The following is a 70,536-nucleotide window of genomic DNA, read 5'->3' on the forward strand; positions in this document are numbered from 1 at the left end:
TATAAGCTTCCAAATGCCGCTGAAATCTGCTTCCGACATTGTCGTTGCATGCCTAGTTGTGATAACATGTCATAATTTGACCTGTTAGCCGTCACATTTACTATCGCGTGCTCACACCGATCAGATGCCATGTGACGAGAAGTTCCCAATGCCATTTTTCTCGTCGCTCTCAGTTTACTTCGCTTTTCGATATTTGAGGGGATGGGCCTCTGACCCTCCCCGTTAGAACGGCGAAGGCGAAAGCTAACAAAAATCGAATTAACTGACAGTGTCCTGAAGCTTGCAAAACATGACTGACTTATATGTGTAATAGATGCAAAAACAATGTCGACACAATTACACACAGATTATGGCCGTGTCTACGCGCAGGTTTTTGCGGTCTCCATTAATGCGGATATATTGAATAATGGTAATTGACTCTGCAAAGGAGGCCTATGCTTCTTACATAAAAGTATTCAGGAAATACCAAGCATTATCGGTTTTACTAAATTGCCAGCTATTGAGATTGAGTCAAACACTTAGCGTCATTCACGTCGCATGGTCATCAATATTCTAAATGCTCATTAAATCCCATGCCTAGTTTTATGTCGAGCAGTGCAGCACTAAGCGCAGCGACAATTGACGCCCGGTCGTCTATAACGGACCCGGTGCCCATCGTCGGCTTTTGTATGCTGGCTGCCAGTCCAGACTGAGTTATGCCCGTCATTATTTGATATTTGGTAGTGACCTTTTCAGTGACTGACTGGAAAATGTATAAGCAAAATTGCATTGACATAAAAATGTGTGCAAAATGTATGGTAAAGTGAGGTTTGAACGGTAAAGGCGAAGTTTTGCAGCCCCTAATGGTAGTGAATTACACGTATATGAGGGGGGTGGCCTAAAGATTTGCAAAGGCAATCATGCAACACTTTTCCTGACGTGAACTTTAAAGACGTGTCCCGCATTTATATGGAGTTTGAACTGAAATAGCCATTTTCAAAGTCTTTCCGTGCTGTTCACAACCCTGCCCTTCTTAAGACTTAATCCCCTCTAGTTTCTGAGAGACATGCCCTCAAAAATGAGGAAAGGTATCTCGAGGGGAGCACTTCAAAGTCGCCTTAGCATTCATGATGACATAATTATAAATATAAATGGTAAGAATAACGTCATTCCAATCCTGCCATTCCATAAGCCTTGCGGCGTTCAAGTCCTAATTGCAATTGATAATTGTCGAGGCCTTCGTATCTCGCGCTCGTGGGCGCGATTTCCAGATATAACGGCCGTCAGTGGGTCCTCAATCAATGTTTTTTAACGCACGATGACGTAATGAAACTATGACGCACCGAGGAGCACATTTACGAAACAGGGAATTTTGCTGTCTAGAGCTGTTTTTCCACTTAAAACTATACCAATAGTTATAAGTGAGCTTATTTCATTATGTCTGATGCTTGCTTCAGTATCTCCAGATGTGAAACATTTCCTTTAATCAAGCTTCGGAGTCGCATCCTTTGCAAATATGAATTTCCCGGTGATCGAATTTCTACCTGAAGCGTATGTGCTCCCTCGATATATAATACAACGTGTTCTTTTCAGTGTAAGAAACTTGGGGATCTAATCCCAATCACATCCGGCTCATAGGGATATAGAAGCTCTTTCTCGGACACCCAGCTCATCTGAATCTCTCGTGCGCGTCTGCCTAAACATCAGCAGTGGGTAACAACAGCGTCGTCACTTAGCTCACACGCACACCTACCAGGTTTGCATGCGACCATAGCATACAAACAGCAGCGGTCAGCCACTGCAGTATATGTGAATACAATTAAACTGTATGGCAGAATGAAACTAGATGCAATATGTCAACATGCACCGAATGACGATGTCGTCACTGTGAAAACGCCATCAGTAGTGTTACCGACCCTCACACAAAGCTGGCCCCTAACCTGCCATCAGGTGCCCGCTGGGGCTATTCGCACCCGGCCAGAGCCGGCCCACGCTCCGCTGGCGTACACATGGCAGGCCTCCTGGCACCCAAATGGTGGCGATATGTCAGGTGCCGAAGGCCGATCAGGCCGTCGCTTATCGAGGATTGTCGCCGCCGCGGTGCTATTGTTACGGGAGCGGCGGCGGACGCCGGCGGCCATTGTCGGCTCCTGCGCGGTCGGGCGCGGCCGACAGTTCCAGCTCCGCATCCGCACAGAGCCGAGCCATGCGGCCCGTGGCGGCGGCGCTGGGCCTGCTGCTGGCGCTGGCGCAGGCCTCGGAGAGGTTCGAACGCGAGCTGGCTCTGCAGCCGGCGGCGCTGCCGCTGCGGCGTCCGGCCGCCTCGCTGGCGGCCTGCGCCGTCCTCTGCGTCCAGCACCCAGGCTGCCAGCTGCTGTCGCTGCAGGACGGCAGCTGCGGCCTGTACGTCGACGGCACGGCGACGGCCCATGCGCCAGTGCTGGCCCTGTACCGCCGCAGCTCCGGCGGCGCGTCAACACCGGGCGGCGGCGGGGGCGCGCTGCTTACCACCGCCGCGACCGGGAACCTTAACACGGGAGCTGGGATGGTCATCTTGCCGGCGGCTCCTGCCCTGACCACGACAGCCGAGAGTACCGACGAAGCGACTGGCGGCGGCGGCGGCGGCGGCGGCCTGCCAGTGGCGTCGACCACTCCAGTGATCAGCCCTGGCTTACCGGGCAGCGGTCAGCCCACGATCACACTGGCACCGACCGCTCCGCCGGCTGGCACCAGCCTGGTGAGCAGCGGTCAGCCCACGACCACACTGGCACCGACCGCTCCGTCGGTTGTCACCAGCCTGGTGAGCAGCGGCCAGCCCACGACCACACTGGCACCGACCGCTCCGTCGGTTGTCACCAGCCTGGTGAGCAGCGGCCAGCCCACGACCACACTGGCACCGACCGCTCCGCCGGCTGGCACCAGCCTGGTCAGCAGCGGTCAGCCCACTACCACACTGGCACCGACCGCTCCGCCGGCTGGCACCAGCCTGGTCAGCAGCGGTCAGCCCACTACCACACTGGCACCCAGCACCACAACGGCGGGGTCCGGCTGCGCTGTGGGGTGGAGCTTGGTTGACGGCCACTGCTACCGACATGTCGTCGTTAGCCCGCCGCTGACGTTCGATGAGGCGCGCACGCACTGTGGCGGCCTGGCCACCGGTGGTGACCTGGCCGGCCTCTACTCAGAGTCACACCTCAGCTTCTTCCGCGACCACGCTAGCCGACCTAACGTGCAGCAGTGGATTGGCTTGAGAATATCAAGTTTAGTATGGAAAAATGTCATTGACAGCTCAAGACCGGACATCGATATCGGCGATATATCTGATGGTCGCTTTGCGAACATTCAGCTCAGCTTACCCAGCGACCGTGGAGAAACGCTGCACAGAACCAGCGCTAGCACTCCGTTGGATGCTGTCCTTTGCGAGTCGCCCAAACTTGGTTAACGCTCCTGCACCGCACTCCGTTGTATGGCACACCCTATCAAGCGCCAGTCGGGTGGCGGGAGAACGATCTCCAGTGTTTAGCGCAGGCACGAAGTGATCAGCCGTGGTTACAAAGCTTGACGTGTTGAGAGGTCTTCATCTGACCGGTCATGTTCACAGGGCCCCAAGAGTTAGCGGTGGATGGAACGCGATTGTGCATGCTCTGTCGTCTGGTAAGCGTTCCTGTAGCGTTCGGTGACCCACGGCTAGTGTGGCGGGCGGGATGCCGCCCTTGTTATCACGCGTGTGACGGGGCTTCTTGAGCTACTACATTTCTTGGCACGCAGTGCTGTGGCGGCGGTGAAGCCAGCCGGCGCGACCTTGTGGCCCGTCCGAGTCGTGCGCGGTCAGCTGACCATCTGGATAGACGGCGCTGACTGGCGTGACCGCGTGGCCCGTCCGAGTCGTGTGCGGTCAGCTGACCATCTGGATAGACGGCGCTGACCGTCGTGACCGCGTGGCCCGTCCGAGTTGTGCGCGGTCGGCTGACCACTTGGATAGACGGCGCTGTCAAAGGCTGCTGACGGCCTATCGAGCCTCGCACGCGGCGCGTGTGATGCGCCGACGTGTGTGTCACGTGTGTATTCCCGATCTGTCACGGTTGTCATCGGTCTGGAGGTGTTTTTGTTGGATTAGATGCAATTTATCGTTTTCCGGAGGAATGTATTTTGTGTTTCCGTACAGCTAATACAAGCAAATGTGATGGGTGTGCTGTTTGTCATTACGAATTAAACACTGAGTACTTACGCTGTTTTACACTCGTGCAGTGATTGGGGAAAGACAAGTGACCAGTTGGTGCGAAGTCCGTGGGATCAACATTTGCGATATGTTTATGGATAAAGTCCCTTCTAACAAACAGTGGATGATTTGCTAAGCTTGCTTCAAAACCTGCTATGGGATCACCACAATTGCTGCAGGCGCTGCTGTAATGGACCTTGTGGTTTGGATGATACTTGGGACCCTTTGGAGCGCCAGCAGTTGGGGTCCTTTTGAACGGCCGGTAGTTGGGGTTCTTTTGAGTCTATTAGGCTGTCCTTGCCCATTCAGATTCGTACAGAGTTGGGCATTTTTATTTTGCTCTGTTATTAACATTCCGGTTGACTTTAATGTCCACTATCCTGTCTACTATGTTTTTTGTGCACGGGAATCCATATATTACAACGTCAAGTTTGGAAGCATATATGGTTTAAAAGCCCACGCACCCCTGTCCAATTTGCTGATTGGATTAACGGATACACTGCATCATTGATTTGCAAGCATGAATGCACAATTCATAGCAACCATAAGGTTCCGTTTGACATCGCAGCATGGGCGAGGGGTCGAGGCACTGGCCAAGCATGGTCCAAATAATGAAATGTCCGGCGACACTTTAAACTGCATTTAGCGCTTGGACGAATTTGTGAAGCGGATTTGGAAAACGCCGTGATCCGTAAACCTGGATTGTTTGTTTTCCTGGATTGTTTGAAACCTGGATTGTTGTTTGTTTGTTGCTTGTTTTCTGGCGCCTTCCGCACCCTGTGGCATGCTACCTTAACGTGATGGTTGCAAACAGTACTCGATGCTCAGTGCGACCCGAACGTGGGCATATGGTGGGAGGGATAGCGGGCGCTCCGGCAGTTGGTGGGGGGTGATAACGGGCGCTCCGGCAGTTGGTGGGAGTGATAACGGGCGTTCCGGCAGTCGGTGGGAGTGATGACAGGCGCTCCACGGCCCAAGTAATTTCCCAAGTAATTACGAAATGGGAAAACTGTCCCCGAGGAATAGCTGACGAGAAATTGATGATAAAAGTATGGACTCATTTATTGTTCCTTTGTCCCACTGTTTGTTTAACCCTTGTCCTCCCGAATAACCGTTTTTCATCACACGGACTTCTAAGGGGGGGGGGAGGGGGGGATACGACTCCCTCCCTTCTGTTTCGGAACTAAGAAATAAAGAACCTCACGGAAAAGACCAGTAGATTGGCCTCAACAGGATCTTGCGGTTGATGGTGTATTTGGTCTTATTTTGATTATTGGCCCCACTAGGCCAAGTCAAAGGACATTTTTTTTACTGAAAATAAAACTATTGCAGCTTTTGACGCCCGAAGTTACGAAACCATGCAATGTGGCAACTTTTAACTCAAACAGCCATATCCTTTGTTTCGTGTTGTGTACACTGGTATATAGTTTTGCGTGTTCTAAGCGTAGATTCATGACAGAGAACTCCGTGAATGTGAAAGTATCTGTCCGCCAGGCGCGATCGGCGGATTCATCGGTGGCCGCCCGCCGCCTACGCCGGCCGTGGATCGCTGTGCAGTGTTCCTTAAACGTCGCTTCACAGAAGATAGAGATTGTAGAGACATATTTTTGGCGAAGTGCGTGCAATGAATGCTCCATAGGTGACCAAACATTTGGGCTCGATTGCACCACATATGGGATAGAAATCCTCAGAAAACTTTTGGGGTCGCGTGAAGCCGTCTCCCGCCCCCCGCATTAGGACGTGTTAAAGGGAGTGTTCCACATTTTATGGGATTTTGAACTGAAATAGCCATCATGAAGATTATTTTGTGCAGTTCATAGCTCTGCTCTTCTTACGACCTGAATCCCTCTGGTTTCTGAGCTATACGCCCGCGGAGATGAGTGGACTATTTCGGGAGGGTTATTTCAAAGTCACCAAGGCATGAACGACACCCTGATAACTTTATTGAAATCCTGTCATTGGATTAGCCACGCAGTGATAAAGTTCAAGAAAAATAGAATTGTTGAGTCGTCGAGCAATTTCGGTACTGGTGCTTGTGAACAAAAGATATATCAGATGACTTGTCAGAGCGAAGAATGGCCTTTTTGACAAAATAAACGTAAAGTTGTCTGAATCAATTTCGTGTCCATATCAACCATGCATTTTCATAACACATAGAATTACATTTCATTCGTAAACGATGGGCGGTGGAGCAATAGATCACTGATCTGATATGGTCTGGGACCATTTGTTTTGCAAAATGTTTGCATCGAACGCATTGTCATCTAGGTCAAATGTGATTATGTTGCCATCCGACGTTCTTCATTACCTCGATAGCTGGTTCAGACGTCCACTGTGATCAGTCCAGGTCGCCTCTTCCTCTCCTCCCTCCCCACACGCGCACCTTCACAGGAGTAGCTTCTCATATGCCGTGTCGTGTTCACAGAAGCCATCTCTGCCATCAGGTGTTGGCGCAAACACTCGGCCTGATGCGTGACAAGGGTGAGGATGAACTGAAGGTTCAGATGGGCTGGATGAATCCCAAGGCTATCACCATGGGCCAGCTGTACGGACAGTTTGACCCCGTGTCGCACGAGTGGACGGACGGGGTGTGCGCCACCATGTTCAGGTCAGCACGCTGCCATCACTACCACCTGTGGTGTGAAGTAACATGAGCCATGCTGTAGAGTTATGTCGGGAATACGCTGCGCAGCGTTTAAGCATTTTGCGCCATGAACTCTCCCAGATACTGCGCAGTACACCCTCGTGTGCTACATGTGGATGAATTGAACTGCTCTAAGCTGAAATGGGATGCCTCGTCGCGACCAAGTATATCACGCTGCGTAAAAACGGTGGCACTTTTAAAGCAATTTAATTCTTGTTTCGTGAATGGCGGTGTGCTGGATGCCTCTGACCGTGCGCTGCGTACGGCTCGGCCACAGACAGATGGCCAGCAGCGAACTGCCGGACCGACAGTGGGTGATCTTCGACGGCCCGGTGGACGCCGTCTGGATCGAGAACATGAACACGGTGCTGGACGACAACAAGAAGCTGTGCCTGATGTCGGGAGAGGTGATCCAGATGTCGGCCTCCATGTCGCTCATCTTCGAGGTGATGGATCTCTCTCAGGTGAGGCCAGTCGTCAGGCGCTGGAAGGCCGTGATCGGCGGCCCGTTCAGCTTTCCCACTGTCAAGGATGGCGCGCTACATGATGAAATGTGATGCTGTGTGGGATGTGCCATGAAGCATGCCTTTTCTCTCATATGGATCGCGGAAAGAGCATGTCTATAGCTTGCCGCCGGTGCTGTTTCTGGCTCCCTTTCCTCCACTTGACGCCGGAGATTGCGATGGCATATGGGCGTAGCAAGAATAGGACCTAGCTGTATTGTGGACATGACAACGCCCTTTAGAGCATGCTGTCCAATCCACCTTTTTGTACACACACTAGGCTTTAGGTAGCTGATCAGCACATATTTCTTTTGAATATGAGATTACGCACGAACGCAGTACATGAGCAAGCCATAAGGCAGCTGAACTCTGGCGGGACGCACTAAGCTTTGACACCGATCCCGTAGGAATGGCATCATTTCGTTTTTAGATATACTGAATTGCTGGAGTAGACCTCAAAATGAAATACAAAGATGCAAGAGCTCCGTGGCTTTCTCCTGTTTTACCATGTGCCGTCGCTCTGTCACTATGTGTGTTTCCATGGACTATTGCGTTGCCCTGTTGAGGTTCTCCCTTCTTCCTGTCACGTGCCGTGCTCCAATGTCCCGCTGTGTCTCCTATATGACCTGGCGCTCTGTGTCTCCGACAAATGCCCGCCGCGCCCGCTCTCGTCGCGATTAAGCTTTCGTCCCCGCCGCTGAGTATCTGTTCCCGTCGCGGCAGGTACTGCTGTCCGTCCTCCTCCCCCCCCCCCCCCTCCGTGATCGTCTGACCCCTCTGCCGAGTGTCTCTGCCCGTCGCGGCGGATGATGCTGCCCGCCCCCCTACCGTGATCGTCCGTCCCCTCATCTGAGTGTCTCTGCCCGTCGCGGGGGATACTGCTGTGCGCTCCTCCTCCATGATCGTCCGTCTCCTCTGCCGAGTGCCTCCGCCGATCGCGGCGGATGCTGCTGTCCGCTCCCCCCCCCCCCCCCCATGATCGTCCCCTCTGCCGAGTGCCTCTGCCGGTCGCGGCGGATGCTGCTGTCCGCTCCCCTCCATGATCGTCCCCTCTGCCGAGTGCCTCTGCCGGTCGCGGCGGATGCTGCTGTCCGCTCCCCTCCATGATCGTCCCCTCTGCCGAGTGCCTCTGCCGGTCGTGGCGGATGCTGCTGCCCGCTCCCCTACCGTGATCGTCCGTCCCCTCATCTGAGTGTCTCTGCCCGTCGCGGCGGATACTGCTGTCCGCTCCCCCTCCATGATCGTCCGTCCCCTCTGCCGAGTGCCTCTGCCGGTCGCGGCGGATGCTGCTGCCCGCTCCCCGCCGTGACGCCTGCCTGGCCGCAGGCGTCGCCGGCTACCGTGTCGCGCTGCGGCATGATCTACGTGGAGCCGCGCTCTCTGGGCTGGCGGCCGCTGCTGACCTCCTGGCAGGCGCAGCTGGACCCCAGCTGGGCAGCCGACCCCGCTGTGGCCGACTACCTCAGCGCTGCCATCATCTGGCTCTTCGACAACAGCTACGACTTCATGCGCCACCACTGCCGCGAGGTGGTGCCAACCAGCGCCAGCAACCTGGCTCGGTAAGCCAACTGACGGGCGGCGCCCAGCGCCTCGCGACCTGCCGGGGGCCCCATGAGAGCCATCAGTTGGCTCACGGTCACCTGGGGTCCATTTTCTATAAGAACACGCCAGTCCATTCCCGGCTCGAATATGGCCACCCGGCGCTCATTCGGTTCAGAGCCACAATGTCGATGTGCACTGGTGACCTTGGCGAGGACAAGGTAAGACGTGAAGTGATGTTTATATCTAAAAAGCTACACCGTTGTGACGCATCTTCAAAACATTAGACCAGTATCTGTCCACTCCCGACGATAGCAGTGTGGCTGATGCTCGAGGAAATTGCTCGAGTTAGGCTTCCGAGATTTGGACTTGTTTAAACTGTTCTTCATTGTGAAGTCAAGTGAGGTACATACCGAGCCCATTTCGTCCGGAGTCCGGTCACTGTGTGCCCATGAAGACCGGACACGTGGTCAGTGCCGACGTGCTGTGACACGTGCCGACGTGCTGTGCTGTGCTGACGGGTCCCGGCCGCGGTGACGCTTCGCCTCGTCTCGTTTCGGCCTCCGTGGCCTGAACCGGTCCCGTTTCCGATCCCAGCCGCTCGGCCAACGGTCACGTTTTCCCGGGTCTCTGGCTCCGTGGCCTGTCCCAGTCCCGTTTCCGATCCCAGCCGCTCGGCCAACGGTCACGTTTTCCCGGGTCTCGGGCTCCGGGGCCTGTCCCAGTCCCGTTTCCGATCCCAGTCGCTCGGCCAACGGTCACGTTTCCCCGGGTCTCGGGCTCCGGGGCCTGTCCCGGTCCCGGTTCCGGTCCCAGACGCTTGGCCACCGGTCACGCGTACCCGGGTCTCGGGCTCCTTGGCCAAGTCCGCGGGCTGTCGGCGGCCGGCTGAAGAATAGGATGAGAATGGAAATGTCGCTTAAGTGGACGCGTTGTCACGCATTCTCCTGCAAGTTTTCCCACGTCCCTGGATGCGAGGACGTTTCATGCGCAACACGCTGGTCTTGTCTGCGCTGCTTTAAAGGCTTCTTAATCAGCGCCTTCTTCTTGTTTGGAGTTTGCATAGCGCTCCAAACAAGAAGAATGTTTTTTTTTTACATTTGCAGTGTATGCAGAAGAATGGATATTTGTTATCAAATCATTGTGTCATTCGTCTTTGTTTTGTAGTCATTTACGCACGTTGAAAACAGTCAATCCGGAAGCAATACCGGCATCATTTAGTAAGCGGTGCCAAACGCTGACGGTCGGTCGCGGCGTGCGGCCGGCAGCTCCCTGATGAACCTGGTGGAGATGACTGTGACGGACACGCTGGCCGACTGCAAGGAGAAGGACCGCGAGAAGCACCTGCGCACCTGGCTACTCTCGTCGGTCGTGTTCGCCACGGTCTGGTCGGTCGGTGGCGTGCTGGACGATGCCAGCCGCCAGAAGTTTGACGAGTTCTTCAAGAACCTGCACGCAGGTGTGTGGCGTCGGGATGGCCGAGGACGACCGGCGGCGTTTGAAGGGGTCCGGGCGCGTGTGCGACAGGATACGCTCGGTGGTGGGGGGGGGGGGGGGGCAGAACCGGATGTCGTCGACGCAGCGGACCTGTGAGGGGGGGGGGGGGCTGAAGCGGAACAGCACTGGGTGTCGTCCTGACGCATTGGACCCGTGGGGGAGGGGAGCTGGGCAGCACCGGGTGTCGTCAGCGTAGCGCACCTGTGGGGAGGGGAGGGCGGGGCAGCACCGAGTGTCGTCGGTGCAACGGACCTGTGGGAGGGGGGGGGGGGGGGAGCGGGGGTAGCGCCCGGTGTCGTCAGTGCAGCGGACCTGTGAGTCGTATATGATGGTATGGCTGAGCCCTCTGCTGCCTTTGCAGTGGAATGCCAACCGTGTGAGACCGCTGTGATGACCCGGCTTTCTCTCCCGTCATTATCCATGCATGTGAGTTCGTCCTGACGCTCGTCGTGCCCGTGCACTACGCGCCCTCGTCGCCGGACATCTCCACGTGCCCCGCCGCTCCGGGGTGGAAGGTCGCGGCGAACCGCGGCAAGGCCGGCGCGCTGTGACCGTACGTCGGCGCGCGCCCAGGCCTGGACGAGGCGTACCCGGTGCCGGCCGAGCTGGGCAAGGTGGACGTACCGATGCCGCCGGACGGCTCCGTGTACGACTATTACTACGAGTACAAGGCGCGCGGCCAGTGGCGCTCCTGGAACGAGCTGGCGCGCGCCGCCGAGCACGCGGGCGCCGAGGTCAAGAACATCCGAGCCACCATCGTGCCGACCATCGACACGGCCCGGTGAGAGCCGGCGGCGCTAGCGCGGGTGCCGGAGCGAGTGACCCGGGCCGGGGAACACGGGTGCCCGGTCCCAGCCTCGTACGCCGCGTGCTGAACCGGGCCTGTCGCGACTGGCGGGGTTGAGGGGGGGGGGGGAGGATGCGACAGTTATGGTCGTAGCCTGAGTTGACGTGTATCACTCGATAGTTTCATGATTATCATGATGTGGGCTAACATGATGGAGTGAGAAGCCGGCTCTGACGGTTGTTGTCAGTGGCGTGACCCTGTGGTCAGCGGGCACTCAGTAGTCAGGGTAATTTAACGCCGACCCTTGCGTACACATACGTGGTCCTGACTTTTGATATATGTCGTGCGAGGTGTCTCTCCGATTCTTCAAAGATCGCAGGATGTTTCGGGGGGGGGGGGGGGGCACCACCGCCCCATTGAAAACAGGACTTTATACCAGAAAACTGGACTCTTGTCGCCATGCACACACGCACATGAACAAACGAACACGCTGTGTTATTCAACACTATCGGTTTAGCCTTGCCGTGCCAGTGGCGCCCGGGCCGCGGACCAGCGACCTTCCGCGTCGCTGCTTAAGAGAGCTTGTCGTGCATCGCCGTTGTGTTTGGCCGTCTGCCACCAGCGCGCGGTTTGACGTGGGTGGCGGTGTGGTGTGCGGCAGGTACACCTACCTGATGGATTTGTGCATTCGCCATCGCCATCCCCTTCTGATCGTCGGTCCCACGGGCACGGGCAAGAGTGCGTACGTGCAGAACAAGCTCATGCACCAGCTCGACCCGGAGAGTTTCATTCCTTTCTTCGTCACTTTCTCCGCCCAGACGACCGCCAACCAGACGCAGGTGAGGACGCGAAAAAGCTGCGGTCCACTGCAGACATGGAGGCTTTTCGCGGCTGTGTTAACGTTCCCTGGTCAGTGTAATAGTGTTGAAATGTGCACATGTGAACATAATGCAGACCTGAGGTTGAAAATGCCGGAAAATGTTGAATAGACTGATTCACATTGCTTTATGAGCCCGATGTTGATAGTGTGTTTGCTAGGTTATATGATTGTGTGGCCGGTTTATTGATTGTGTAAATGCGGAGGATTGCGGGTTGATCGCCGCCGTCCGTATCGACCCATCACAAAGCGCCGTCGGGGCCCTGACGTCGGGCCTGTGGCGCGCCGCCAGGACCTCATCATGTCGCGCCTGGACAAACGGAAGCGAGGCCTATACGCGCCGCCGCTCGGCAGGCGCTGCATCATATTCGTCGACGACGTGAACATGCCGGTGCGAGAGATCTACGGTGCGCAGCCCCCGATCGAGCTGCTGCGCCAGTTCCTGGACCACGGCAACTGGTGGGTGGGGCTCGTTTGCAGGGTGCTGGGTGCTGGATACATTCTAGGTGTTACGAGGACACTGACGGTTATATCCTCTGCACCTGTTGTGACGCTCTTCAACATTTTGCGTCCCCCGCAGGTACGACCGCAAAGACTGCACCAAGATATTCATGGAGAATGTACAGTTTCTGTGTGCCATGGGGCCGCCGGGCGGAAGTCGTCAGGAAATCACCCCTCGCTTCCTGCGTCACTTCAACGTTGTCTCCATCAACTCTTTCTCGGAGGCCACGATGAGTCGCATCTTCACCTCCCTGCTCTCCGTCTACATGAGGGTAACCCTCAATTGTCTTGTTGCGCAGCTTGTGTGAAAGAACGGGTGCGCGAGTCTTTCCGCGCAGTTGGTGTCGCCTTGCTTTTTATGCTTTGGCTGTATTTGTGCAAACAGTAACAGTTTTTGACCCGATTGGTGTTATCCTCGATCGTCCCAACACGCCTCGAAAACACCCATACAAGACTGGCGTGCTTCGACCTAGGGAAAGAAGAGGCCTGGTCAGATCCGAGCTTGTGAGATGAGCTGACGGTGCAGGACAGGCCAGCTTCGTCCGCGGGACCGTGTGTCCTTGCCTCTGTCTTGTCGCGACCTTTGGCTGCCGTCGCCGCCTGGGTCTGCACCTGGGCGGCAGGGTGTCTGGCGCCGCCCTGCCCCCCCCCCCCCCCTGACGTTGACGACGCTGCCCCCCACCGCCAGAACTGCGGCTTCTCGGCCGACATGTTTAGCCAGGCGTCGGCCATCGTGGCGGCCACCATCGAGGTGTACTCGGCCGCCATGTCCAACCTGCTACCCACGCCCACCAAATCGCACTACACGTTCAACCTGCGCGACCTGGCTCGGGTGGTGCTCGGCTGTACGCTCGTCAAAAAGGAGTCGGTCGACAACAAGCGCGTCTTCACCCGGTACGTAGCGCGCGAACAGAGGGCCTTCTAGCTGCGCGCGGGACAGGCAAGTCGTTGCAAACAGCAGTTACAGAAAGCCGGTCGTGCGGGAACACATTGCGGTAGTTGGCCAGTCAAAAGTAATGCTTTCTTCCCCCCATTTATTCCGTTCCGCATCGCCCCCTGTTGTTGACAGTCGCGTCTCATGTGCTTCTGTTCCGACATCGCGCTCCGCATCTCGTTCAAACGTCGGTGTCAGGCGAGGGCGACATTGCCCGGCGAACGACCTTTCCTGCCCGACTGGGAGTGGGCAGGAGCTGGCGGGCTTACCACGTTCCCTGCCAGACCGGGGCTGGCGGGTTGACTACGTTCCCTGCCAGACCGGGGCTGACGGGCTGACCACGTTCCCTGCCAGACTGGGGCTGGCGGGCTGACCACGTTTCCTGCCAGACTGGGGCTGGCGGGTTGACTACGTTCCCTGCCAGACTGGGGCTGACGGGCTGACCACGTTCCCTGCCAGACTGGGGCTGGCGGGCTGACCACGTTTCCTGCCAGACTAGGGCTGACGGGCTGACCACGTTCCCTGCCAGACTGGGGCTGGCGGGCTGACCACGTTTCCTGCCAGACTGGGGCTGGCGGGCTGGCCACGTTCCCTGCCAGACTGGGGCTGACGGGCTGACCACGTTCCCTGCCAGACTGGAGCTGATGGGCTGACAACGTTCCCTGCCAGAATGGAGCTAGCAGGCTGGCCACGTTCCTTGCCAGACCGGGGCTGGCGGGCTGACCGGCCTCCGCCGCGGTGTTGCAGGCTGTGGGTGCACGAGGTGTACCGTGTGTTCTACGATCGGCTGGTGGAGGCCTCAGACCGCACTTGGCTGTATCAGCTGGTTCGGGAGTGCGTCAAGAACCACTTCAAGGACACATTCGACGCTGTGTTCGAGCGGCTGAGTACGTCATCAGGACAGGTGCGCCGGCCGCTCCTCCCCCTCCCCCCCCCCTCCCCTATTCTAGCCATGCACAGTGCGCTTCCACCGCCTTTGATGAGGTCTGAGGTTTTAGTGTGCTCGCCGGGGGATTCTGTCCTGTGGCATTGTCCATGCTGCGCCCGCCTTTGACGTGTGTTATACCATAGCGGGCTTTCTATTCTTTCACGCATTTCGCATTGGTACTGGCCATTTCCACGAGCCGCCTGCTGCCCAGGTGACCGAGGAGGGTCTCAACAGTCTGATGTTCGGTGACTACATGGACCCCGACCTGCTCCCGGAGGAGCGCAAATACGAGGAAGTCACTGACCTCGACCGGCTGCTCGAGGTCTGCACGCAGTCGCTGCAGGAATACAACATGACGCACAAGACCGGCATGGACCTGGTGCTCTTCAGGTGCGCTGTGACGGGCGACGCCTCGCAGAGCGGCGACGTCTTCTCTGTCCGAGAGCGGTCTACCGTTGGGTCGCTTGCTGGTAACACCCGTCGCACATTTCCCTCCGTCCCGGCGGGTCTGTGTCGGACCGTGCGTGCCCTCTGCCGCCGATTGCGCCGGAGCTCGCTGCGTCCGGCGCCACGTGTCGGACCTCCAGCGTGCCCCGTCGGGCGGTACTTGATTGGCACGCGTCCCCGTCGCCAGGTACGTGCTGGAGCACCTGTCGCGCATCTGCCGCGTGCTCTCGACGCCCGGTGGCAACGCGCTGCTGGTGGGCGTGGGCGGCTCTGGGCGCCAGTCGCTGACGCGGCTGGCCGCCTCCATGGCACAGTTCCAGCTGTTCCAGCCGGAGATCAGCAAACAGTACGGTAGGTGCTGTGCGCGGGGGATGAAACCGCCCCGGTTGTACGCGGCGCTGGGCTTGCTTATGGCCGCTCCCGCTCTGCCAGAAATGACCTAATGACATTTAGTAAGGCCTAGTATACAGCCGTATGCCGGGACATTTGTTGAAGTGGCTCCTTTCCTGCACTGACGAGGTAATGAGAGTGCCGTGGGCGCTGCCCAGCTGCCGCGCAGTTGACGTCACCGTACCAGACAGTCTGTGGCCATTGCGGCGGTGAGCCCAGGCCGGCGGCCAGTGTGTGGGCCACGGGCCGTGTCGGTAACGGCGGCCGGCTGCAGGTCGCCAGGAGTGGCGTGACGACATCAAGGCCACACTGCGCGGCGCCGGCGGACTCGGCAAGCCCACCGTCTTCCTGCTGACCGACTCGCAGATCAAGGAGGAGTCCTTCCTCGAGGACATCGACTCGCTGCTCAATTCGGGCGAGGTGCCCAACCTCTTCCCACCGGACGAGAAGCAAGAGGTCATGGAGGTGAGCGGCGGCGGCTGGGCGAGGTGGAGACCGTGTGCGGGCTGGAAGTAGAGCAGGAGATCTGGCGGATTGGGTCGCAGCAATCCTTGAGCTGGGGGGGCAGGATAGAATCCATCAGGCAGGAGGGAAAATGTCAGACAAGGCCTAGATTTGGCGTGGCGGCCTGGAACGGATGGACTTTGGATGGAGGGGGGGGGGGGGAGGGCACCTCATAAACACGGTATCAGTCAGCGGTTTGGTCTGTCGACCACTTTACTCAGCCGCGTAGGTCGATCTATATGATTTCCTGCGTGAGTTTTTGATAACCTTCAAATCCCCACAGTATTCTAGCGTGCAACGCATTAGGTGCACCAAGCAAGAAAGGGAACTGCATTTGAAGACGGGAAGACGTGCGACTCTCTGTACTTCCCTTGTTTCCAGTTGGTACGAAACCTGGCGACTGGAGGAAAAAAGAATGCCGACATCAGCCCGTTGCAGCTTTTCGCCTTCTTCATCCAGAGATGTCGCGACTTGTTTCACATTGTCATCGCCTTCAGCCCGATCGGAGACGCCTTCCGCAATCGGCTGCGCCAGTTCCCCTCGCTGGTGAACTGCTGCACCATCGACTGGTTCCAGGTCGGTCCGCCGGTCCATTGGGGTCAGCATTGATACTTGCACAGGATTTGTGCTATGTGAATTGCCGGCCAGCTGCACGGGCGTATTAGCATGTGCAGTGTCCAAACCCAGCCCTGCAAAATGTCCATATCACGTACCTGCGTATCAGACGTTCGTTAACTACTCATTGTACATTTGTTTAAAAGCGTTTGTGCTGTAGGTAGCGCTGGCCACCAGATGTGTATTTATGCCTGCACTGCCGCTTATGCACGGATCTGGCCTCGGTTGACCCTGTCCTGGCCGGAGGGGGTACGTCCCCTGCCCGGATCTGGCCTCGGTTGACCTTGTCCTGGCTGGAGGGGGTACGTCCTCTGCCCGGATCTGGTCTCGGTTGACCCTGTCCTGGCCGGAGGAGGTACGTCCTCCACCCGGGTCTGGTCTCGGTTGGCCCTGTCCTGGCCGGAGGGGGTACGTCCTCTGCCCGGATCTGGCCTCGGTTGACCCTGTCCTGGCCGGAGGTAGGTACGTCCTTTGCCCGGATTTGGTCTCGGTTGACCCTGTCCTGGCCGGAGGGGGTACGTCCTTTGCCCGGATCTGGCCTCGGTTGACCCTGTCCTGGTCGGAAGGGGCACGTCCTCTGCCTGGGTCTGGCCTCGGTTGACCCTGTCCTGGTCGGAGGGAGATACGTCCTTTGCCCGGATCTGGCCTCAGTTGACCCTGTCCTGGCTGGAGACAGCACGTCCTCTGCCCGGGTCTAGCCTCGGTTGACCCTGTCCTGGCCGGAGGGGGCACGTCCTCTGCCCGGGTTTGGCCTCAGATGACGCTACCCTATCCACAGCCCTGGCCGGAGGAGGCATTGGAGCGTGTGGCTCAAAAGTTCCTGGAGGCCGTGGATCTGGAGGATGACGTCAAGCTGGCCACCATCGACGTCTGCAAGTACTTCAACAAGTCGGCCATGTGCGTAACGCGTCGCAGCCGGCTATCGCGTGCCGGTTGGCCTATAGGGGTACCCGTGACCTCTCCGGCTGCAGTCCGAGTCTAGCAACGAAATCATCACGATTCATGATGAAAAACGAAGCATCGTCGCCCGTATTCTTTGGAATATATGCTCGTGTTTTGCAGGGATTACTTCCATTTATCTGTCATTCATATCAATGTTGAAGCGCGAGGCCGGTTTCTGTTGTATGAACGGGCTAAACTCGGTGTGTCGAATGAATTGATGGTGTACTCCTTTATGTTTGGTGACACGGCGGCCACCCTACGCATCAGGGTGGCCGCCGTGTAACTGCCAGGTACCAGGTGCCCAGGGAGTGCGACCAGGTATTGCTTGCGTCCAGAGCAGGCCTCCGTCTCACATGGGCGAGCATATACAGATCTTCCGTGTCGTCGCGATCGGTTCCAGCTGTTGACGTGCCCTGACCCGCTGCGCGCCAGGGACATGGGCGTCCGGTTCCTGGCCACGTTGGGTCGCCGCGTCTACATCACACCGTCCTCCTTCCTGGACCAGATCCACGCCTTCCGCAAGCTCATCTCACAGCGGCAGCGGGAGACCAGCGAGGCCCGCAACCGGTATCTGGGTGGCCTCAACAAGCTGGCCTTCGCCGCATCCCAGGTGAAAAAGCCCTGCCGTCCCCGCCGTCAGCGTCGCTCCCGACACATCAAGACAGGGGTTGGCACATCTCCCTGCTCTGTTGGGCCTCTTGACATGGGCTGCCCATCGGCTGGGCTCCTGAGCTGCTCTGGAGCAGGTGTGCTGGGGCTGGCGGCGGTCGCCGCGGGGTCGTGCTCTGCAGGACGGTGGATGCTGCACATGTTGGGGATGCTGCTGCGTCGCACAACGGCCCGGTGTAGCCGGAACCTCGGGTGGCATGTTCGCAGTAAAGGCCAGGGCTTGCGCGGCGTGATGGGAACGACAGTGGTCCCGTATTGCATGCCACGCGTGGCGTCTTATGGTAAATTCGCGTTGTGCCTCTGTCAAGTACTAAAAGTTGGTAGTGTCTGGGTCAGCAGGTGTGCTGAGTAGCGTGCGTAGTGTGACTCAACGGAGACCTGACTGCGCGTCCAGTTCAGCAGCGCGTGCGCGGTGTGTTCCAGGTGCACGACATGCAGGTGGAGCTGGAGGCGCTGCAGCCCAAGCTGGTGGCGGCCGCGCACGAGACAGAGGAGATGGTCCGCGTTATCGAGATAGAGTCAGCCCAGGTCAGCTGACTGTCGCCGTCGCCGCCGCCGCCGCCGGGGCAGCGACTGGCGGCGCCGATAGGTCCCGGAGGGTCACTCGTAGGCGTTTCTGGTGTGCCTTCGTCCGTTCGCATGTGTCGCCACTGACGCTCTGGCGAAGCCCTGGCAAGCCATGCTTTACTGGTAGTTCGCGCTCCTCACACATCACACCGGCGGTGAGGTCGATGGCCACTTCTAGGAGTTGACAATGTAAAGTGACGGCATGGCCCCGGGTGTCTATCGCTTCCGCAATGTGGCGTGCGGTAGAGCGCCATGTTACGATCCGTCTGCACCGAGCCTGCCACCGCTTTTGTATCCGATTTTCTGACGTCGGTCCGCACACCAGGTGGCCGAGATGTCCGCTAAGGTGAAGGAGGACGAAACGGCGGCCAATGTGAAGGCAGAGGCGGCCACCAAGCTGAAGGAGGAGTGTGAGGCGGACCTGGCCGAGGCACTGCCCGCGCTGGAAGGTCAGGAAACACTCGCACTGAAGCGGCATTGTGCGACGCTACCAACGCTGGTTGTTCATCACACACGGTTACGCTGGCCGCGTGTCAGAGTAAACGTTTGCTCAAACAGCGCTGTCAGATGTCGTGTGTATTGGAAAGTCAACAAACGCTCCCACTAAGGCAAGAGTCGTCTTCTGAGCAGTCTAGCTCGTCGTCTTTCCCATCCCTCATTCTTGGAAAGTGTTAGCTGCCCCTGGATCCATGATTTTGGCTTTCCTGATAAGAGTGCTCTATGACTTTTCTGATCGTCTTAACTCACAATCACCGCAGTGCACGATATCATAGGCATTCGAGTATCACATTGTTGACGAGGTCTCGCTCGGTGCTGACGCCTCGTTCCTGTTCTCGCGCGCGTGCAGCCGCTCTGGCGGCGCTGGACACGCTGAAGCCCGCCGACATCACGCTGGTCAAGTCCATGAAGAACCCGCCGGCCGCTGTTAAGGTGGTCATGGCCGCCGTCTGCGTCATGAAGGAGGTGAAGCCTGACCGAGTCAACGACCCCAAGAAGCCCGGACAGAAGGTGGGTCCGGCGTGGCCAAATGGGACGTGCTCCGGGATAGTGACGTGCTCTGTGGCGCTTGCCCGGCCTTGTACTCGGTCATGGGTGTGCATTGACGGTGCTACCTTCATGTGGCGGGTTTTGTTCGCCTTTTTCTACCGCACAGGAGCGGCGCTATTGTGTGCCGCGTACCTTCGCTTCTGCTTTACCAAAGGTCATGTTGGCTTCGCCCCACGACCGGTGAGTGCTGTAGAGCCGGCGGCGCGTCCGCCGCCTGCAGACCGTTCGGTAGCCACAGCGCCACCGACTGGGGGTGTCGCCGCCGCGCTGCGTCCGCGCCGCCGGCCGGCTGACCGCCGCCACCCGACAGATGAACGACTACTGGGGGCCCAGCCTGAAGATCCTGACGGACACTGCGTTCCTGACGTCGCTGCGCGAGTACGACAAGGACAACATTCCGCCGGCCGTGATCGAGCGCATTCGGCGCGAGTACATGAAGGACCCGCTGTTCGTGCCGGCCGTGGTGGCCAAGGCGTCCAGCGCCGCCGAGGGGCTCTGCAAGTGGGTCAAGGCCATGGAGAGCTACGACCGGGTCGCCAAGGTCAGCGCGTCTCCTGCGGTGCACATCGACGGCGCGGATGTGTTACAGGCTGTTCGTGAGGGCTGCACGAGTGGGCCTAATAGTAATACCCTGGGGAGGAGGGTCCCCAAGTTCTCTTTGGCGGGAGGGGGGCTGCATGCTCTCACTGCTCGCAGGAGGAGGCACCAAGTTCTTGCTTTGGGGGCGTTGGCCTTGCTTTCTCTGCAGCCGATGTCTGTTTAAGTGTCTTCTCTCATGCGCGGTTAGCTCTATAGTGCCGCCTCTCCTGTTGACAGATCGTGGCGCCAAAGAAGGCGAATCTGGCGCAGGCCGAGGCGGAGCTGGCCGAGACCATGGCGATCCTGGACGAGAAGCGAGCCGAGGTTAGTCGGCGCTGGCGCGGCGCGCCGCTGCTGCAGCTGCCGAGTCTGACTCTCCCGGGCCGCCGCGCTTGATTTCACGCACCAGAGACACGCTCAGGGACCGGCGTTTGCAATGTACCTTCAGTCGGCAGCCTTACCCATGGTGCCTACGTCGGAGCGTACGTTATCAACGTCACTCCCATTCCAGCCGACACTGTCCCGGGTGCTCTGTGATGTGATCGAGCTCACTCGCCGGTGTTTTGGTGGCTGATGCGCCTCCGGACCGCCTGCACAGCCGCCTGTCTGGCACCAGGTGGCGCCATGATCGCGGCCCGTGTCGACAGGTGGCAACACTGGAGGCCCGGCTGCAGCAGCTCAAGGACCAGTACCAGGAGGCGTGCGAGCGCAAGCAGCACCTCACCGAAGAGGTGCAGCTGTGCGAGATGAAGCTGGAGCGCGCTCAGAAGCTGATCGGTAACGGCCGGCCCGAGGCGGCCGTGTCAGCTGGTGTCCGCCGCCCAGCGCTGGCCAGCTGGTCCAGCCCCTTGTCCGCTGGCTTCTACTGGTCAGCTGGTCCAGCCCCTTATCCGCTGGCTGCTACTGGTCAGCTGGTCCAGCCCCTTATCCGCTGGCCACTGCTGGTCAGGTGGTCCAGCCCCGTGTCCGCTGGCCACTGCTGGCCAGCTGGTCCAGCCCCGTGTCCGCTGGCTACTACTGGTCAGCTGGTCCAGCCCCTTGTCCGCTGGCTACTACTGGTCAGCTGGTCCAGCCCCTTGTCCGCTGGCCACTGCTGGTCAGCTGGTCCAGCCCCGTGTCCGCTGGCCACCGCTGACCAGCTGGTCCAGCCCCTTGTCCGCTGGCTACTACTGGTCAGCTGGTCCAGCCCCTTGTCCGCTGGCTACTACTGGTCAGCTGGTCCAGCCCCTTGTCCGCTGGCCACTGCTGGTCAGCTGGTCCAGCCCCCTGTCCGCTGGCCACTGCTGGCCAGCTGGTCCAGCCACGTGTCCGCTGGCTAATACTGGTCAGCTGGTCCAGCCCCTTGTCCGCTGGCCACTGCTGGTCAGCTGGTCCAGCTCCGTGTCCGTTGGCCACTGCTGGCCAGCTGGTCCAGCCCCGTAACCGCTGGCCACTGTCGGGCAGCTGGTCCAGCCCCGTGTCCGCTGGCTACTACTGGTCAGCTGGTCCAGCCCCTTGTCCGCTGGCTACTACTGGTCAGCTGGTCCAGCCCCTTGTCCGCTGGCCACTGCTGGTCAGCTGGTCCAGCCCCGTGTCCGCTGGCCACTGCTGACCAGCTGGTCCAGCCCCTTGTCCGCTGGCTACTACAGGTCAGCTGGTCCAGCCCCTTGTCCGCTGGCTACTACTGGTCAGCTGGTCCAGCCCCTTGTCCGCTGGCCACTGCTGGTCAGCTGGCCCAGCCCCTTGTCCGCTGGCCACTGCTGGCCAGCTGGTCCAGCCACGTGTCCGCTGGCTACTACTGGTCAGCTGGTCCAGCCCCTTGTCCGCTGGCCACTGCTGGTCAGCTGGTCCAGCTCCGTGTCCGCTGGCCACTGCTGGCCAGCTGGTCCAGCCCCGTAACCCCTGGCCACTGTCGGGCAGCTGGTCCAGCCCCGTGTCCGCTGGCTACTACTGAGCAGCTGGTCCAGCTCCGTTTCCGCTGGCCAGTGCTGGGCAGCTGGCCCATCCCCGTGTCCACTTCAGCCAGAGGAAAATTAACATGATTCGCCCAAGGCGGAGCCAACGCCGCTCTCTGTGAAACAGGGATTGGGTGGGACGGAAAGACCAGAATGCATGTCACATTGTGAAATTTCGTTATGACGGTGTTTTCTAGCTACGACGCTAGGGTGCGACAGTGGTAACTGCTAAAACCGCCACGAGTCGTTATCTCTGCACTGGAAGCGGCCAGGCGTGGTAGGTGAGGTCGGGAGTGACTGTGGCATGTGTCGGCGAATGACTCCCGCTGACCCACCTCTCCCGGCCAGGCGGCCTGGGCGGTGAGAAGGACCGCTGGTCGACGGCCGCCGCCGACCTGCTGGCCGTGTACGGCAACCTGACGGGAGATGTGCTCGTCTCTTCGGGCGCCATCGCCTACCTGGGGCCCTACACGGCCAACTTCAGGTCAGTTCGCACCCGACGGCGGAGTGCCGGCTCTGGGCGGGAGGCGTCCCGACGGCCGTCGGCGCCGACTGCCAGCGCCGTCCGCGCCGCAGTGAGCCAGTGTTGTAAGCTTTGATGCTTCCGAAATGACATCAGAGCGCCTTCAGGCCTGAAAGAATTTTGTTCTGCACATGTTTGCAAACCCGTGGAATTACCGGTCGCGAAAGTTTTGGGGAAAAATGTCACGAAATGCGATATTAAGTTAACAACATCCAGCTTTTACCGAGTTCTGAGATCTTTTTCCAGAGCTCGCAACATGAACTCGGCGCCGTTTACAGCAGAGAGAGGTTGGCTCGTTGGTACGTAGGGTAGCGACAACTTTGGTTCTACTGACCTAGATGCATTACATGTCTGATGGCTGTGGGACGTGCCACGTTCCTAACGACGCGCCTGCCCGTGCACAGAGACGCCTGCCTGCAGGACTGGCTCAAGCACGTCGGCTCCAAGAAGCTGAAGCTCTCGGACGACTTCAGCGTCAGCAAGACGCTGGGTTCGCCTATCACCATACAGGCGTGGAACATCAACGGACTGCCCAAGGACTCGTTCTCCATTGATAACGCTGTCATCACCCAGGTAAGTGCCGGAGAGTGGTCGCCGTCGTGGTGCTCGAAGCACCCCCAGCGAGGCTCGTCAACGTGTCTCGTCACTGAAACTTACCCGACTTGACCCTCGGCGGGTGTCACGGTGTTAATGCTCCCGCTGGGTGGGTGTTTGGTTTGACCTGTCGTGACCTCTGACGGGTGTCACGGTGTTACTGCTCCCGGTGGGTGGCTATGCAGTTTGACCTGTCGTGACCTCTGGCGGGTGTCCTGCTGGGTAGGTGTGTTGTTTGACCTGTCGTGACCTCTGGCGGGTGTCACGATGTTACTGCTCCCGGTGGGTGGGTGTGTAGTTTGACCTGTCGTGACCTCTGGCGGGTGTCACGATGTTACTGCTCCCGGTGGGTGGGTGTTTGGTTTGACCTGTCGTGACCTCCGGCGGGTGTCACGATGTTACTGCTCCCGGTGGGTGGGTGTTTGGTTTGACCTGTCGTGACCTCCGGCGGGTGTCACGATGTTACTGCTCCCGGTGGGTGGGTGTTTGGTTTGACCTGTCGTGACCTCCGGCGGGTGTCACGATGTTACTGCTCCCGGTGGATGGGTGTTTGGTTTGACCTGTCGTGACCTCCGGCGGGTGTCACGATGTTACTGCTCCCGGTGGGTGGGTGTTTGGTTTGACCTGTCGTGACCTCCGGCGGGTGTCGCGATGTTACTGCTCCCGGTGGATGGGTGTTCAGTTTGACCTTTCGTGACCTCCGGCAGGTGTCACGGCGATGGCCGCTGATGATAGACCCCCAAGGTCAGGCCAACAAGTGGATTAAGAACAACGAACGCGACAACAAGATGGCTGTCGTCAAGCTGTCGGACTCGGACTTCAGCCGCGCCCTGGAGAACGCCATTCAGTTTGGCAACCCGATCCTGCTGGAGAACGTGGCGGAGGAGCTGGACCCGTCGCTGGAGCCGCTGCTGCTGCGCCAGACCTTCAAGCAGGGCGGCGTCGAGATGATCAAGCTGGGCGAGGCGATCATCGAGTACTCGCCCGACTTCAGGTGGGTCGGTGTCGGCGTCTGAATCGTGCCGAGCGCATCGGACCGGAGTCGTCGGCGCGAGCCGTCGCGGCTCACAGCCGGCGAGACGGAGGCGCGGTGTTTCGGTGTTGGCGCGGCCAGGTGGTGGGCATTAGCGACCGTAGCTTAGCGTGGGTCATTGCACGTGCCGGCTATTGAAGCTGATTGGTGCCGCCGACCTCATGGGCCACAGTGAAGTGTTCCCTGTCAGATCTGGTCGTGGCGTGACACTGCCCGGAACAGGTGAAGACCCCGACTGGGCGCGCGCCGGCAGGTTCTTCATCACGACGAAGCTGCGCAACCCGCACTACCTGCCCGAGATATCGACCAAGGTGACGCTGCTCAACTTCATGATCACGCCCGAGGGACTCGAGGACCAGCTGCTCGGCATTGTGGTGGCTAAGGAGCGGTACGTGCCGGCGGCGGTGGCAGTGGCAGCGCTGGGCAAGGGCGACGCCGGTAGCGCGGCCGCCGTAGGTGGTCCCACATTCCCCGCTGACATGGGCCTGGACAGTTTGGTTCACTGTCGGGCTGTGAGAGCAACTGCTCACTGTTCGCGTGGCGTGGCCGGGCTTGGTCCCATCGCTACGGCGTGTCTGGGCATGGTCCGTGGTCCGCTGCGTCCGTCCTGCGTCCCCTCCGAACCAGTCGCGCCGTCCGGTCTTTGCTCCATGAGCCGGTGTATAAGTTCGAAAACTGGAGCGGGCGTGGTGCTTGGGCCGGCTTAGCACTCACTGCTCCAAATTCCAGCGCGCCAAAGCGAAAGCAAACAAACTGCTTTCTTTGAGGGGTTCGTTGCCGCCCAGGAACCGGTCTGGCGCCCGACCCTTGTTTGGTAATGTCTTCTCGACGTCTGATGGGATATTGATCGGTTTACGACGATCACCGTGGTTGACCTCGAGAAGCTCTCGTCGTCTTTGGTATGCCGGGTGCTAGTCTGTGTGAGGTGACTAAGTTTGCATTTTGCACCGTTCACAAAGGTGTTCACTGCTGCAATGTGGACATGTGATAATTTTTCAAACATTTCTGCAGGATTTTGCATGATGTTAAGTGACTTCAGTCCATTATTCGATAGGTGAAATGCGTGAACTGAACAGAAATGCTCAGCATTCTTGGATGCGCGCTGAAAACAATGAGCTTACGCCGCTTGAAACCTTCACAATTTTCAAAACGTTCGGAGAATGCTGTCGGTGGCGGTGAGACTGTTGATCGGCCGTCCGCCAGCCCTGAGCTGGAGGCCGAGCGCCAGGCCCTGATCGTGCAGACGGCCAACAACAACCGCGCCCTGAAGGAGGTCGAGGACAAGATCCTGCACACGCTCTCCCAGTCAGAGGGCAACATTCTGGAGGACGAGACCGCCATCCAAGTCCTCGACTCGTCCAAGGTCAGGCGCCAGCGTAGGTCGGGCCGGCACCGCTGCCGGCCTCGGAGCGGTGTCATTCCGACACGGTGCCGCTCATTTCGCGTGCCATTCCGCGTCGCCCCGTCCTCCGCCGGGGGCGCGCTGCGGTCCATGAGCCGCGCCGTTGCTGGCGAACCAGGAGCGTGTGAGCTCGGGCTAGAGGGGGCGGTCGCAGCCCGCCGGCGCACGGCAGCAGACGATGTCGCGCCACCCCGCTGGCTGCGATCGCGCCGTGACGCATTCATAGCCTGGCATAGTTTGCGTGGCATTGCGCTTGGTACCTTGCTGTGCTGTCCTAAGTAAAAATGCCTCGGTCTGCGGGTTTTTACAGATAGAAATCAGCGCTCTCTGGGTGTGTATTAGAATTTGTCTGTGTTTTGTGCGTCAGTTGTTGTTACCAGACTGTGGCACAATAACCTCTTACTGAGCAGCGAGTCCTTGGCTACCCCAGGCCGCGCTGACTCATCCTTACGTGTTCTAAGCGTCGCTGCAGCCGTCCAACACAGCCCTGTGCCACGCTGACGAAGCCGTCTTTCTGTACCCTGCCCCAGGCCATCTCTGACGAGATCAACAAGAAACAGGTGGTGGCAAAGAAGACGGAGAAGACGATCGAGGTGTCGCGCCTGGAGTACCGGCCGATGGCCAGCCACTCGTCCGTCCTCTTCTTCTCCATCACGGATCTGCCCAACATCGACCCCATGTACCAGTACAGCCTTTCGTGGTTCGTCAACCTCTACGTGAACAGCATCGAGAGCAGGTGAGACGCCGCCGGGTTACGGGGGCGGTGTCGCTGCCGGCGGGCTGGGGATCATGTCCAGTGGCGTGGATAAAAGCCCGTTTTGTTTAGTCGTTGCATTTGACCTCTTTGGTTGAAGGAGAATGTTGGTCTCAATATCAGCGCGGACTCTAGACAGAACACGCGCATAGTCCACGCGGGTAAAGAGCGAACAGAGATGCGATTGGCCGCCAAATGAAATGGGTTTTATGCCGTCCCTTTTGCGGCATGAAGTACGTCAGTCACACGAGTTTCGTCATGCTTAGACGCATTAGGCAAGCATTGAGCGTGCGAGCCGCTATGACAGTTGATCACTGTCAATGAAGCTGGGTTGTCCGGGCCGCTAGCGCCTGCCAGGTTCGAGGCACAGTATGTTTGACGGTTACAGGGACAGGAAAACAATTGAGATGTAGTCGATAGGTCAAGAGGTCAATGAATTTAAAAGCTTGAGGGGATAGAAGAGATTGCTCAGAATAAAACGTTTTGACGGCCTTTTGTTTTAATAGAGCTTTGTGTGGCGGTTCAAGTAAAGAATGAGAGGCTGCAGTGGATGTTTTAAGTGTAATATGCAGTACGCGGATAATCAAGTAAACATAGAAGCGCTGTGCACATGTAGGCGCGCACATAAGTGAACATGTAGGAAGAAGAGCCAAGCTCAGGTGCAAAGTTTCAGTACATGTATGACGTTTAAATGTTAGGGTGACTGATGCCAAGGGCCAGGGGTGACTCGTCTATTCATTTGCATGCATTGTACTTGCTTAGTATGAATGTAACTACAGAGACATAAAACTACATCAGATTTCGCTTTAAATGCAAATTCTCGCGCATCGATTTAGCATACGCCACCTCATTCAGGTCGTAAAGGAAGCCTCGAAAACTGCGTGTGTAGTTAGCGTGATAAAAGCTTGATGCTTTATGTGGGAGTGGGTGAAGGCGGCCATCGCTGGTCTTCACCTTACTGCCGTGAAGGCGGCCATCTGCTGGTCTTCACCTTACTGCCGTGAAGGCGGCCATCTACTGGTCTTCACCTTACTGTCGTGCATTGCATCTAAGCGGCATGTGGCGTGATCAGCTGCGTTGAAGGTTTGGTGGCGTATTGGTGGCTTGGTCAAACAAGAGAATGTCACTTATACGTCTCGCCGGCCTATCCAGGAGTGACTGATTCACTGGCTGTGGCTTACGCTGAGCCCCCGCGGGAGTGGTCGGCACACCAGCAGCAGTCCATGCCGGCCTCGTCCGTGCGTGGCTGGTGCTTGTGAGCCACGGCTCGTGTAGGCCGGTCGAGCCCCAGTCGAGCGCGTCCGTCGCGCGCCCGCTTGGGGCGGCGTAGCACCTCGGGGCGCGACGCGGGCACGTCCAGGAGGCGGCCGCGGCCCGTGCGCTCCGCCGAACTAGCAGCAGCGCTTCATGACGATGCAGTCGACCACCTCGGCCAGCGTCAGCAGCGAGCCTCCGACCAGCAGGCCGACGTAGCCGCCCACGTCAGAGAAGAGCGAGGCGAGCGTGTAGTCCCACTGCTCGCGCATGTGGTACATGGTGTGACTCATGCGCATGGTGAGCAGGGCGCGGATGCCGCTGGCCAGGTGGCCCGGGTAGCGGGTCGCCATCGGCGACACGCTCATGTCCAGCCGAGAGAGGCTCAGCGGGGTGTAGGCCTCCACGTCGCAGGGGTCGCGGCACTGATGGCACGCCAGCAGCTCCTGCAGCATGTCGAACTCGGAGCACGAGCTGTTCAGGAAGCAGCGAGCTTCTCGCGAGCTGGCCAAGAACTGTTGGTAGGAGGTGCAGCCGGCTCCGCCGCGACGCTGGACGACCCACGGCGGGGAGCACACCTCTGCACTGGTGTTCAGTCCCGTCTGCGTGCGCTCATGCAGACAGTCCTTATAGCAGCCGACAACTTCGCTGGCGGTCACCCGGCTGCTCGAGCAGGGCGCGTGTGGGAGGTCGAGGTGCGTGCTCTGCTCCTTCTGGAAGAGGACGTCGGTGTGGCAGCCCCGCGGCACCTCCAGCAGGGTGACCAGGCCCTGGACGGCGGCCACGTCGCTGAACGGCAGGTGGCGCGGATGCAGCGCCACCACCCAGCCCGGGTGCTCGCGCGCCACCACCGTCGGGTCCGACTCCCACAGCGAGATGATCAGATGCGGTTTCAGGAACGTGCGCAACACGCTGCCGCGAGGCGTGAACGTGTGACACCACCCGAAGCGTCGCGAGTAGACCGCCGATACCAGCCCCGCCTCGGAACAGTTCTGCCGGAGCATCCAGCAGCCGCTGACCAACTCCCCCCAGCTGTAGGAGCCGCTGCTGACCAACTGCTCCAGGTCAAACTCCTCCCAGCGGAACAGTTCCAGACCGCGGTCGTACCACTCCCTGAGTGTCGTGTTGGGCCGCGTCATATTGAGCACGACGCTCTTCTTCAGACCGTCGGCGTGGCAGATGGTGAAGGACGGGAAGTCCAGCTCCGTCGATGATGTGCCGTTCCACACGCGCCTGATTTTGGGGCTCGTGTAGCGGGAGAAGCTCTCGCATACGCCCGCGGTGAGGCCGAGCAGGGCGACGGTGAGCAGCAGCAGCCAGATGATCCTGCGCGCCCAGGGTGAACGCCTGTCTTTGATGATGGCCACGCCGGCCAGACTCACCTGTCCGGGACGGGCGCCGGACGGTGCTGCTGTCTCTCTGGCGTGCACCCTGGCGACAGCCAGAGACGCGGCTGAGCGATGGCCGGTACACCTCGGCATCATGGACTTTGTGTGATAAACACTTGGGTGGCGGGCGAAGATGCTCTGCTCACTAAATCTGTTCTCGTGAACTTGCTTCGGAAATGCAAGTTCTCGCGCCGTTTTTAGTTGTGTTTTTTATGTAATAAGATAGTACCACCATGCTCCCCTTCATACTTTTTTCAAGCCCAAATTTGAAAATCTCACAAGAGGGTTCTAAGGCTTGTGGATAAAATTTGTGTATTTCTCGGCATAGTCCCAGCAGCACACCGAAAATCCAAAGAAAACGTAATATTTAACATGACATGTTCCGTGTTTGAAGCGTGACTAAAATGCCACGCCACGTTTCTTCCTTACTTCAAGCGTAACAAAGGTAAATTTTAGCAATTCAGGTAGATTTATTTAAGCAATATCAAATTTAGCAATATTAAAGTTCACAGTTTACTGGAGCTTCCAATTGAAGAAAAAATGCCATAGTAAGTGTTGTGTACACAAGAGTGTGACATAAACGCGAGTGCAACTCTGGGACCAGCCGTTGGTAGAATTTCAGCCGTGATGGTTTTGTAGTTATTACGTTGTGACTGAAAGGGTAAGGCTTTAACATTATATTGTGTATTGTTTGACGGGGTTCTACGGGTATCACGGCAACAACAAATAGGGGCTTCAGTGCCGTGTTTTTGTCATTTTGTGGACCGCACAGAGGTCACCTGAGTTTTCCTTTTTGGACGAATTGCCGAGTTGGCTCTTGCGAGCAGACCCTTTGTATGTCATGATAGCAGACTATGTCAGAATTGGAGCAAACCATAGAGGTGGATGATAGCTCCGAGCTAACCCCCTTGAGTGAACAATCCAGGCAAGCCCCACTCGGACGCCCTGTACTTAAGCCTGAACTGAACTCTTCAATATGAATGACGTCTGACGGACGGCAAGCTCTCGTGATTCCTAGCAGATCGGAAGTCACCAGCCATGGGCGCTGCGTTACATGGACTGAAGTAGTTGATTGTGGCATAGTTTGATAGGCATAACCTCCGTGGCATTGAAGACGGATGACCGTCTGGCCAGAGCGTTCGACGGATCGTGGATCGCATCGATACGCTTAAGCAGGGTGTTTCATGGCTGCTCAGCCCATAATTTTGGGTAGATGATGTTCTCGATATCAGACTAATCGCCTCATAAATGCAGCTGAGATGAAGGTTCTGCCTTTTGGCGGCGACGGTGATGGAAGGGGCCATGGTCCTGCTACTGACTCTCCTCGGCGCTAGTGGCCCACCTTGAATCATACGTTCAAACATTATCAAGATAGGAATCTTCAAGGCAATGGCATGACGGCTGAGCACGCAGCTACAGTGGTTAACGGGCTTGGCCAGGTGCAGATTTGGGAAAATTGTGACCGTTGGTAGGACTTTAAGTATGCATAGGGTAGATACTGCAAGAAATGTCACACAGTATTACTGCTAGTGCGTCGTGTGGTAATGCTAGGTCCAACCACACTACGTTTGCAGTTGCTGATACGGCCAGTTCAAAAACGAAAACGAGCAAACGTATATATATATATATATGTATATATATATATATTATATATATAAGTAAACGTGTGTGCGTGCGTGCGTGCGTGCGTGCGTGCGTGCGTGCGTGCGTGCGTGCGTGCGTGCGTGCGTGTGTGTGTGTGTGTGTGTGTGTGTGTGTGTGTGTGTGTGTGTGTGTGTGTGTGTGTGTGTGCGTGCGTGCGTGCGTGCGTGCGTGCGTGCGTGCGTGTGTGTGCTCGTCGGTTTTTTAAGTTATTTCGAATGGTTTGCATGGGTGACTTCAGGTTCAGGATACCCGCAAAACATACCTTGTTGCGTGTACACCGAACCCACCATCCAAGTCGTGCCGTCCAGTTCAACGGATAATTTTGTCTCCGCCCTTTTGCCAGACAGGAATGCGGGGGTTTTTACGTGCCGCACAATTTTGCGGCACGGCCTCCACGGGCCTGGGTTGACCCTCGTTGGCCAGTTGCCAGCTGACCTTTCCATTTCAGTCGGGTCAGTGCGCCCACTCTGGGACTCGTAACCAGTGCGCTGGATTACGAGTCCAGCATCTTTCCCCTAGACGAGAATCTATCATACTAGAACTAAAGTTTGAGAAAAAGTTCATAGGTGGGCGGTTAGCGGGCGGGCACAACTGATTAGGAGTACGAACTGAAAGGTAATGGCAGGGTATGGCCTCAGCCAGTAGATCGGGTAGAGGAATTCTACCCGGAACGCCTTTAGTCGCGATGTCTTGGACAGCACGTTGAAAGGAGTGAACTTTTACCGGTCCCGGTCTTCACAAGACTTTGAGGTGACACCCATGACCTTCCATCGTTTTGTCCCGCCGACGGACGGCTACGGACACGGGAACTGGCGTGCTCGACATGTAGACGCTTCGGAACGACAGAGGCACTGCGGCCCACAACAGGCGGACACGCTAGGTCAATCGTGGTGACTAGCAGCCAATCACGCCCGAGTGAACAGGTGCTGCACTCCGACACATAACACTTGTAGATGAAAAAGTAGGCCCGCCGACCAGCCGTCAGAGAAAGAGGCGGGAAGGACGACCGCATGCAGGACACGACCGCTAGCGGCGAGTGAGGAACATTCAGCTACGTCATTTACAGATTCCGCCACCGTTCTCCAACAGACTTACCGTGCAACCATTGTCGTCTCCAAACAAAGCGCAGGCGTGCCGCCTCGCGAGGGCCGCGCGTCAGGCGGCGGGCGGAGGCTGCCCCGGTTCCCAGCAGCGCGTGCGTCCTGCGCCGCGCGGCGACCGGAGCTGGCTCGTCCAGCGCGCGACGTTTCACCCGCATATCGCCCCCGCCCTATTGATCTCTAACGCAAATAAGCGGCATCGTTGCGTTGGAGGCGCTTGTGGTCGTGAATGCACCCCGATGATTTAGGTGGCAAGTTCGACCCACCGCCAGTAGTTTCGAGTCATGCATTGGTGTCACCAGTGGTGTTTGCTCATTGTGAATAATAAACCTGCGGTTTGATGGACCGCGTGGTGTGAGTGGCAGTGGTGGCATAGTGACAGAAATGTATGCTTTTCGTTCGATTACCATGTTTGCCCCTGAATCACATGCACTTACGACGCCCCCACAGATCGCTCTGAACAGCCGATCGCTTTGCTGCTATAGCCAAGGCCTTTACGGCTGGTTACACTATGCTGCACAATTCATTACGTTCGTAATGGTCTCCAGGGACTGCATGAACTCCTCATGAGGAGCTCATGGCCTCTTTTCTGCATAGGTCCGTAGCCTTGCCACTGAACAAATGCCCATTACTGAGCAAATAAAGGTTGCCGAAAGCGGTGTGTGTACTCTATATACAGGCGTGTATGGCATTGCGGCATCAATGAAATGCAACGAACATTTCCGCGAAGAGAAGCATACGCCCAGTACCGTGTCATTGGACACATGTGCGCATTTAGATCTTGCAAGCATTACCTTGCTTTGAAACCTTGTAGTTCCATACCGTGGAGGTCATGTGTGCGATGAGCAACTGCGTCTCTCCTACAGCAACAAGTCCAAGAACTTGGAGAAACGCTTGCGCCACCTTCGAGATCATTTCACCTACAACTTGTACTGCAACGTTTGTCGCTCACTCTTCGAGAAGGACAAGCTTCTCTTCTCTTTCATTCTCTGCTGCAATCTTCTCATGTAAGTTGCGTTTGATGGTTTCTTGCAGGCTCAGCCTGAGCTCTGTAGACGTTGGTGGCACCGATTATTGTGCACGGGTCACGGGGAGGGGGCACCACGGTGACCCCTTTGCAAGGGATTCGGAGGGCGGCATTCGTGCGAGCCCTAACGACCGTAGTGACAATCCTGCTGACGGCTAAGTGCTTGTTTTGTGAACCCATCAACGTTAATTAGCCATGCCGATGTGGTAGAAGTCTTGTCAGACGTATGCACGCTTCTGGCATGAGCTTATGGAAACAAAGTCCTGCGGTAGCGAGAAGCCTTATAGATGAAGTTTACTTCTGTCCCTGAACGCCACCTGAACTCTCGTACCCAAAGCCCTGTCCCAACGCGATAGCGGAACCCCGCCCGAGACTGGCATGCACACTTCGGTCCCTGATGCGCGGAACCCAGCTCGAAATCGGCTGTCTTCGTCCCACTGGGTCCCGCTCGTGACTGACTGTGCCTGGGTGACCGTTCCACTGGGCCCCGCTCGTGACTGACTGTGCCTCGTTGACCGTTCCACTGAGCCCCGCTCGTGACTGACTGTGCCCGGGTGACCGTTCCACTGAGCCCCGCTCGTGACTGACTGTGCCCGAGTGACCGTTCCACTCAGTCCCGCTCGTGGCTGACTGTGCTCGTGACTGTTCCACTGAGCCCCGCTCGTGACTGACTGTGCCAGAGTGACCGTTCCGCTGGACCTTGCTTACTATTGCCGCGTCGTTCTCTCTTCTTCACTGAGCCCAGCGCTGAAGACTGCCGTACCACAGCCTCCTCTGCTGCCGCCCGTGACTGACCGTGCCCGCTCCACGGAGCTCCCCCTGCCACTGCGATAGCTCGGTCCCTGCTCTACCGAGTCCCACCCGTGTCTGCAGCGCGCCGGCCGCTGTGCCGCCTAGCCCGCCCGTCGGTGCCCGCCTGCCGTGTGCCTGATAGCCGTGTCGCCGCAGGGTCCAGGGCAAGATCGACTCCAAGGAGTCGACGTTCCTGCTGACGGGAGGTGTTGGCCTGGACAACCCGCTGCCCAACCCGGCCCCCGAGTGGCTCAACGACAAGTCCTGGGACGAGATATGTCGTCTCACCGAGGTCCCCGCCTTCAAAGGTGCCGCTCGCTCGGTCGGTCACGCGCGCCTCCTCCTGGTGGGGGGGGGGGGGGGGGGGAGAGGGGAGGCGGCGGCCGACCAATGCCACGTGATACCGCGCCTCCAGCTGGGCCTGCGTCGAGCTGCGGAGGAACCGGCCAGTGGACCTACTGAGGTGTCAGCAGCGTCCCGAAGCCACCGTTTGGCGCGGAAGCCTCACACGCGCGGCAGGCGGGGCCGCCTGGACAGCCGCCGGCACCCGGCGGCAGAGGGCGGCTGTGCGCACCGTACACGGACTCCTCGCCGTTGGGTCCCGCCGGGCTGACTGTGGGCAGCACGGTGGCATTCAGACCGCTGCCCGCGGCGCTCAAGCGGCGTTTGTATGTGCCTAGGTGGATGCGGGTTGGTTACGTACCGTTTGTGCATGGCTGCACCTGCATGCGAATTGTAGCACTGCATTTCATCGAAGTGCTGTGTAATTGGGTCACGTATATTCTGGGCGTCATTTGGGTGGTTGGATACATTATATATGCTTGGTAGTAGCTCTGAGCTCATCATAATTTTCATGTAGATCCAACAGTTTGTCTAACATTGTAAGAGGCCAAAGCTTGGTTGCTGCGCCTGTTTCTGGTTGCGTTTGTGTCGCTACATGCGACTTACACCAACCACGTACCACTGAACAAAGTCAGTACCCCGCGCGGCGCCGGTCTGCGGGTTTCACACTGTATCCTTTGAGTGTCTTGGTTCGATCGCGCGGAACGGTGCGCCGATACACCGTCCTAACGCGGATATGCCTGCGGTGCGTCTCGTGCAGACTTCCTGCCCAGCTTCAAGGCGACTCTGGCCGAGTGGCAGGAGGTTTACAACAGCAAGGAGCCGCACAACATGCAGCTGCCCGAGCCTTGGCACTCGAACACCACCGAGTTCCAGAAGATGATGCTCATACGTTGCGTCCGGCCCGACAAGGCACGTCGGGCATCCCGAGCTGACACACGAATGCATACGGTGGTGCTGAAAAGGGTTTGGCACGATATAGACCGTTTGTGTGCTGAGGAAAAACTATCTCATCTCAGACTCGGTTTTTGTGACATGCTCTGGTGTTGGGCTAACTAACCTTACAAAATTTTCGATGGCATGACGCATGAACATATTTTGAATTTCAGCGGTGTGCAATAGCCAGCTATCGTATTGTCAGGTCGCACCCATATCAAAAATGGCATGGTCCGGGGTTTGCCGCAGCGTGCCCTGGCGCGCGGCGCGCGGGTGAGCACTCTCGCGCGTCCAGTCGCAGAAACGTGGAGCAGTATGAGGTCGAATGTTTGCAAGATTCAGTTGGTGGCTGATTCGCCTAGTTTGTCATGCCGTTGGGCGAAATGCACAGTGTTCCCTGTAGCCTCCTGCGGACGAGAATCGAAGTTGAAGTGTGCTCAAGTCCAATGTACACGAGTCTCCTCCGGCTGCCTGTGGGCGCCGGACTGTTAGGACACTGTCTCACCCGCCGCCCTTCCGACACCTGATTATCGTTACCCGCTGCCGCTCCAGATCGTGCCCATGGTGACCAATTTCGTGGCCAACAACATCGGCCAGAAGTTTGTGTCGCCGCCGCCTTTCGACCTGGCCAAGTCTTACGCGGACTCCAACTGTCTGGTGCCGCTCATCTTCGTGCTGTCGCCGGGCGCCGACCCGATGGCGGCGCTGCTCAAGTTCGCCGAGGACCGCGGCTACGGCGGTGCCAAGTTTAACGCCATCTCGCTCGGCCAGGGCCAGGTTAGGACGAGCGGCTGGGGAGGCAGGGCCGGAGAGGGTGTCATTAGCCGATGGTGCAGAGGACAGGATTGGAGAGGGGGTCATCACCCGGTGGTGGAGGGGCAGGGATGGAGAGGAGGTCATCAGCCAGTGGTGGAGGGGCAGGGGTGGAGAGGGGGGTGTCAGCCAGTGGTGGAGGGGCAGGATTGGGGGGAGGAGGTTGTCAGCCGATGGTGAAGGGGGCAGGGTTGGGGAGGGGGTTATCAGCCGGAGGTGGAGGGGCAGGGATGGAGAGGAGGCCATCAGCCAGTGATGGAGGGAGAGAGTTGGGAAGGAGTCATCAGCCGGTGGTGGAGGGGCGGGGAGTGCCCCTGGGTTCAGCAGTGGGAAGTGGAGAGGGAATGGCGAGGCCGGGGGTGGTAGGGTCAGCATTACGATGCAGATTGGGCTGCGTTATGCTCGCGATGTTTGAGAAACAGACTTGGGTCAGGCGGAGACACGCCAGAGACAATAAATATGGTCACTCATCGGAGGCCAGGAGACCAAGCGCTGAACATGAACGCTGCGAGGATGTGGTGAGTAAGCCGTGATAACCAAGAAGGGCGTGGCTAGTCGGCGCATGCCCAGACACCCTGCCTGCCAACGGTGGATTGGCCGGTGGCCGAGCTACGTTCACCACCACGCTCATGATAGGCGCGGTGGACTCGGCGTCCGCTCCCCGTCGACACCTCGCCCACGCGGAGTATCGCTCTCCACCAGGGGCCGGTGGCGCACGAGATGATCTGCAAGGCACAGGAGGAGGGCACGTGGGTGGCGCTGCAAAACTGCCACCTGGCCGTCTCCTGGATGCCCACCTTGGAGAAGATCTGCGAAGACTTCAACATGGAGGACACCAACCCCACCTTCCGACTTTGGCTCACCAGCTACCCCAGCCCCAAGGTTAGCAGCTTCGGTGGCCGTGACCGCCGCCTGAGGCGCGTGCCGTCACTCGGACCTGCACCACTGCCGCCGGTCCACATGGATGGCAGGCCTAGATGCAAGACCGGTCCCCATATGCACACACTGCCGTTTCAACACTCCACGTGCCAAGGCTTTGCAGCGAAATATTATCAGTTGTGGTCTTTAATTTTTTATTCTCACATCCGTCGTCTTCTAGAGCGAACTTGTCGGTCAAATTATGCCAGATTATGATCTGCGTGTGTACATTCCACGGGTTTTTGGCAGCCTGTAGTGAATTGCTGTTTGAATTAAGCTGGCATTTGATTTCATTGTAGTAGTTATCCGTAGCCAAAGTCATAGAAACACCAGCCGATTACACAGCGTCAGCTGTACAACTGACGTGAAGCCCCCCAGCATGGGCCTTGTGGGACGGCGCGCGTCGGCAGCCCGCTCCTTATAATTAGCACATGTCATGTAGTAACCATCTCGCAGCCAGTTGTTTAACCTTAGCATACGGTTTGTTTTTTTGAAATGTCAAAGAAAGTATTACCAGGTTTTAGAAATAGTTTGGAAATTGGAACAGCCACGTAAGTTGACTTTACTAAAACGTCTTCTCTTCCATGTTCTGTTGTTTACCATGTCAAAAGTGTTCAGCTGGCGTTAGTTCCCATGACAATGAGGAATGACGACTCCTTATTCGAAATCAATGGACTAGTGTTTGCTTTTTACATCTATCGACGCATGGCAATGTCATTAGCGCGTTCCCGCTCCAAGCGGCCATATAGTCCAGCTTGGACTTAGGGATGGTCCCGCGAAAGCTCCCTGCGGATATCTCAGGTCATAAGCTAACCGGTCGTGACCTGCACTCTGCGGTACTCTACACTGGCAACATCATTCGCAGCGATGCTATTTGTGGGAAGGGCGGGATCTAGAGGATTTAGTGACACGGCTTTTACCGTGCTTTGGTTTCCAGTCATGCTTGCTTCTGTCTGTTTGATTCACAGCCAAGGTTGGGCTTTTTTAGTAGCTCTGCGTGCGTGCCGGTTATATTTATTTACACTCTTGACCTCAGGGGAACACGGCCGCCGGTGGGGGTCAGTTACCCCGTAATTGAGGCGCTCTTAACTGCTTAGCACACTATCATTGTTGCGTCTTTAAGGTACCGGAACAAGCTAAAGTCAAGTTGAGTATGTACGTAGAAAGTTGTGGTATTTTTCCTGACTCATTGGGCGTGGTTTCCTCAGGGTGTTCTCACTTGTTGTAATCCTCCGCGGCGCTTAGCCTATAGATTAGGCTTATGGGAGGTCAGTGGACGGTAAAGATGTCTTCGCGGAAGTGATGTTTGCTGTTTTAGACTTTATGCCTACGGCCAAATACAGATCGCAAAGGCACGATATTTTATTTCCGTGGTACTTGGTAGGGTGGAAAGTTGTTCTCTGGGATCAAAGCTTTTGGTCCATTTCAGGAAAGTAAAACGGGATATGCATGAACGTTAGTTCTCCACGCTTGTCGTTCTTATCGGCAGGTAGATCACACAGCTAACTAACATCGGCTGGTAGTCCAGTGGCCAATTACCTTCGCGTACATGCGTCGGGGGCGATAAGACTTTGACGTTGGTGGCGGCCGTGTTGCCAGGCCAGAGTAAGCGTCCTGCGGTCGGATGTGGGCCGGCAGCGTGGCGCGTGCGCCGAGCGCTGACGTCCTGCTGGCGTGCCGCAGTTTCCAGTGACGGTGCTGCAGAACGGCGTCAAGATGACCAACGAGCCGCCCACCGGGCTGCGCATGAACCTGTTGCAGTCCTACCTGGGCAACCCCATCAACGACGAGGCTTTCTATTCGGGCTGCCCCGGAAAGGAGGTGATCTTCTCAAAACTTCTCTTCGGTTAGTGTCTGGGCTGGTAGTGTCGGAGGGAAGCGCTGTGAATATCGGTTGTTTTCAATCATTCATGTGCATATAATTCTGTGACATGTTCGGCTCATCAGCTGTATGCGTAGGAAAAGGTGTTTTGTTTGAAATGCAAAAGGGCTGGACCGGCTATTTTATTTTGTTTGCAGATGTGGAAACTTATGGCGTCCCCATATTCGTAAGGTCACCTTCAGTCTAGCTAGCCCTGTTTTTGGGGGGTGTGGGTGTCGATCGCCCGCTCTTTACGCTGAAATATGTGTTTGCAAAGCCTGGGCTTCAACCGTAGAATTATTCGGAGGCCCAGGCGGGATGGCAGTATGGTCATTGTACGTCCGCCGCTGTGCAAATGGTACTACGTCCGCGTTCGACACTTGGTAAGGCGTTCAGCTGCTTCTCAACGTCACAGTGTTATGTTAGTCATGAAACAAGTGTCAGTAGCCTCCACCATATTAAGAGATTTGAAACAAGGTCAGGTTTTGTTTAAATTTTCGGGCGCGGTCCATGGTCGCGTACAAAACGCAGAACAGAAGACGTCACCAAGACACACCAGAGTGAACAAATACACAAATGCTACAATATCCACACGCGACAAACTATACAAAAAGCTTTGCAGTTTAGACAAACTCACCTGAAAAATATGAGAACCATGTGACAGCTAAAAACTAAAGATCACAAGTTACGTGCTTGGTTACCTATACAAAAAGTTAACATGTTTACGCTTACAAGATGCAAGATTAAGGCTACCTTTACGAGATGCGTACCTGGATGCGAACACTTGTTTCATGACTAACTGACTAGTGTGCATTACCTTTGCACCGCGCTGAAGAGAACAACGCTTAAGACAATTTTCTATTTGCTTTCTAATTGATTGGAGATCTTCTGTGGAACCAATCGCTCGAGCCGAAAAGCAATTCACAAACAGCTTGACTGTTCCGCGATAAACGTGCCTTTTGAAAGATATGTGCTCATGGATGATGTGGAAAATGAGTGGCCCATGTGACTCGGCCGAGTCTTCTCGTAGTCATTAAAAGGCGCCGAGTTCTGTTCCCGATCGCCACTTATCCCGTTTCTTCCAGCACACCGTCAGCACCAAAGCTGCGATGATAATGCCACCAGTTTTACGCTTTGGTAAGCAGTTGATCGCGTTGTGCGCTTAGTGAACACATCATCGCACGTGGTGTCGTGCGCCACATATGGTGGGCAAGGCGGTGAAGGGGACCGGCGGTGGTGCCGAGCGCCACCTATGGTGAGCACAGCGGCGCAGGGGACCGGCGGTGGAGCCGAGCGCCACCTATGGTCGTCACACCGGCGCAGGGGACCGGCGGTGGTGCCGAGCGCCACTTGTGGTGGGCACAGCAGCGCAGGGGACCGGCGGTGGTGCCGAGCGCCACTTATGGTGAGCACAGCGGCGCAGGGACCGGCGGTGGTGCCGAGCACCACTTATGGTGGGCACAGCGTTGCAGGGGACCGGCGGTGGCGCCGAGCGCCACCTATGGTGGTGGATGCAGTGGCGCAGGGGGCCGGTGACGAGTGGATGAGGCGCGCGTCCGGTGTCGGCGGCCGCTGTCACCGATCTCGTCGCCGGCAGGGCTGTGCTTCTTCCACGCTCTGGTGCAGGAGCGGCGCAAGTTCGGTGCACAGGGATGGAACATCCCATACGGCTTCAACGAGTCCGACTTGCGCATCTCGGCCATGCAGCTGCAGGTCAGAACACGACCCCCGAGACCGCCGAAACGCGGTCAGGGCTCAACCCTTGAGGCTGCCGGGGTTGGTGCTCGGGTCCTGGAACTGTCGGGGTCAGGACATGGTCCCGGGGACTGTCGGGGTCAGGACACGGCACCTGACACCGCTGGGACGGCTCTTGGTAGTCGTCCATAACGGCAGTAGTGCCCTGTATTTACGGGAAGCGCGTCTGTATGCGGTGCCCACCTCAGACTTATGTGTCGGATGTCGGAACCAGCGGGCAGTCTGCGCGGCTTTTAGGCGTCAGATGTCAGCCGTGGTGGTTCCGCTTGGCTTGCTTAGCGCAGTGTCTAGTTGCGGGCTGTGGTGTCTAGTTTCCGCCGTCTCTGGACAGCGTTCAACGTGAAAACGAAAATTCCCAACAAGCCGTGGCTACACTGGCAATAGACCGATCGCGTCAGTCAGATATTTCGCACGTCTCTGCGTGCCGCCCGGACCGTACGCCTCCCCCGTCGCCACGGCTCCGGCACTTCCTCACACGCGTGACGCGGGGCGTCGTCTCCGCCAGATGTTCATCAACGAGTACGACGCGGTGCCGTACGCGGCGCTCAAGTATCTGACGGGAGAGTGCAACTACGGCGGCCGTGTGACCGAGGACTGGGACCGGCGCACGCTCAACACCGTGCTCGCCGACTTCTGCAACGCGCGGCTCGTCTCGGAGAGCAAGTACAAACTGTCACCGTCCGGCAACTACTTCGTGCCCAACAAGATCAACTACGACGACTACGTGGAGTATATTAAGGTCAGTGATGGACAGACCGATGTAAGCAGCGCCTCCGTCTTCGCTGCTCTCTAACTGCGCTCCGTTATCTGGTCTGAGCAATGTGCAAAGCTCAGAGCGCGGCGATATTTTATTTCTTGCTGGTGAGTTCTTCCGTTCGCCAATAAACCGCGCCGTTGTATGCCCTTGCCAGGCTGAAGGAGACGAGTACAGCGGCTTCTGTTGCTGGGATAGTCCAGGTTGTTTTGCGTTTATGCCGCGATTTTACGCGACAGTTCTGTAGACAGTTGTCCATGGTCCGTCCAAGTCGTAGCCGACAGCCTGTCTGCTGCATTCCTCGGTGAACCCGCGAATATGTCTCAAAATCAAATCGAGCACCCTCTGGCCGTGCTGCAAGGCCGGTACCCAACGGTCTGACAGCCGCTGTCATGCCTGACATCTTCGGCCCAACCCCGCCGACCTCACGGCCGCTGCCTTGTCCGACGTCGCCTCTGGCCGTGCCGCAGAGCCTGCCGACCACACAGCTGCCTGAGGTGTTCGGCATGCACGATAACGTGGACATCAGCCGCGAGCTGGCCGAGACGCGGCTGCTGTTCGACTCGGTGCTGATCATCCAGGGCGGCGGCGCGGGCGGCGCCGGCGCCAACATCGATCACGCCTACGGCATCGCCTCCGACATCCTTGACAAGGCCGGTCTCGCCGGCGGCAGCGGCGGCGCGAAGGCTGCTGACGACGTTGCTTGGGTTCACTGCGGGCTGAGCAGAGAGACGCTGCGATGGAGTGGGCGCTGGCGGCATGTCGCTGGGAGGTTTCCCTTCGGCTGTCATTGTGTTGTCGATGCGTTGTTGGACATCGGATAGTGGCCATTCTTTTGCACGCGCGAGTGCTGGTTCTCGGCAGCCCCGGACCAGACAAGTACCGGGATCACAAAAACGGATTACATGATCTGGGGTTCGAGTTCTGTCATCGAGGGCTTCCATGGGTCTTGGATCTGACATCTAAAGTTGTAGGTGTGTCTGCTGCGTAGTACAGACGTCGCTAAAAGTACTGTCAGGTGGTGTGAGATCGCTCATGCTTGCAGGTGCCGGACGTTTTTGACCTGGAGGCAGCAGGAGCGAAATTCCCCGTGACATACAATGAGTCGATGAATACGGTGTTGGTGCAAGAGATGGAGCGTTTCAATCGACTCATATCCGTCATTAGAACTACACTTCAGAACCTCAAGAAAGCCGTAAAGGTAAAATTCCGTCCGTTTTGCACATTCAGAGATAAACCACCAGCAAAAGATAGGATAGGTCGAGGATAGAGTTCTGCTGCTCAAACACACCATGAAATTAGACGACGAGCGGCCCGCGGGTACGGCCCATGGAGCGCTTCAGTGCTGACATCAGTGTGGTGGTGGGGCTGCCCCCCCGCTCCCCGCCTCCGAGCGGCCACTGACGCCGCGCGGACAATCGGCAGGGTCTGGTGGTGATGTCGCCTGACCTGGAGGCCGTAGCCCAGTCCTTGCTGGTCGGCAAGGTGCCCGCCCTCTGGGCCAAGTCCTCCTATCTCAGCAGGAAGCCGCTGGGCAGCTACATCAACGACCTGCTGGAGAGGCTGAACCTGCTGCAGGTGGGCGGGCTGCGGCACGCCCTCCTCGAGTGGGACTGGCGGCGGCCGCTCGCTTCTGATGCTAGGAGTTTTGATGATCGTATTTGGTCACACATCGGCTTTGGAGCGCCATGCTATGTTGCATATGCTCGCAGACAATGTTTTATTGTTTCTGTCATGCGTTTTTGCATGATCGTTTCTTCATTGCATTTGTTCTATACCTGGGTGATGGAGGGATTCGGGGCGTGAGATGATATGTCTTCGCCAGTGTGAATGCACCCCGCCTGAAGGTGTGCTGGCTGTGTGCGCCGGCCTGACGCGAGCCTCTATAACCGCCGCCGCCGCTCGCCGCAGACCTGGTACGAGCACGGCAAGCCGCGCATCTTCTGGCTGTCGGGCTTCTACTTTACGCACGCCTTCCTGACGGGCGCCATGCAGAACTTCGCGCGCAAGTACGTGCTGCCGATCGACCGGCTGACGTTCGACTTCGTCTACCTGGCCGAGGAGCCGGCCGAGGTGCCGGCCGACGGCGTGCTCATCAACGGCCTCTTCCTCGACGGCGCCAGATGGGACCATGACAAGTGAGCAAGAGCCGCGCTCCGCGTGCTGGCGTTCGGGCCGCGGGCGGGCGGCGCGGCTGGCTGCGGGACGGGACGGGACGGGACGGGACGGGACATTTAAAACACGTTCTGTTGATACTGTTGTGCCGATGAATCAAGTTTCTCGGAATATTGTAAGGGGGTTAATGATGTTGGGCTGCAAGTGCTTTGCCTTTATTGTTCTGGCTTAATTGCTGGCAGTTACGACACATCCTGATATTCAACATTGCCATGCTATGACTGCCATTGATAAGCCTTGCCAGTGAAAGTGAGATGTTCTGAACCGGATATTTTTTAACTGGTCATAATGTTAACAAAACGCTTAACTAATGATTCGTCACCTAAAGACACATGGCAATCGAATTGATATATTTACCACTATGCCTGCATGTTCTTGATTCTTCTCTCCGTGCCGTGTCGTGTGCGTTAGCGTGTGTCCGGCGAGGCGGTGCCTGGCAGCTGACGGGGCGTCGGAGTGCCGCGCCTGGTGGGGCTGCCCGGCTCACCACTCGCCTCGGGTCGCCGCCACGTCGGGTCCGCCCTCCAACGCCACCGCCGCTGCCGCAGGGGCGTGCTGGCCGAGCAGCTCCCCAAGGTGCTGTACTACTCCTTGCCGACCATCTGGCTGAAGCCGGTGGAGAAGGATCAGTTGGAGGTGGGCTCGCGTTACCTGGCGCCGCTCTACAAGACGTCGGAGCGGCGCGGCACGCTCAGCACTACCGGGCACAGCACCAACTTTGTGCTGCCGTTCCTGCTACCGACGCTGCTGCCGCCCGAGCATTGGGTGAAGCGTGGCACGGCGCTGCTCTGTCAGCTGGATGACTGAGGCGCCGCCCGCGCTAGCCGCGCTCGCAGTTGACAGACGCCGGCTGGCCCGCCTCCCTCCCTGCCCGCGCCGACTCTTTTTGCTACAACGGGCGTGACCGACTATGACTAAATAGAGATGGCAGGTCAAAATGACTAAGCATCCGGGGAACAGTTGTGATGAATGCGTATAGATGGGTGATTCAAGTTGTTATTGTCGTCTAAAGCACAACGTCTGAAGTCTGCTGTTTATGTTGCATGCGGTTCGGCAACGCATATTCCGTGGTTGCTGATATGAACAGCGTAACAACGCATGGTGACCGAGTTCAAGTTCATGTAGCCCACTGAAACGAACGAAATGAAGGGTGACTGCGATATTTATATATAATGAAAGATCTCACCGAGCACTTTTGCTTCGTGCCTGAATCGAAGCGAGAAGAAAATTGTAAATGCATCCTGTATCAGAATTATTGTACTTGTCACATGATGTGCGGATGATCGCGATACCACCTGAGAAAGTTGGTACGTTTTCTGTTCCCTAAGCTCTTCCCGGGCGTTGCAACAGACATCTAGTGGGTAGTCCATGCCCACATAGGGCTGTATCCGCCCGTCGTTAGTCGTGGACGACGACATCGCTGCGCCAGTCAGACACGACTGACCACACCCCGCTTATTAGAGCCGTGGCCTCCTGTGTCTGTCATACTGTCCGTCAAACCGTCTCGTCCGCTGTCGCACGGCCCGCAAGGGAAATACAGAGCGAGCTGCGCCGCACGCATGTCGTCAGAGATGATTTGGAAGTCAAGCCGGCTGCGGGGTAGGCATCGTCGATCCACACGGCCATATGTGAGCCTTCCAGGTGTCATGCCCCTCCCGGCGGCTGCCTGTCCCCGCCTGGCGTCTGCTCAGGTGCAGGCTGGACAGGCGGCAGCGGGGGAGCGGCCCGACCGCGTCACTTCTCAAGGCTGGAGGCAGGGCAGGCGACTGCGCCAACAGAGGCTGACGTGGCGGCCGTTACACCGCTGACGTCATACCACTGGCGGCTGGGGCGGGGACGGCGCTAACAGAGGCTGACGTGGCGGCCGTTACACCGCTGACGTCATACCACTGGCGGCTGGGGCGGGGACGGCGCTAACAGAGGCTGACGTGGCGGCCGTTACACCGCTGACGTCATACCACTGGCGGCTGGGGCGGGGACGGCGCTAACAGAGGCTGACGTGGCGGCCGTTACACCGCTGACGTCATACCACTGGCGGCTGGGGCGGGGACGCGCCAACAGAGGCTGACGTGGTGGCCGTTACACCGCTGACGCCCGCCGACTGGTCACTCCGACGTTATACCACTGGCGGCTGGGGCGGGGGCGGCTCCAACGGAGGCTGACGTGGCGGCCGTTACACCGCTGACTGGCCGACTGGCCACGCTGACGTCATACCACTGGCGACTGGGGCGGGGACGGCGCTAACGGAGGCTGACGTGGCGGCCGTTACACCGCTGACTGGCCGACTGGCCACGCTGACGTCATACCACTGGCGGCTGGGGCGGGGACGGCGCTAACGGAGGCTGAAGTGGCGGCCGTTACACCGCTGACGCCTGCCGACTGACCACGCTGACGTCATGCCACCGGCGGCTGGGGCGGGCAACTGCATCATTGCAGCAAGGACCCTTGACGAGGGTGTTCAGAATGTGGTCAGTAGATCAGTGAGACCCAAGTTAGCTGAACGTTTTCAGTAATTCACATGTGTGGGAACGGCGTGTGATCATTGTAAAAGAAGTTAGGTCTAACTCCGTCACGATATTTGATCTTCTTACGCATCAAGTTAATACAATTCTGTTAAAAACAAAATGGGCCACAGCCCTCGCCGGGCGTAGCCCATGCGGCAATTACCACCGGACTAACGGGACTATGGAATGGCACCGAAACAATGAGATCGCCCGATGGCGTCTACCCTCTTGGGTGATATGACTCTTTGTCGGCGAATTACTGGATGCGGTCAGCCGACGGGTATGTATTGATACAAACATGAGACAGCGTTTTTATTTTAATATGCATTTTCATGGGCAGAGGAATCAAGCACAGAGAGTAGAACACCGTGTATGAAAACGTCGTCTCAGCGATAACTGGGCTGGGATGGCCGAGCGAACTGGGTAGACCTGTAGGCTAGAACTGACTGGGTAAATGACACAGATTTTGGTAATGTTGCTGCATGCGTGTGCGTATGTGTAAGACGTTTATAAAATTGTGGTTGCATGCTTCCAAAAAATACTACACAATGCTGCTGCCGACGCTTCTTTCGTGACAATTAGGTCTATTTCCGCTACCAGTGATACATTTACCTATTCAGTTGGGTGGGGGCCTCAGCCCCATCCCCCTCCACTTTGGGAATAAAGTTGGCCAAATCTGGAAAGAGGCCTCGCTGGGGGCATATTTTGGGAGTAGATTGGTAACTTTCATTGTCCCCCCCCCCCCCCCAACTGTCCTTTAACCGTGCCGCTGTCCACTTTTTGCAAATTATAAACGCAAAAGGGTAAGCTTGGGTATAAGCATTTGCAATATGTTGCTGCATTTTCACCTCGATGTGCGCCCGCCGGCTGCCCGCATTCAGAAATGCATCGTTGGGGGTCATGTCAAACACGCAGCAAATAAGGATTATTTCGCAGCTTAGGGTCGTTCAATTGCTCTGAGGTTTACTTTTAAACAAGCGCAGTCTGATTCCTTGCGCACGAGTGTATATTTTCTCGTAAATTGCTGCCGCATTTTCGTCCCGTCTTTCGTCCCGTAGGGGTGTGGTTTCCTTTTCAGCTAGGAGGCTTCAATGTCCCAACTTTAAAGACACAGTTTTCTTTGGCATGGCCCCTGATCGCTCATTTCAATGCGGACGGTGACCGAGAGTGTGGTGGCGATAACGCGAGTCATTTAGAAATGCATGTGATCGTGCGGCTCGTAGTGCTGCCTGCGGGCTGAAGTACCGCCCGTCGGTAGGACAGTGTCCCATCTAGGAGTTGAAGTGGTGCCGCCGGTCGGTAGGATAGTGCGTCACCTATGGGCTGTAATGCTGCAGGTCGGTAGGATAAAGTGCCACCTATGGCTGTAGCGCTGCCAGTCGGTAGGATAGTGCGCCACCTACGGGCTGAGGTACTGTCGGTCGGAAAGGTAGTGTGCCGAGTATGGTTTAACTTACGCCGAAGGCTCGACACAGACACAGACACAGACATCAGGATAGACTACTGATTGAGAAAGGAAAATATAGGCATCACTTTGTTAAGTCGTAAAACCGGACGCGTCTGAGACGGTCCTTATAGTGATTAAGTGTATGACTGTAGAGCAGAACACAAAAAAAATGCAGCCTAACCATTGAAATGCAATTGATCACAGACTAGTGTTCAAATGCAATCCATCACAGACTAGTGCTCAAATACAACCCATCACAGACTAGTGTCAAAATGCAGCTCATCACAGACAAGTGTTCAAACACTGCTGTCCGTGTAGCACTTCAGGCGATTCAGGTTATCTTTTCGGTTAGTGTCGTTCCATTGCACGCTGAGGAGGAGACATCATGAGTGAAAGACCATTCTCTGATTTGTTCAGTAGCACCGACGGAACCGACGGAAAATGATAGCAATAGCTGGAACATCCAAATCTCTATTTTAATGAATTTGATATTAAATGCCGAAAAATAAATTGGCCGAGACAATGAACACAGGTGGAAATTCTGTTCTACAGATCAAGGAAAAATAGACACCCGCACCAGAACTGTGTATTTTCTCTTAAATTGCTGCCGTATTTTCGTCCCGTCTTTCTTTCGTCCCGCAGGGGTGTTGTTTCCTTTTCAGCTAGGAGGCTTCAATCTCCCGACTTCAAAGACACAGTTTTCTTTGGCATGGCCTCTGGTCGCTCATTACAATGCGGACGGTGATCGTGGGTAGGCAGATCGCGGACGTCGATCTGCCTACCCATGCCATTCAATGCAAACTTAGGTTAGAACACACGGCATCTGTAGAACAGAGATGGCGAGGACGATGAGCTTTGAGTAAATGGACCCAATATGTTTTATCAAAGCGCATTAGAAAGAGCACAACTACAAGCAAAATAGGCAGGCAAAAGGCAGACGCAAGCAAAAAAAAAAAAAACGATCGGCGCTGTATTGGCCAAGTGTAAAGTAATTCATTAAGCCAGGGTGACAACGAGAGCTTAAGTGCGGTGATGCGATCTGGGTATTTCCCTACTGGATTTACCACGTGACATACTGACCACAAATAACTGCAGCTGTCACGTTTCACAAGCAAATCAGTTTTTGGTGTTTTCGTGATAGCACGTGAGGCGTTGATAACCGATCTTCAGTCATACAGTAAGTACTTTTGAGGCACAGCGCGCATCCGCTAAGCCTACATGCATACTGATACACCGAGGTTACGCGACTTAGACTTAGCTTCCCTAAATTGCTCGCTGCACATTGCACATCCCTGGCGCTCACGCCATGTGCAAGAAGCCAACCCCTCGGGGTAAAGCGGTCATTATACACTATACAGTCGCCAGCGAACAGGACCGGGTCCAAAAAGCCAAAGCTCTTGCTCCTGACCGTCACTGCTTTTAGCGATCTATCTGCTCCCGTTCCCGAGCCACGCGAGAATGCGTTCAAACAGGAGGCAGATGTCACATCCTTACGATAAACATTTGAAAGCGATCTGTTTTATCTCACGGAGCCCTCCCACGAGTTGTATGTAACTCATTGCGCTGGGATGCGTGCAGCCGTTATGAACTTCCCCCCCCCCCACCCCCACCCCCCACCCCCCTCCAACCCCACCCCTCACCCGACCCACACACACAAACCACGCGCACGTTTCGCCCGTTATCGGCGCGCATGGCAAAGCAATTACTGACTTAACAACCACGTGTACAAAAATAAATGAGCTTGAGGGATAAAGCGCCCGGTAGATATTTGATGACGCCAACCCAGCATTGGGCGAAGCGTCAATGTCCAGCGGCGATGTATTGCCATTGGCTGCCCATTATTGTCGTCGACCTTGGGCTCATTTCACTCTTTGCGTCACGCCGCGGCCGCTGCTTTGCGCGCTAACCCCCCCCCCCCCCCCTCCCCTCACCCCGATCGCTGGAATTGAGTTTCGTCAGCCACCATCGCGCAGAGCCTCAGGCTCGTGCAAACCTCTGTATTGATGCAAGGTGTCTTATACGACCCCATGATCACCACCGAGCATGTCGTGTCGTCAGTTCGTCTATTAGCAGTACAAACTGAGGGCGCCGTGCCACCTGTGTGTTCCGGCCACCAGTGAAGAAACCGATGCTTACTAACCATCAATCTACGCGTCCGTGTACATAACATGTAAGTTTAGCACCGGCGCTACTCTCATTAGTGGCCAAACGGTGAAGACCTGGCGGCCGCCCGTCCATCGACGGAGGCCAGTTGGTCGGAGGGCGGCCGCCTGTCCATCGACGGAGGCCAGTTGGTCGGAGGGTGGCCGCCTGTCCATCGACGGAGGCCAGTTGGTCGGAGGGTGGCCGCCTGTTCATCGACGGAGGCCAGTTGGTCGGAGGGTGGCCGCCTGTCCATCGACGGAGGCCAGTTGGTCGGAGGGTGGCCGCCTGTCCATCGACGGAGGCCAGTTGGTCGGAGGGTGGCCGCCTGTTCATCGACGGAGGCCAGTTGGTCGGAGGGTGGCCGCCTGTCCATCGACGGAGGCCAGTTGGTCGGAGGGTGGCCGCCTGCCCATCGACGGAGGCCAGTTGGTTGGAGGGTGGCCGCCTGTCCATCGTCGGAGGCCAATTGGTCGGAGAGCGGTCACCTGGTGACCGCGCCAGCTTTGAGGCACCTCGTCAGACCGTGATCAGCTGCGGCCAGGCCGTGCGGTTTGCGCATAGTCATGTAAGTTACGTTCAGGGGCAGCCGGTTGGGCACATCCTCATTTAAGAGATCCTGTTCCGTGCCGCGAAGCCGGGTCATACGCGCACGTGTGACCTTCACACCTGCGAGGGCAAATAGCTGTCATGGGGAGCACCGCGGGCTCATCACGCGCTCGGGTTGGGGTCAGATGAACCCCTGACAGGTTTTTTAGTATAACTTTGGAGTGGCCCGCGCCCAACTTTGTATGGCTGTTGACGGTTTAATAGCCGATCATTTGGAAAAGAAAGTTGGATGCACCTTGGAGCGTTGCTGGCCAGTGGCAAGCCGAAATCAGGTCATGGCTCTCATCTAAGCTAATTCCTCGGGATTGTTCAATATGGTACGACAACAGAGTTTAACTTAGACGAAGTCGTACACCTTTTAGGGGCTTTGTTTTTTGACAATGGGGTAGCTGAATTTAGAACAGCTATGAAGGTCAGGTCCTGGTCAAAACCAAACCTCTTTTTCTCTGAAGAACCCGCTTCTGAAGGCGGGTTCTAAAACTGCAACGACAACTTCGCAGTTTTCAACAGCTGCTATTTGGCACCCGTTTTGAATTTCTTGTTCACAGTGACGTTAACAGACATGCTATCGAGTTGTAATAGGGGTCGGATAAAGTCAGATTTTACCTTTAATGACCAGGATCAGCTATTTGTCTTTAGGAATATGTCGCTTAGCGTGATGCTTGATGCTTATTCAAATTCAAAAATCAAAATAATATTGTATATCTTTGTTCGTCATGAGCTCCTATCAAATAGGGTAACTGACCTGAAGTGAACACCAGTGAGATTTTGGATAGCAGAGGTAACTTAGTCAAAAGTGATTGCTGAAGAAAGTCTGAGGACGCTGATCTTAAGTCTGACCTTGTCAGATCTCATTTGACCCGAAGGTCATGACCTAAGTATTCCAAAATTTTGATACGAGTAAGCTCACCTATTTAGATGGTTGGCAGTATTTATTCATCATATTGCTGGCTGCCCGGCCATGTGTATAGTTGCATAATTGTTTATAATTTATATATGTATATTTGTTCATGACTGAGTGAGATGGTGTACCACTCTGTGAAGCTGGTGCTTCTAGCTCTCTCGATTTTTTTCAGGCTTCAGAAGGTTAAAATGACTCCTACCCGAGCGCGTCGCATTCAGCTGTCCACCCAGGCGCGTGTTAACGTAAATGGGAACCGCAAAGTTACGGTGTGAAGTGTCCCAAAACGTAGCTCTGAGCCGAAAAACCTGCCCCCGGGCCTGAACCGCGACCTCATGGGCTTGAGTCCGATTCTGGATGCATGCTTGTGGTAGTATGTCATTCTTATGTTGAGCTTGATTAACAACACTTCAAATATCACCTCAGTGAATTATTTTGAATAAACCGGAGGTCGAATTGATCAGATTTCAACGGAGAAAAACTTCCAAGTTGAACGGAAAAAGTTCCTCGGGCGGCCCAGGATTCGGCTTCATGCTTTTGCCCTGTTGTTGCTTATCACAATCTCATTCAGTTTTCAGCGAAACAAAGTGCAGTTTTCAACAAGCTATAGTATACAGGCTTTCAGACATTGGCATAAAAGCTGGCCTACCATGTGTGATTTCCTTGCAGCCTTGCAATGTGATGGAAGTGTAGACTTACTTATTTTAAGAACATTCAAGAACCAGTAGTGACGCACGAGACGGACTTTGACATCAACTTTCACGGCACTCGAGACAAAACGCGAGGTTTTCCTAAAAATGAAGCAATACGTGTGTAAACCGGGTCGTAGACCTCGACGAACCGACGTTGTAGTCACCTGGATCGACACATTCTAACGGGGAAGAGTAACGGCGATTGCATTAGCCAAATGATGGATTAATTATTTGAGTTGGTCGCTCGCGTGTAAGCAAAGACATCTGCTCGTTGCTGGAAAATCTTACTGAATGTCAGATATCGCCAACCGTACCCGATAAATACGGTCTACCAGGCGCACGGTGTAAAGACGTGAACTGTGCACGAATCACTGGCGTACAACCTCAACACTTTCTGACCGGTTGGCGAGTCAGTATTCCATCAGGAAGCATCGAGCATTGCCTGCTTTTGATGCCGGTATCGAATGTTACGCCCCGTTAAACACTGCAAACGTCAAACCACTGCACGTGTACACGATAATAATAATGCAGTTTATTTCACCGCACGAGGTTGGTGCATATCTTGGCGCTTACAGGAGCTAACAGCACGCACGCAAGCAAAGAGGAAGACAGTTATCGCCCGCATCAATAATATTATCCGCAGTCTTCTTTACGACGCCATCTTTAAACTTTGACTTTTGTAGCAAAGCATCATAAAACCAAACAAGTGTTTTAGATGTGCAGCAATGCCTAATTAAAAACAAAACGGGACCTTAAAAGCGATTTTCGTGTGGTACTTAGACCAAAACGCCATCAGCTCAGAAAAGTTACCAGATGAACGTTTTCCTGATAATCGTCCACGCTACGCTCCAGTGCGGACCGCGCGAATTACGAATGCTGGCGCGCCCGTGGCGCGGCGGTGAAGAGACTAAGACCTCCTTTCTCGCTCCTGCTAAGCGCTTGCTGTGCATGGTCATTAGTCAGCGGTGCAGAGAAACCTGAACAGGGTGACGCGTTCCGCCATCAGATGTGACACTTGCTGCGACATTCCGCGACGGATCCTGGGGGGCGGACGAGCCTCCATGTAATAGGTGATTACGTCAACCGTTCGCAGCGGTGGAGGTGATCATAAGCGGCCTGATATGGTGTCAAGTCAACTGAATGTCTTCTTTGTTAACGTGGGGCCACACGTGGCGGAGAGCTCCATGGGAAGGGACACCGGAACCGCCTTGCAGACTGTCACGCGTTGGCGACTGTGTGAACGCACCCCTGACGCCGTTTGGGCTGCGGGCAGGTTTGCTCGGCATGACCGGGTCTGCTGCCTGCACCGAGGACGGTGTCAGTGACCTTACAGGGGAGCCCGTGTTCCTTCGTTGGGTCAAATCTTGCAAACCTTTGTCCGACATCCGTGATTTCTGTAGGACATTCCATCTGTTATCCCATGCATAAACCTTTCCAATGACCCTTGGAAGCTATCCAACTTCAAGCCAATTTGCATGGCTCCAGCCACTGCCAATATTTTAGGGCGCGCTGTCCACTAACTGATCTGCAATTGCCTCTCCCAGAACCACCTACTTTCCATATCTCAGCCCGGATCCCGTCCTGACCACTCGATGGCGATCAAGACGATATATGTCCGACCAAAATCTCCCCGCCAACGACCAGCAGAGGTGTCCCGGCTTTTCCTCCCGGATTTGAATAAAGCTTTTGTGTGAGCGACCACGTTGGACTTTTGACCGAATTGGGGCTTCGCGGAATGGTTATTATTTGTCTTTTCTCTATACGTAACTTTGCAACTGCACCCTGAATGTTGACCTAACTGGCACTATGGGAAAATATATGAGCCGCTTCCATAACAGCGTCGGAATATTCCAGGTTTCGACAGCGATGTAACAATACTTCTGTATGGAATAAATAGCGAAGCCATTCCACAAACTGAATGGCGAATGGTACCGTGGTTCATTTCTGCGCTGGTCAGTGTCTTGGCACGCTGGCTCATTTTTGCGCTGGTCAGTGTCTTGGCACTCTGGTTCATTTCTGTGCTGGTCAACGTCTTGGCACCCTGGTTCATTTCTGCGCTGGTTAGTGCCTTAGCACTCTTAGAAGTCCACCACTGTACTTTCATGTATGGCTTGTGTTCGCAGAGGAATCTACCTGCTTCAGATCTCAGCAATAATTATGTATGCAGCGAACGCTATATTTGGCTGCCAAAGGTTTGACCACGGGTCAGATCTGCATTTTCTAGGGAATCTGGGCTGACTGAGCGTGGAGAACCCTGGTTTGTGAGTACCACACCTACCCCGTGCTTGACACACAAAGTGTGGCATCTCGTCGAGTGGGCATGTGTCGGAGGCCCATGGCCGATGTGCAAGATCGGACGGCAGCCTGTCGGTGGTCAGGTCCCGCCAGGGGACGGGTTGGAGATGGTTTGCCAGCCGGGTACTGTAGCAGTGCAGTCCGCTGCCTCACGATTTGACATGGTACCCCCATTCCTCTCATTGGGCGCCACTTGTGGTGTCATTTGTGCTTTGATCTGTTGTAAGATACGACCCAGCTTGTTCGCATACGACCCAGCTCCGCTGATACCTTTTATATTCATGGGCAACTGTGAAAGGGCACGCGTACATCTCCGGATACGTCATGTGATAGCCACTGGCCTCTTGTTTTGTCTTAAAAGACAAAGACAACAGGCGAGGCCGCCATGGCCACGACCAGAGTACGTCTGGTCCCAATGCACGTCCGAGGCTGAGTTCAGTGTCGGCAAACCCGCTTCGTCCGCTTCCGTCGCTGCCAAATGCTCAGTGTACCCGTGGACCGCGGCCGTCCACCTACAGTGCCTGCACTGTTGACAGGGTACGCATCAACGTTTGGGCGAAGCCGGAACCGAAGTCGACCGTCACGTCTGGCAGCCGGATCAGCCTGGCCGGCGTGGCCGTCATTCAGGACCGGAGCGCCCACCGGCTGCAAAAGGCTGTCTGGACCCTCATCTTGACCATCGCCGTCGCCTTTCTCGGTGTCGGCATATTCACCAGCTTCTCACACTTCAGAAACCCCCGGATCGCCAGAGCGTGGTCCGAGTCCCGCCCAGCCACACTCGAGTTTCCCTCTTTCACCGTCTGCCACATGTACGGCGTGAAGAAGAGCGTTGTGCTCAATATGACGCGGCCCAACACCACGTTCGAAGACTGGAGAATGCGAGGGCTGGAACTATTGCGCTGGGAGGAGTTTAACTTGGACCAGCTGATCAACGACGCCTCCTACAGCTGGGAGGAGATGGTGTCAGGGTGCCGGCTGGCGCATCACCGCTGTGCCGACGTTGGTACCATCTCGCCCGTGGTGACTGATCGCTACGGCCTGTGTCACACATTCACGCCGGCCATCAGTGTGCCGCACACGTTCCTGGAGCCGCATCTGATCCTTCACCTTGCCGAGTCGGACCCGACGTTGATGTCGAGCGAGCACCAGGGCTGGATGGTGGCGCTGCACTCGCGTAATCTGCGCTTCAGCCTCACGGCTGCCTACCTGGGTCTGACTACCGTACTGGAGCTGACGCGGGGCTCCCACACGGATGTCGTGCTGCGGAAAGAGCGAAACACCCGGCTCAATATTCCAGAAGCACCTTGCTCTGGCATCGATACACCACAGGACCAAGTTGTGCTCTGCCACGAACGATGCCTGAACCAGCTCTCTCTGTCGGGGCGCAATGCCAGCGCACCAACGTGCCGCCTGCCCTGGATGGCCGAAACTCTCAACGCAACTGCGTGCACCTCACACGAGGAGTTCATGGCCAGCACGCTGGGCGCCCGCCGACTTTTTAACAGCTCGGTGTCCGAATACAGCATGCTGCAGGCACTGGACAGGTGCCGCCAGTGCCCCACCAGCTGCCAGACCGACGCCTATGTGCACGACAACCCTACCCGCGTGGTGCTCGACATCTCACCCTACAAGGTCCGCTACATGAAGCACTTTGAGGACGGCATACACACCCTGATCACCATGCGCATGCGTCACGGCGAACAGCACATCCAGGAGGTGTTTGACTACACGCTGTCGACGCTCGTGTCCGACATTGGAGGCTACGCGGGTCTTCTGGTCGGCGGCTCGCTGCTGACGCTGGTGGAGATTCTCGAGTACGCCATCCTCCGGAAGTGCCGCTAGACCAGCAGAACCGATGTCCATCAGCTGTAATGGTGTACGAGAGGGATCCAACGGCGACGATGGCAGGGTTGCAGCATCCATCGGCGGCGATGGCAGCAGAGAAAAGTTTCCTGATGGCGATGTTAAACGGAGGAGAAACACCGGTGAAGATGAAAGACGGAAAAAGCATGTCCTCGAATATTTATGTCGATGACAGCCGTTGCAGGTAGATAACCATATTATTTTTTGTTATCCTTTATCTTATTATCATCTTTGAGCAATTCAGCACGGAACTCTATGAATGATTTGTAAGCAGCATCCAAAGCTAGAACTGCTACCACCTCTAGTAGTAGAGCAGTAGCACCTCCAGCGCCTCCAACACAAGCATCTCTAGTAGAAGTACGAGGTAGGAGAGCAACCCCCAGAACAGCTTCACTGAGATAAGCTTAGCTAGGTCACTATGCGTGATGTAAGGAACATTTTGAGCTCCTGTTTTTTTCCTACCTTAAAGAAGGCATACGCATTAACTGAGCCAGGAGGAACTGTTTGGACGAAGATGTCAAACAGTCACTGGATTATGTTATGGAAATAGCCAACGTTCCCAGCGATATTCATGGTCGCAAACGCTTAGGATAGGTTATCAAAACTTGTGACTATGAATGCTGTCGACGATGCCGAGCATTTTCATCATGTATTCCAATGACTAGTTAATACTCTTGTTTAACCACCTGCTCCTGGGATATTGAAGATCGCTTATCCTTAGGATAACATCTCGGGATAGATCAAAATGAGCACTGCCCGTGGCGTTGTCAATGACATTGACACAGCAAGCGCTGACTAGGTCAGTGCCATTGCCATTCCTGTGTGAAACAGGGCCAATGGTCGAATTAGACCTTATCGAGTTCACTGTCGCATCGGACAAGGGAGGCGCGGCATCCATCACTGAGCACCTTGGCTGACAAAGGCGCAGCCAGTCTTGGTAAAGGGGGGGGGGGCAAAGGGCTGATAAAGGGCCTCCTGACGTTAAAGACCCCGCCCCTACCGCTACAAAAACCACAGAATATCTGGACATGACCCCCTAAATTCGAGCAGATACGATTTTCTTCGTTGTATTTTCACTTTTCTGTACTGAAACAGGACCCGGAGGCACCGGAAGATGAGAGTTTCTTTGTATTTTTGAGGTTATCAAACTAAAGTAACTAGGCGTTAAATGACTGCATGAGATAAACCACCGGCGCCATTCACCTAATAAGGGTTCAGCAGTTAAGTCTTCCTAAGCCGATAGCACCGCTCAAGGGCTTTGCCGGATGTTGTTTATTGTCTTCTATAAAAAAGTATTGACGATCCCGTGAATGTACATTTTGGATCGAAGTGAAGTCAACAATTCCCATCGCTTTGGCCGACCATGTTCGTCTATGGAAGTAACCTTCATTCAGAACTGAGCGATAAAAAACTTACATGACATAGTTAGGAGCATGCGTGCTCGTAATCAAAACCTCACATCCGTCGTTGCAGTCTCCACAGACCTCACGGTCATGCACTTTGGAGGTGATCCAGAGGTATATTCTACCCGTATAATTTTTGGATTGATGATGGGAACGAAGAAGCATTTACAGCAGCCCCAACTGAAGCTGGAATCCGGTGATGGAACTGGAAAAGTAACGGTAAAAGCCCCTGTTTCGTGTTGCTGTAACCGTTAATCTCTTCAGAGCACAGCCTCAAAATGATACAGATCAAATAGACGGCTCAGTCTAAGCATTTGAGCATTCAAGCATTTGAGTCTAAGCATGAATTGACTTCAAAAACATACGGAAGCGTTATTTCACGACGGTCGTTCCCGCGCGCCCGGTTCCCGCCGTCTAGCGTTCGCTGCAGGGGCCAACGGCGTTCGGGTTGACGGAAACTGCGACCCCGGCCATCGGCGTTCTTGGTCCAAAATAACGAGCGCTTAGGCTGAAATTTTTCCCCGCAATTTGCTTTGCTTGTCTATTCGTAGAAGGAATGGATGTCCTCAGGCAAACATGGGCTGGTCTTTTTCAATTGTCGCCTCACTTCGATCTGCCATGTTGAACACTAAGAACTTTCCTTTACCTTTTCTGGACAGGGGGCACCGTGGCTAGGACACTAGGGTCACATGATGCTTCCTTGTCAGGGGCTGAAAAGCCATTACTTCCCAACGTTGGGTGGCTACCGGCTGTTATTCTGGTGTCATGGAGAAGGAGCATCTTTGTTGATCTGGAGGCTCCTATAAATAATTCATTGGTCCCTCCCTGACGCGGGAGGTCTTTTGACCCGGGCGGTTCGCCCCGGCATGGCGCACCGGGTCGCTGCGGGCTCTTATCACTGCAGGAATCCAATAATTCGGGTAGAGACTCCATTTTGGCTTAACGGACCCCGCTCGAAATGGGGTAGAGGGTCTCTCGTTCGGCACTGGGCCCCTGGCTAACACAGACGCTCCCAAAGCCTCATCGTGAACTTTCATCACAAGTTAGCATATCTCCTTTCATTATCAGAGGGCCCGACCAACGCAAGGGGCTCTCTGGCATTCTGGGTCCCGTCACTTTCCCTTTTCAGCAAGTGTGCTCTTGGCCGACTCGAGGCCCTTTTCTGATCCAGGGCTCTAAGGCAATGTGAGTCCCTGATCGACACAGGGATCCCTTCATTGTTTGAGGGGTCAGACAATGCAAATCGCGAGCCCCGGCCTTGTCCTTGCTGGAGATATGGTCCCCTAGGTCTCATTGTACCATGGGTCTCCAATCGGTGTAAGACACCGTCTGGCAAGCATTCGAGGTCTCGGCGCAGCGGGCCAGGACCCCTCAGTACGACGTTCGTCCAGCCCTTTGATTCCCTGATCGCCGGTCCCGACGGAGTTCGACGATCAAGCTCATTGTCTTAATTTGGCATCGAGCTCGTGCCGTTTGCCCCTATAAATACAGCCAGTTTCCGGCAGCATGAAACATTTTTGGCAATGACACTTTAGAGACTTCTGAAAAGTTATCAAAAGGCTGCAATTCAGCGAGACACGCCATTGTCTAATGCCAACAGATCATTTCTCAAACACGAGATTGATGAACACGACGGTCGCGACCATGTGATACCACGCCAACACTGGTCTATATGAGACATACTAGATGTTCAAAGCAAAAGCCAGTAGCGAAGGTTTATTACCTTAGTATATGGGATAAAATCGGGTGGGGGGAGCATGATGGCCAGGTGGTTATCACACTGGACTCGCAGGCGGGGGACCCAGATTCAAGCCCCGGTTGCGCCATAGCCCCTGTGCATTGATATGGCCAATGCAGTCGCTAGCACAATCCATGAAGGAAGCTTCACATGGTGCATCGCGTTTCCTTTGGAAGGAGCGCACCCCCCTGTCTGTATTTTTCACTTATTATTGGATCAGACTCGCACGATTTGATTAGTAATGCCAGTTTTTAAAAAAAAAATCATTTTGAATAGCTCAGCATTTCGGTTTGAGTAGCCGCTCCTGCGGGAAAAAACTTCTTTGACTCCCCGCGCAACACTATGAAAGGAATGTAGTTCATTTGCCTTGCTTTTCCTGATGTTTGATTTGAGTCCTGTTATATTTGCAGCACACTGATTTGTCAAAATGTTCGTGTAATAAATGCTGCAAAAGCTGGAAACAATGTTTGGACAAGACTACATGCGAACATGGAGGTATTATCCTACCAATTCAACGAAATGTGATAATACGGCTTTGATTTCTCCTCTATGCCGGTCACCGTAGTAACTCGTTTCGGGGCTCTGAGATGAAAGTATCATATGGTCCATGGTGACAAACTGCTTCGAACTTAGCTAATGCGCTTCTCGGCAACAAGCCTTTGCCGCCCGATAGGCCAATCACAAACGTAGTTTTGTTCGCATCAGTAGATGTGCCACAGTGGTTGTCATGGCGACGGTGATCGCAACAACTGCAGGGAAGAAGGGTAGTGCTGTTACAAAGTGTTGACAACATAAGTTGGACTAGGAAATTACTGAAATTGCTTTTTGTTTGTTATAAATTGGCGGTACTGCAGTGGTGCCACCCAGTGCTTTTTTGAAACGTAACTGGCTCTGAAGTTTCACTATGTTGCATCTATTACATGACATGATTTAATGTGCTTGGGCGGTCACTTCACTGATCCGTTGCCTGTTGCTCGATATAACTATACATTGACATATAAGAATTGTATGATAGCAGCCTTGTTATTGCCCTTTGCCCCTTGTGCTTACCCTAATGCGTAATACAGCTTATCCAAAAACACAACCTTTTCTATTTGCATTTCTGCACATGTGAATGATCTAAATGAACACGAATGATCTGAACTTTAAGCGATGGACACCTTGCATTACGTACCGTCTGTTTCCCACAAGTGTGCAACGACTGTCGACAATGCAACCCATCGCTGTTCTTTTGAAAGCATGCGTATAGCTTACTAGTAAGTTATCAATAATACCTCTCGCCAGATCTGAGCTGAGAACCAACAACGGAGACAAAGTGATTCCTTGACATTATCATTCTTTAGAAAGGAAGCACGTCCCGTTGTAGTTTCCTTATCGAGGCTCCTTATCACCCATTTTCAGATGTCAAGCAATGCTTTAATGAAGAATGGGTTCTCTTGTTGGTTCTCAGATGTTTTATAGAGAAGCTACTCTCCGGCTTTAGGACAAAAGCTCATAACCGAAAAGAACGTACGGACAAAGTACGGAGGCAGTTTTACGTAAGCAAAAGTACGTAATGCATACACTTTCTCAGGGTTAAGCGCACGTGCCAAAATTTGTAAAGTGGAAGTATACGGAGAAAAGGATGTAAGAAAATGTTCATATGGTTTAAAGCACGTATGTAAAATTTTCAAGACAGAAATTCTTCAGGGCAAAATCTCGTATGCAAAAGTTAATGAGTTTTAGGTACGTTGACAGTTGGTCATAAGCAATTACATACACCAAATGTTCGTCATGAACATAGCTCGTTAAAAAGAGTACGTTCACAACAATTTACAAGCACTGGTCGTGCAGTGATAAGCTTACACGGGTAGTATTCCAAGGGCAACGTTCCAGCACAGACTGAACATCCGGGTACGAAATCAGGCGGAGCGAACTCTCGGATTTCTGGGAAATTTAGTCTCTGCAGTATAATCTACGGCGTAGAACAGCTTTAACTTTGAGCTTCATCCGGCGTGCAGTTAAAGACCGATAGCCTGGAGCAACGTTGGTTCGAGTGCAGACAAGGTCCGGACCAAAGTGGGTGCATGAGGGCAGGTACAGCCCATGTGTTTTCCTCTCCGCACTCCGGGTTACTTTAGGTAAGCGATCATACACGATGCCACTCGCGTGTCCGTCCGCAGTCTTCCACAAACCAGTTGCCTCCCACCGCTGCTGTTAGATGGGGTCAGCGGCTCGCTCAGGTGGCGTGATGTGGGAAACGTCGACAGGGGCGTCGTCAGCGTTGGAGCTAAAAGGAACCACAAAATACAGGTTCCAGGACAAAAAGTGGAATGGGAAAGAGTCGAATGGAAAAAAGTCGAATAGAAACAAGTCAAACGAGAAAAGTCAAGTCGGATAGAACAAAAACTTGACAGGGATTAAAGTTGAATCGGCGAAAGTCGGAGTGCAAAAAGCTGACCGAAATAAAAGCCTAGTTGGAAAAAGTCAAATTAGAAAACGTAGCATTGAAAAGTCCCAACGACTAAGAGCCAAGAAGGATTTAAGTCAACAGGGATAACGTGAACTATTAAGTCAAAATACGAAAAGTGCAGACGGTTGAAATCAGCAGGATGTCTACGAGGTAGTACCGAGTACTTGTGATAACACACTTGTTATCACAACCACAGCTTGAATCGCTGAACACTGGCAATTCAAGGAATGTGTGCTCCATAACGTCGTTTGACCGTATCTGCTGGTAGATTGAAGGTTGATAATTCGGCATAAAAACTCTGAGCTCATAACGCGGAACACAGAGATGTAGCTTCTTACTCAGCTGGGACTGTGGCTGAAGCCCCAAACCCCAACTTTGAGGAAACAGCGGGTCGAAACCGAGGACAGCCCGGAACCAGACGAAACCGGATAGAACTGGACGGAACAGAAAGAGATCAGACGGGAATGGAGGGAGCGTGATGCTATCGGACGGAGCAAGACGGGGTCAGACAAAGCTTAAGGTGGCCTTCGAGAAAGCTGCTCCTTACTTATTATGTCGCTATATATGTCACAAAAATATTAATATGATATATTACTCATGGAATATTTAGGCGTCTAACTACTAAACGTCTACTTACTACTAACTACTAAACTAAACGTCTCAACTGTTTCGCAAGGTCATCTGGCTCTTGTCGGCTGCGCTTCGGAGGGTGGTTCCGGTATCTACGGCGTTTGACAACACGGAGAGGGAGGAGAACGTGTTACACAGGGCGGTCATAGGACAGCGGACGGTGTCTGCCGTGCGACTGTCGGCAGTGAGCCTGCGTGTGCATTCTGAAAGCCTTAAAACACACATCGCGCGGACCCGTTCCAGACACAAAGTATGGTATTTGATGTCCACGAGGAAGGCCTTAAAGTTATGGTTATTCGATCAGGCGTGTAGATTCGTCGAATGAAATGGGCGGGTGGGACAGGGCTAGGACGCAGTTACACCCCTGTGTTCGCCATTATGAGCTCGGAGTGCGCATGCCGAGTTGATGACCTTTGTTGTACCAGGAGGTATGATTAAACGACATTATAGAGCAAATACTCACTACAAGAGAAATGCTCGGCGTTTCAAGCTGCGCTTCTGATAACCAGTGGGTCTTCCTAAGCACTCAGGAGCGCCTCATGGACTTCCCGCCTATTTTTGTCCCTTCGGACTATGTGTATTTAAACTTACGCTAAAATATATATATATATATATATATATATATATATATAAATTTGTATTAAGCAATCCACTTAAGCTTTGCTAGTTTGGCGTGTTCCTGTCGACTTTCAGTTCATAGACTTCTCTCACCGCGACTTTTCCCAGTTCGGCCATTTTCCTATTCGACTTTTGACCCTATCGACTTTTTGCCGTTCAACATGCCCTCCGATTTGACTTTTAATCCAGTCGACTTTAAATCCTTTTGACTTTTCTAATTTCAGTTGTTTCCTATTCGCCTTTAATCCCAGCCGACTTTTCTACTCTCGGCTTTTTGTCGTTCGGTTTTTTCGTTTGACTTGTTGCATTCGAATTTTTGTCTGGACACTCAACAAACACAATAATTTTTTATGGAACTGTTCGCCTCCGGTCGCCCGCATCCAACAGACATTTTGCACTACTAATGATTCGTGCTTACGTACTGGCCACTTGAGGGCGTGCCATTGCATATAATGAAGAACTAGGTCAGTCATTAAATGTTTAACCGGACCTATGCAGTTGTCACTATTCTCCGTCATCCCCCACCCCCCTCCCTTCACCCCCTTCGTCCCAATCCAGACAGGATATGGTGGCCTAGCAATGACGCATCGTCCGAGGCCAGTCAATAAGAATGGCGATGTGCATTCGAACCTAAATTACATATATACATGCAAACTTTTGCATTGTACTTTTCTCAAACAAACTTACGTGTGCATTTTTGTCAAACAAGCCCGCATACCCGCATTACCGTTACCGCATAACGTTCTTACCCGCATATTATTGTCAAACAAGCTTTTGCGTAGGTAGTTTTGTCAAACAAACTTCATCTGTGAAATCATTTGCGTGTGAACTTTGCGGACTCACATTATAGATCGGCCTACGAAGTTGTGCTCACCTACCTCCGCCATGGGAGCTTAATCTCTGACGAGTATTTGTTCCTGGACATTTGCGTACGAACAATTGCGTATGAAGATTTTCCGCACGAACTTCTACGCCTACGAAAATTTCCTTTACCAAACTTATACCGACGAAAATTGTATTAGGTGATCCTTATTCTACGCGATTTTTTTGCGTTGCAGGTCTTTGAAGTAACGAACTTTCGCATTACAGACTTTCATTGTTACAGGCTTTTATCGTTGCAGGCTTTTATGGTTAGTGACTTCCATCGCTGCAGAATTTAATACTTGCGTGCTTTATCGTTGCAGAATTTATAACTTACGCGCTTTACCGACAGACTTATACTAGTTTTATCCCACAAACAATTTCCATGCCATTTTCCGCTACACGTACTTTCCCCGCAATCATTATTTTCGTCTCCTTTTGTTCCAGGAGTGGAAGGAGCGTAACATTTACATGCTCCATAACGAGGTTGTTATTTTGAAGACAAAAAAATCGATTATTTTGCAGTTTTTCCAGTGAGTTATTCTAAGAAGGCGGTTATTTCCTCTCACGTTGGTGTTATTAGACCACGACATAATTTGGTGCCAAAGCTGAAATTGCCGGGAAATAACACAAACAGGGGCAAAACCCATCATTTGTTGTGAGATCTCTGCATATTGGTAATACGTTTTACTGGGGAAGCGTTTTTGTTTCATAATGTGTCAATTTGTCATTTTACTTTTGTGGTTTAGGTCCCGTGGGACCAAAACATAATGGACTGCAAACGTCAAATAACGAATAGGTACGTGGTGGAATTAAGAGTCTTCTGGACCTAAGCCGACCATTATGACGTCAACCATAAATTACGGCTCTGTTGCCAAACCACGTATTTCGCTGCCGCTTTTCCTAGCCATCGTGCATTTTATGTCTATTTCGACACTAGACTACTTCTGCTTCTAATGCTGGCGTGAAAACGGCCTACAGATGGCTCTGGAACAACAGCAGACGATGATCAATTTAGGAGTCAACACATTGTTAGGCGAGAATACATAGCCGGTGGCCATTTCGTTGCGTCTTTGCACACCAGTTGTGCTTTATGACGCCAGCGTCGAAAAGGGCTGAAGTAGAGCCACGTTTATCGCAAACGAGACAGGATATTTTTGGATGTTTGTCGGATGGTCGCTTATGATCTCAGCTACTAAGGAACAGGAAGCATGAATTTGCATCGTTTTTACAGCCTATGCCTCACGTCTGTTGCATGACTCAGAACGGGTCCGGCGAGTCGTGAGTCCACCGCCGCCGTGCTCTCAGCGGGGGCGCGCCACCGTCGGAGGGCCGGCGGCGCCAGGTCAGCGGCCGCGGCGTCTGGAACGAGACGGCGTCCGATTGCCGATAACGTGCTGCTGCTGTGCAAACACGGCTGATTACTAATCGCCGTAAACACTCGAAACTACAGGTTCCGCTAGCATATCCATGTTGACGTCATGAGGGTGGGACTGGGAAGCGGGGCTAAATCAAACGCCAGTGGAACTTTTAACAGAAGCCCCGCGCTGGTGCCCACAATAGTCATGGTTTCCCTGACCGCCCTCCGCGAGTACCGGGCAAGTTCGCTCGTCCACATAGTTGCCAGCTGTGTATGTGCAAGTTGGTACATGCAGCAATGCAATGTGCGCTACGAATGGGTGCTTGGTTTTAGGGGCGACACAGCAAGGACGGGGGGAGGGGGTAGGGAGGCATGGGGCAGTTACTCCCTGCCGGTTGACAGAAATGGGACAAAAGCACGTCTGTGCCCCCAAAATTCTAGGATGCCTCCTTTGCCAAGGCAAAGCATCACGTAGATTATCGAAATTCCGATTGAGGATGACATAGCTGAGCAAGGGTGTGCTGAATAGGTCCCAGAAGGCTTTTCGGCATCAGGGAGCCCATTTATAGATCATGAGACTGCCCATGACCAGTCTATGAATTAGGTGGCCCGTACTCTAGATCAGGTGACCCTATTTTGCGTTCAGGAGGCCCTATACTAGATCGGGAGGCAACCGGTATGAGCTGGGAGACACCATGGTGAACTAGGAGGCCCCGTTATAAGCTAGGAGGCCCCTTTAGAAATAAGTGGGCCGTTTTCAGATAGGAGACGTTTTCCATTTTTACGCGCAAACCGACGACCACGTGACCAGCGGCGGGGTTGAAAGCTATCAGGTTACACTATCGGCAGGACTGAATCGCTGGCAACAACACGAAACCGATCCAACCGCTTATTTGCCACCGATGACACCCTTTTGAACTTGACCTTAGACGGTTTATGAACAGGCAGCAGCTCTTCCTCACGTGTCTGATCCTCTTAACTGCAGCTAAACTCTTCCACTTCGCGTTTAGATGATTTTAATATGGCGGAAATAGATAGACCAAAACAAACATATAGACCGAGGTTTTAGCCCTCGTTTTCACGACACGTCACCTTGACTGGAGCCCTGGTGCGGCGCGCGTAACATTGGATGCATTCCTATGTACCATGTTTGATCGGGGCGCAATTATTTCACACTATGAGATGCGCTTCTAAATGAAATGCGCTGAGGGAGCGGTCAGCTATTCTAAAGTAACATTTGTATTAATTGGCCTTGACCCGTGACCTTCATACGCACTAAAACTTGAGTTTGCTGTGTAGTATAAGACCGCGCGCCACGGCGCTATCGGATGCGGCAGGACTTTTTAAATCCGACCAGGCAGTTCTCGAAGTAAGCAAATTGCCCCCCCCCCTCCGGTCAACGGCGTGTCGCTGAGGAGCCCGGTTAATGCCGTGTTAAGGGTGGTGGAAACTGCGTACTGTCCACAGCCGCGGGAGCTATCCGGTTATGAGGGGCTTGTCGGGGCTAGAGCCCCCAAACTTCTTGGAAATTCTAGTTCTAGGCTTACGGCAATGTATGAAAAGAAGCGACACGATCAGCCGCCGAGCCCCCTCTCCCATTCACAACCAACCCTCGACGCATCCCTCGCTCCTCGCAGTGTCTATGGTCGGCTTTTTGGTTGAGCTCTTTATGAAACGTGCGTTTGGCACGTTTCATAAAGAGCTGAATATTGAACGCTGACATAAACATGCATTAATACCTTCTGTCTGGCCTGGTGCAATTTGTAATGCATCTGAAAGCTGAGCAACTCGTTTCGAACTTGTTATGTTCTTGTTACATCTTAATATCATTGAATCTATGGTAACCATGACAACCCATTTACTAAAACAAACTTCACGAAGCCGATGGCCACATCAAAGCACGCACTTGGTATTCGCGAGCAATGCCTTTAGCTCCCGGTTTTTCGGCTCTAGAGTACTTATCTTGAAACTAATCGTCCTTAAAGGTATCAAGAGGGCAGGGGAACTGGTCAAACGAGGTTAGCGAGTAATCATCGGCTGAACTGATACATGTTCTTCTTCGTCCCTGTAGCCAATGCTTGCTTGCTGGCGTCGTTTAGCCCTATTTCTGGTGCATTGAAAGTCGATTGTTGTAAAAAAGAATCACTTAAGTCTCAACCCAAAGAATCAATTAAGAATACTTATTAACAACTTCTGAATAACCCAGCCCCCTTCAAGGCTTGAAGCCAACGCTTAGCAATTCGAACGTTCCGAAGGTCAGCTCCGCTCCCGCGCGAGGCAGCGGCACCGCCGCTCGAACTGCTCCGAGTCAAACACCTGCCGCCCTCATCGTGAGCACGGCGGCCTTGTCTGCAACGGCGGCTGGTGCCACAGCGCCAGAGACGATCTGAGCATTCTGCACACGTCCCCGGCCCTGGGCAGAGAGGGGCCACAGATTAACGCGACCCCGCAGCGCCCGCCGCAGCTGCTTGGACTCGACTGTGCCACCCGCTGTTGTTTTTCCCGCCACCCAGCCTCCTGGCGTCGCCTCTGCACTCGTCTGCGGGGCTCAATGGGCCACCTTCGTTACCCACGCCTCTCCCCTCCCGTCCCCCGCCTCGAGCGCCTCGAGGCATCGCCCCGGGCGCCCGCCGGCTCGCTGGAAACACCTTTATGTCCCGTAATTGACATGGGCCGCAGCGTGCGGCTCGCGTCTGTGAGAGCCACACTCTGATTGGCTGCGGACGGCTGGCCGCGCTGTGTCCGGAACGCCGATTGGGCGTCGTCGCGAGCAGCCGGTGCCCGGCGGGCTGGATGGAGGAGGCACGTTCGCTCGCGCGCTGGAGAAGTGCGGCGGGTGGACGGTGTGTGAGGGGGCGCCGGCTAGGGCGCGGGGCAGGGCGAGCGAACGGCGGTGCTTATCGTGCAGGAGATAGCTGGTCTGGCTGCAGTACAGGGGCGGTGGTGGTGAACGACCGCGCGCGGCCCCGCACGGCGTCACTGCGTCCGCGTTCAGCGCCTGAAGACGCCGACGCCATCGCCACCGCCAGGTCATGGTGAGTTGTCCGTTCACCTGAACTGAACTGATCGCCACGTGATAGTGCAGGAGCCGTGGGAGAGACGACGCATTGTTGGAATGTTTGGGACGTCGCTGGCGTTTTGACGTTCCGGTGTGCTTTTATGTAATGGTTTCTTTCGCGCTTCACGAAATAACGGGGATACCGTTACTGAACACCGTTGAGGGGCAGAGGCCGTTAGACATACGAGGTGATGTTGCCACACGCCAGAGAGCAGCACCGTTTATGCGCTGAACCCGGCAACAATGCGTGACGCGGCCCGGGGGCGCAGCTAGGATTTTCTCAAATGCGGGGCCTGGAGCTCGTTGAGCACACATCACGCCGATTTTTAGCTTTCCGCCGGTACTCATCTATCGTGAAACGCGATCATCCTCCCGTGGGAGGGCCCGGGGCTCTGTCTCGGCGGTGTCTCTGCCTGTCCCAGCAGGTGAGTGGCGTCCAATATCGAACTGCAAAGAGGGGAGAGCGGAGGGGCGACATCTGTGTGTCACGTCAATTTGATAGGTCTGAGTAGGTGTTGGGCAGCATAGATGCTTAGAAATTAAATTTAAAAACAGTTTCTGCTGTTCGCTGTTTAAGACTTGTCGCTGCTCCATCCGCGTACTTTTCTTTCGCCGGCGCTGGAAATCGGGTGCTCACGGTCCAGAATGACGGACATTAAAAAAACACAACTTAGCCAATTTTCTGCGATCTTATTGAATCCACCTGATGTGCCGTGCTTCGAAATATTTGGTGTCTCTTCGCGTTTTGGAAACCTTCCGTCCCTTTTCCATCTTGGTTGTTTTCGCCGCCTCTGAATGAATCCGGGCCAGACCCCTTCCATTCCTGCTATTTGCTGCGGCAGGTAACAACGGCGTGGCGGTCCTAAGCGTCCTCGTCCACATCTAGCCGGCTTATGTTCGGTAGAATAAGGTTAACCCCCCCCCCCCCCCCCCTCCCCGCCCAGGCTCGGCAACCGCGGAAAGGCTCAGGGTTGCCGTACGTTCACCACATCACTGGAGACGGTGGCTTCGGTACCTTACGGCTCGTATGCGTCCAGGCGGCAGTCATTCTGCCAATGTGCACGTGTAACCCTGCCTGCGGTCGTCTATAGCTGCCGGCCGTTACTAGCCATTGGTGCTGCTGGCCTGGCTGTGGTAGGATCTCAGTGTAAAGCCCTGCCTGCGGTTGTTTGGCCGCCGGCCGTTACTAGCCATTGGTGCTGCTGGCCTGGCTGTGGTAGGACCTCAGTGTAAAGCCCTGCCTGCGGTTGTCTGGCCGCCGGTTGTTACTAGCCATCGGTGCTGCTGGCCTGGCTGCGGCAGGACCTCAGTGTAAAGCCCTGCCTGCGGTTGTCTGGCCGCCGGCCGTTACTAGCCATTGATGCTGCTGGCCTGGCTGTGGTAGGACCTCAGTGTAAAGCCCTGCCTGCGGTTGTGTGGCCGCCGGCTGTTACTAGCCATCGGTGCTGCTGGCCTGGCTGCGGCAGGACCTCAGTGTACAGCCCTGCCTGCGGTTGCCTACAGTCGCCGGCCGTCACTGGCCATTGGTGATGCTGGCCTGGCTGCGGCAGGCCCTTAGTGTTGGCGGCTTCCAGCCAGCTTCAGGCTGCGCAGCCCTGACGTCCAGGGAAGAATAGCCACTCAGGGTGGGCCGGTTTTGACGGGCGGAACGGAGAAACGGAGAAAAAGAGTGTTGTATCACCGGGTACGCCGTGTACCGGTGCTGCATCACTGCATTTGTGGGGGTCTGCACAGCGGGACTTTGAATCGGGTCCATTTGGACACCATCGTTTATCATAATGCTCTTCCGCCAGAGCACGCTGGGCCGTTTTCCATCGCCAGAACAGGCCTGGATGACCACCGTGGCCTTGAAACTGCGCGCTTGCAATGCCCCCTGTCTGGACGTGCATACATGACGACCTTGGTCAAAGGACAGCACGCACTTGACGCCAGACTCATTTGATTCCCTACGCAATGCGACGACACTTCAGACTACCCCTGCAACTGTATGCCAGCCTCAACACCTGGCGGGAGAACGAGGCATCCAAACTCAAGAGGCGGGCGCGCCTTCGACTAGTGCTGACTAAGCGTGCTTTGAGGCCGGGTGCCACTCTCCGCTGGTCTGACTGTTCTGGCGCATCGTGGCCCGGCCATCCCCATCTGTCTTTCTCTGGCGGAGCCTGCATTCCGCCGACCTCGCTTCCCTCGTGACATGCACACGGACCGGGGCCACGCCGGCCAGCAGTGCAGCCGGCCTGATCCGAGCGACCCAGACCGACCCGGTCCGTGGCGGTGTGGCGACGGTCGCACACTCAGCGGCCCGGCTGGAGCTCAGTCGCCTGTTTCGGGGGCGCGGCCGCTCTGTTTATTTGCGCCCGTGTCGGCACCGTGTGCCCACCGTCGCCACGCTCCGCACCGCCGGCTCCGTCTGGGCCACGCGCCGCCGCGTCAGCAGCCAGGCTCCGCGCCCGCCGGCGGGCACGCACCGTGGTGTCGCCGCCGTCGCCAGCCACGTCTCTGTTTCGGTGTCGGTAACAGCCAGTGGATCTTCGACCTCGGGCTCCGTGGAGTGTGCGATATTCTGTTGGTCTCGGTCACAGACTCTGTCTTTGAGGGGATTCCTTCATATTTGTATGGGGCTTTGAACTGAGGCGGTCATTTTTATGATCATTCCGTTCTCAGGGTCTCTCGGAGCCTGAGTGTTACGGTGTCTGGCCACTGTGTCCGTTGTCTCGGGTCCCGTCAACGACACGGTGTTTTCTCGGGCTTGACCACGGGCTCTGTAACGGGCCGCTCATGGACTTTTTCGTCCGGCGG

The 70,536-nt window shown here is 55.3% G+C and overlaps 2 protein-coding genes across 2 annotated transcripts; both read left to right on the forward strand.

Annotated features, from left to right (window-relative positions):
- The first annotated feature begins 6,657 nt into the window (after positions 1–6,657).
- Positions 6,658–44,708, forward strand: LOC119092010 (dynein heavy chain 7, axonemal). The gene is made up of 41 exons (XM_037214962.1): positions 6,658–6,806; positions 7,120–7,306; positions 8,672–8,904; positions 10,153–10,343; positions 10,955–11,162; positions 11,830–12,007; positions 12,338–12,504; positions 12,626–12,818; positions 13,235–13,440; positions 14,228–14,384; positions 14,620–14,798; positions 15,043–15,206; positions 15,520–15,710; positions 16,131–16,325; positions 17,143–17,261; positions 17,739–17,916; positions 18,399–18,503; positions 18,868–18,991; positions 19,390–19,550; positions 19,900–20,130; positions 20,406–20,492; positions 20,816–20,945; positions 22,451–22,586; positions 23,030–23,198; positions 23,927–24,213; positions 24,506–24,640; positions 25,456–25,615; positions 26,185–26,390; positions 32,661–32,801; positions 33,770–33,921; positions 34,716–34,867; positions 35,444–35,668; positions 36,407–36,586; positions 38,306–38,468; positions 40,081–40,196; positions 40,744–40,977; positions 41,463–41,645; positions 42,038–42,193; positions 42,418–42,570; positions 42,904–43,130; positions 43,716–44,708. The coding sequence occupies exons 1-41, from the start codon at positions 6,667–6,669 to the stop codon at positions 43,972–43,974; spliced, it is 7,158 nt and encodes a 2,385-aa protein (XP_037070857.1). The 5' UTR covers positions 6,658–6,666; the 3' UTR covers positions 43,975–44,708.
- Positions 44,709–52,746: 8,038 nt separating this feature from the next.
- Positions 52,747–55,599, forward strand: LOC119092227 (uncharacterized). The gene is made up of 2 exons (XM_037215201.1): positions 52,747–52,754; positions 54,294–55,599. Exons 1-2 carry the CDS (start codon positions 52,747–52,749, stop codon positions 55,597–55,599), a joined length of 1,314 nt encoding a protein of 437 aa, XP_037071096.1.
- The last annotated feature ends 14,937 nt before the right edge of the window (positions 55,600–70,536 follow it).

Source organism: Pollicipes pollicipes, unplaced genomic scaffold (assembly GCF_011947565.3).
Source record: "Pollicipes pollicipes isolate AB1234 unplaced genomic scaffold, Ppol_2.1 Scaffold_3447;HRSCAF=4054_pilon_pilon_pilon, whole genome shotgun sequence".
In the NCBI taxonomy this organism is placed as follows: Eukaryota; Metazoa; Arthropoda; class Thecostraca; order Pollicipedomorpha; family Pollicipedidae; genus Pollicipes; species Pollicipes pollicipes.

What these genes read in the sequence shown, in the direction of transcription:
- LOC119092010 (XM_037214962.1), top strand. Translation starts at nt 6,667, where the DNA reads ATGCGTGACAAGGGTGAGGATGAACTGAAGGTTCAGATGGGCTGGATG. An exon ending in ATTGTGGTGGCTAAGGAGCG is followed by an intron (nt 24,641 to 25,455) that starts GTACGTGCCGGC and finishes GCCGTCCGCCAG; the next exon opens with CCCTGAGCTGGAGGCCGAGC. An exon ending in AAGTCCTCGACTCGTCCAAG is followed by an intron (nt 25,616 to 26,184) that starts GTCAGGCGCCAG and finishes ACCCTGCCCCAG; the next exon opens with GCCATCTCTGACGAGATCAA.